The sequence below is a fragment of the Nicotiana tomentosiformis genome, chromosome 8 (assembly GCF_000390325.3).
Source record: "Nicotiana tomentosiformis chromosome 8, ASM39032v3, whole genome shotgun sequence".
Classification (NCBI taxonomy): Eukaryota; Viridiplantae; Streptophyta; class Magnoliopsida; order Solanales; family Solanaceae; genus Nicotiana; species Nicotiana tomentosiformis.
The window spans coordinates 122,423,942-122,496,030 of NC_090819.1; the positions used below are offsets into that span (position 1 = coordinate 122,423,942).

Consider the following 72,089-nt stretch of genomic DNA (forward strand, 5'->3'; position numbering starts at 1 on the left):
TTCGTGACTTTGCCCGGCTCCCGTCGATCACAGTAATGTCAGCAGTCATTATCTGCACGCAAGGTGAAGAAGTGTAGTATGAGTACAACCGACCCCATGTACTAAATAAGTAACAAACCTAACCGTAGGTTGAAACTAGTGATGAGCTAACAAAAAGGTCGGGTCCAACACCAATATTCCACAACAGTTCATAACAGCATAGTACAAGTAACAAACGAGTATCTCAGAAATAAAAGACTCAATTCGTACACAGTTCCAGAAAAATAGGCATTTTTTTTCAAGTATCTCAGTGAAAACCCAAATCTTTTGCCGAAAAAGACAAAATACGAGTAAGTTTGGAAACTATGATTTTTCCCAAAAATCTTTTCAATAATGATTAATATATCTCATTTTCTTTCCAAATAACCAGTGTAAAACAAATGCATCAGTATGTCCATATGTCAACATGTGTGAGAAGTCATAAATGACGTGATACTATACAATATGAGGAAAAATGCATCTCTATGCATGTATGTCAAGTGTGCATGCCAAATGCGATGCAAATCAGTGATAAAGATCATATGCATACTCTCACAGTATCAATTCACTCAGTCCTCCCGGTCACTCAGCATTCGGCACTCGCACTCAGTAGGTACCTGTGCTCACTAGGGGTGTGCAGACTCTGGAGGGACTTCTACAACCCAAGCGCTATAATCCGCACGGACAACTCACGTGCTGCATGGACAACTCATATGCCATAATATCAATATCTGGAATCGCACTGACAACTCACATGCTACAGTAAGCCAATCTGACCCGCTGCGGCATGCAGCCTGATCCCATAATCATCCTCACAACCAGGCCCTCGGCCTCATTCAGTCATCAATCTCTCCAGTCTCTCGGGCTCACAATGTCATGATACTAGCCCGAAAATAATGATATGATGCATCAATAAATAACAACAGAGACTGAGATATGATATGCATGTGAATGCGTATGACTGAGTATGTAATGCAATGAAAGCAGATTACTCAACAACAGAAATGACCTCAATGGGTCCCAAAAGGATAAGCATGTAGCCTAGACATGGTTTTCTAACATAATCACAGCTCGATAACTCTAGTACGTAGAGATTTTATGATTTCAGACAAGTTCAAGTAACTACGCAGTACCACAGAAATAATGGAATTCACAGTTCATACGGTGCACGCCCACACGCCCATCACCTAGCATATGCGTCAGTTCAAAATAAAACACATAACACGTATATTCAGGGTTCATACCCTCAGCTCCAAGATTATAAGAGTTACTTAACTCGAACTAGCCAATACCAATGTCGATCAAGCCAAGCGATGCTCCAAAGATGCCATCACGCTCATTCTGACCTCCGAATGGCTCGAAACTAACAAAAAATGACTCAAGTACATCAAACAATGCTAAAGGAACCAATCCCGATCGAAGAAGATCAAATCTTAAATCCAAAACCCAAAACCGGCCAAAAGCCCAACCCGGGCCCGCACCTCAGAACCCGACAAAATTTATAAAATCCAATAACCCATTCAATTACGAGTCCAACCACACTAGTTTCACTCAAATCCGACTCCAATTCGATGTTCAAAACTCAAAAATTCATATTATGAAACTTTAGGCCAAAACCCTCAATTTCCTCTTTAAAATTCACGATCCAATTACCAAAAACGAAGATAGATTCATGATATAAAATCAAAAATGAGTAGAGAACACTTATCCCATTTCACATGGTGGAAATTGCCTCAAGAATCGCCTCAATCCGAGCTACATAGCTCCAAAAATGCAAAAATGGACGAAACCTTAGAAATAGGGTACTTTATACTTCTGCCCATGCATCCTCTGCTGCCACAAAAGACTCTACGCGTTTGCGATACACCCCACGTGAACGCGATGACCACTGCTGCTAAGGCTTCTCGAACGCGACTTACTTCCGCAATCGCATAGAAGAATGCTCGAACTGCCAGCTGCCAACCTCATCACTACGCGAATGCGATCCTCCATACGCGAACGCGAAGAAGACTTGCCCCAAGTCTACGCGAATGCGGGACATCCTTCGCGATCGCGAAGAACGATTTGCTGCTGCCATCGGAATACACTATGTGTTCACGACAATTGTCACGCGAACGCGATGAAGGACTGAGACAACAGAAACCAGTAAAACACAACAGTGAAAACATAAAGGAAAATGATCTGAAATCGATCTGAAACACGCCCGAACCCCTCGGGACCCCATCCTAACATACCAACAAGTCTCATAACACAACACGAAGCTACTCGAGGCCTCAAAACACACATAACAACATCGAAATGACGAATCACTCTTCAACTCAAAATCAATGAACTTTGAAACTTCAAACTTTCACAACTGATGCCGAAACCTATTAAATCACGTCTGATTGACCTCAAATTTTGCACACAAGTCACATTCGACATTACGGACCTGCTCCAACTTTCGAAATTAGAATCCGACCCCGATATCAAAAAGTCCACTCCCGGTCAAACTTTTCAAAATTTCAACTTTCGCCATTTCGAGCCAAATTCAACCACGGACCTCTAAATCACAATCCGGACGCGCTCCTAAGTCCAAAATCACCCAACGGTGTTAACGGAACCATCAAAATTCCAATCCGAGGTCAAATGCTAAAAAATCAAACTTGGTCAACTCTTTCAAATTTAAAGCTCCCTAGTTGAGAATCATTCTTCCAAATCAGTCTCGAATAACCTGAAAATCAAAACCGACGATTCACACAAATAAAAATACATCATACGGAGCTACTCAAGCCCGTAAACTACCGAGCGAAGTGCAAATGCTCAAAACGACCGATTGGGTCGTTACCTTTTTTCCCACTTAAACATACGTTCGTACTCGAACGTGTCCAGAGTTGTTCTCAAAGCCATCAAACCGCCGTATAACCTTACCATGCACATACCCGGGGGTGATACCACGTCACCCTATCCCATACAGGTCCGATAACACAACATAACTGAAATTTCACAATTCAACCTGGCCCACAAGCCTTAGAATCCCATTTCCAACATCCAAAATTTCTCATAAGATCAGAATCTCGCATCTACCTACTGTATAAGTCTGAACAAGTTGTACCAAAAGCCGTAACCATAACTCAAATACTCAAAACACAAATACCACATAGCTCAAATGCTCGAAGCAATGATTTCTAATCACAATAGCTGCTCAAATCACCCCAATATTGGTAATAACCTCATATCAAACAAAGCCTCGTTCTAAACCTGCGTACACTGCCAATGATGAAAGAAACATGCATAACTCATAACCATTCATCAGATCAACAAGTCATGGTACTCCATCTCCTTCGACAAGAACTATAGCAATTTTCTAAGCCGACTTTCGATATTATCCTTCTAAAAATACCACAATCAAATCTGATAGCACCCATCCTAGATCCCCCGACTTTATCTTATCAAATACTAGCTACTCTACTGACATGCCACACGAATACTATCTAAAGCCACAAACCGTGCAATCAGTGCTCCAATAAGCAACATTCTAAGTGTACTCAATCACGAACATGACTCAAACAAGAGAACCGTCCCGCGAGCTCGACAGGTGCCACCCCAACACAGTGCTAAGAACCCATCACACCGTAGAACCATAACACACGAATCTAACATAAAGGATCATATCTTATCATAACTCTGCCTCCATGCGCGACCCCATCCAAACACTAATACATATGAAATACCTCAGCCACCATGCTCAAAATCAATAACCATGCGCAATCCGACATCAAGTACTCAAAGTGCATTACCATAACCATGTAGAAGCAAATGACACAATGCCACATAAACTCGAAAGAATATAACCAATGCGCAACCACTCATGGATCACCCAAATACGTATCTCACATAAATTTCGCTATAAGGCCCCAATAGAACTGCACAATGGGTGCATACAACTAACGAATCACAACTCCTCATAGCATAGAAGAGTAACTCACCGAACATATCAGAACATGAATAAGCTCAACAACAACCGAATGACACATCCCTCAACAATAGCAGAGCGGAGCCAACCAATCCGACTCGGTGTAGAATACACATCCTGATTGGGCCTACAATGGACCCCCAAATCAACTCCGGGCACCCACACATGGATAAATAACACTTTGAAAGCCCGCAATGACTGAATCATAACACATACTATCATCTAGCTAGCTTCGGCCACAACCTCACATTCCACAACCATAAAACAATCTGCTCCTGAGAACTCCCGGACTCCAACTCCATAAAACACACGAATCACAATATTTGATCCCAACTCCACTGCGAGAATGTCTAACACATCTCTCGTACACGGTCATCCCACGAGGAATACTTCTAAAATTCTTCCGTGCCACATAGCAAAATTTGAATATCAGCAGTCGATCAACTAGGAGACTGCCACAACACCCATGAAGTATCCATAAATCAAAACACAATGCGCCTCTTGAAATGTACACTTTCCTCAAACAATACCAAAAAGTAATATCATTCACCTAGTCATCTGAAACCGTCTATGATGCCTAAGAATTCAGAATCTTCCTTTCAAAACCGAATCGTGACCTTGCACATGCAAATCTCAATCATATACAACACACCACCCCTATTATGCCATCATATGAAAAGTACGAGAATCTCATAATCAACTCTGATTCACGAGCAAACTACATACTCAATTAGCCAGGAACCTTCTGTTTAATCTCATCCCGGAGAAAATCACTATACACTATATGCTCCTCATGCCAGTAGGTAATATACCCTACGAACTGTGGTAAAAACCATTGAGAACTCTTCGACGTCCATTTGCACATAACCAAGCAATCCGAACCAAATTTTTCTAACTCAACCCAGCCACGCGGGTTGCCAAAACCCAAGAGCATTGCCACGAAACACCTGTGGAGACTAGCCACATCAGAAGTACCCAAAGAACCGATTATATCTATTACTGTGCTGATCCAACCTACTACCACACTGTCGTATTTCTCTAAGTCCCTTCCAAATTAAATTCAAATTGATACTTCTCCTTGCTAGAACACCACGATCCTAAACCAAAATTCACCACACAAGAGACCCTAATATAAAACCTCAGCGCCCTAAGGCCCATAAGCCGCTGACTTCCCTCTTAAGCACCCCAAAGCACCACAACCGCGACACCCACTCTAAGGAGACCTTATGTGAACCTAAAAATGTTTCCTTCACCTTCTTGATGCTGAAATGCATAATCTAAAACGGTATAAAATGCCACAAGTCTCGACACCATCCAATGTAACTCTCAGTTTCTAGCCATATACAAATCTTGAAAATTCCAAATCGCTACATATAAGTATTGAATCCATCAGAACCATTCTCGAGAGTCATCCACTCCACTCAAATCTCAATTAAACTGACCAAACGGGCTGAATGACATGTGTCCCATTAGCACACCAACACCCAAGGGAGTAACCCACATTCCTAAGCAACTGCGCAGATTCCTACTCCATGTACACCACACCCTTCATGAATAATCACTCAATTATTTTATGATTCCCATATACCCATAGAGTGTAATACAACCTGTATCCCGAATTTCTTTTACCTGAGTCATCCTCAATCTCAATCCCTGCAGTCATAACTGATTCACCAGTATACCTCAAACCGAACCCAATACAACGCATAATCATGCAATCAACTCGTCGATAGCAGACTCCCCCATTTGGCTCAAAGCCATAGATCAAAACACACAATAACTCACAATGCCCATACTCTATTACTGCCATAATACCACAGTGGGATTCAACTAAATCCTTCATCTGCTCATGCAACACAAACCATCTAGTGCCTCAAGTCATCTACAAATCTCACGTTCATCCTCGTGATGGTTAATCCAACTTCCACAGGTGATCCAACTCAAATTGCAACATATATCATTCACTGGTAAAAGAGAACTCTCTACAAAACATCATAGGGATCACTCAAAAGGGACACCACCGGACATATAAGTCCCAAAAGCACGTGCTCACACAATCGAAATCTCCGTGCTCAAGCTACAGTCAAAACCTGGCCTCAAGTCCTTCAGACTGGCCCATCATCAGCACACCAAAATCACATCTCGCTCCTCAACCATGGAATCACAAGCTGTCAATACACAACTGATATTGAGCGCTCACATGCACATACGAATGCGTGGAAGGAATTCAAAGAGTTATGCTTCAAGCTGAATCAATGTCTCACGATAAGGAATGAAATATGGGAAGTATATCCTAAATGTCTTGTAGCCTCTCGAAGATAGGTATGGACGTCATCATACCGATCCGCAATACTCTAGTAGACACTTGCTCATGACTTTTAGAACCTACGAACCTAGAGATCTGATACCAACTTGTCACGATCCAAAATCCAACTAGTCGTGATGGCACCTAACTCAACCTGCTAGGTAATCCAGTTAACCACTAACCAATTCAAATAACAATTAATAAAGCACTTAAGTAAAGAAATTATCTGAATCTTACATGTTCCCCAAGAACTGGTAGTACAAATCATGAGCTTCTAACAATAGAGTTTACAAAGCTGAAATGAAGTAAGTACATCATCTATTTGAAATATACATTAACAGAGTTTTATAGATCTAAAGCTACCATGTACAAAAGGCAGCTACAACCGGGACGAAGGTACATCTTCAATGCCGGCTCCCGTCGATCACAGTAATGTCAGCAGTCATTATCTGCACGCAAGGTGCAGAAGTGTAGTATGAGTACAACCGACCCCATATACTAAATAAGTAACAAGCCTAACCTTAGGTTGAAAGTAGTGATGAGCTAACAAAAAGGTCGGGTCCAACACCAATATTCCACAACAGTTCATAACAGCATAGTACAAGTAACAAACGAGTATCTCAGAAATAAGAGACTCAATTCGTACACAGTTCCAAAAAAATAGACATTTTGTTTCAAGTATCTCAGTGAAAACCCAAATCTTTTACCGAAAAAGCCAAAATATGAGTAAGTTTGGAAACTGTGATTTTTCCCAAAAATCCTTTCAATAATGATTAAGATGTCTCATTTTCTTTCCAAATAACTAGTGTAAAACAAATGCATCACTATGCCCATATGTCAACATGTGTGAGAAGTCATAAATGACGTGATACTATACAACATGAGAAAAAATGCATCTCAATGCATGTATGTCAAGTGTGCATGCCAAATGCGATGCAAATCAGTGATAAAGATCATATGCATACTCTCACAGTATCAATTCACTCAGTCCACCCAGTCATTCAACACTCGATACTCGGCACTCGCACTCAGTAGGTACCTGCGCTCACTGGGGGTGTGCAGACTCCGGAGGGGCTCCTACATCCCAAGCGCTATAATCCGCACGGACAACTCATGTGCCATAATAGCAATATCTGGAATCGCACGGACAACTCACGTGCTGCATGGACAACTCACGTGCTATAGTAAGCCAATCTGACCCGCTGCGGCATGCAGCCCGATCCCATAATCATCCTCACAACCAGGTCCTCGGCCTCACTCAGTCATCAATCTCTCCAGTCTCTCGGGCTCATAATGTCATGATACTAGCCCGAAAATAATGATATGATGCATCAATAAATAACAATAGAGACTGAGATATGATATGCATGTGATTGCGTATGACTGAGTATGTAATGCAATGAAAGCAGATTACTCAACAACAGAAATGACCTCAGTGGATCCCAACAGGATAAGCATGTAGCTTAGATATGGTTTCTAACATAATCACAGCTCGATAACTCTAGTACGTAGAGATTTTATGATTTCAGACAAGTTCAAGTAACTACACAGTACCACAGAAATAATGGAATTCACAGTTCACACGGTGCACGCCCACACGCCCGTCACCTAGCATGTGTGTCACCTCAAAATCAAACACATAACACGTATATTCAGGGTTCATACCCTCAGCTCCAAGATTATAAGAGTTACTTAACTCGAACTAGCCAATACCAATGTCGATCAAGCCAAACGATGCTCCAAAGATGCCATTACGCGCGTTCCGACCTCTGAATGGCTCGAAACTAACCAAAAATAACTCAAGTACATCAAACAATGCTAAAGGAACCAATCCCGATCGAAGAAGATCAAATCTTAAATCAAAAACCCCAAATCGGCCAAAAGTCCAACCTGGGCCCGCACCTCGGAACCCGACAAAATTTATAAAATCCAATAACCCATTCAATTACGAGTCCAACCACACTAGTTTCACTCAAATTCGACTCCAATTCGATGTTCAAAACTCAAAAATTCATATTATGAAACTTTAGGCCAAAACCCCCAATTTCCTCTTTAAAATTCACATTCCAATTACAAAAAACGAAGATAGATTCATGATATAAAATCAAAAATGAGTAGAGAACACTTACCCCAAGTCACATGGTAAAAATTACCTCAAGAATCGCCTCAATCCGAGCTTCATAGCTCCAAAAATGCAAAAATAGTTGAAACCCTCGAAATAGGGTACTTTATACTTCTGCCCAGGCATCTTCTTACACGAACGCGGGGAATTCATCGCGTTCGCGATGAATAAAACTCACACTGCTACAAAAGACTCTACACGTTCGCGATACACCCCACGCGAACACGATGACCACTGCTACCAAGGCTTCGCGAACGCGCCTCACCTTCCGCGATCGCATAGAAGAATGCTCCAACTCCAAGCTGCCAACCTCATCACTACGTGAACACGAAGAAGACTTGCCCTAACTCTATGCAAACACGGGACATACTTCGCGATCGCGAAGAATGATTTGCTACTGCCATCGGAATACACTATGTATTTGCGACAATTGTCACGCGAACGCGATGAAGGACTGAGACACCAGAAACCAGCAGAACACAGCTGTGAAAACATGAAGGAAAATGATCCGGAATAGATCCGAAACACGCCCGAGCCCCTCGTGATCCCGTCCTAACATACCAACAAGTCCTATAATATAATAAGGACCTACTCGAGGCCTCAAAATACACATAACAATATCGAAGCGACGAATCGCACGTCAACTCAAAATCAATGAACTTTGAAACTTCAAACTTCTACAATCGATGCCGAAACCTATCAAATCACGTTCGATTGACCTCAAATTTTGCACACAAGTCACATTCGACATTACGGACCTGTTTCAACTTCCAAAATCAAAATCTGACCTTGATATCAAAAAGTTCACTCCCGATCAAACTTTCCAAAATTTCAACTTTCGCCATTTTGAGCCAAATTTAACCACGGACCTCCAAATCACAATCCGGATGCGCTCCTAAGTCCAAAATCACCCAACGAAGCTAACGAAATCATAAAAATTCCAATCCTAGGTCAAATGCTAAAAGGTCAAACATGGTCAACTCTTTCAAATTTAAAGCTCCCTAGTTGAGAATCATTCTTCCAAATCAGTCCCAAATAACTTGAAGTCCAAAACCGACGATTCACACAAATAAAAATACATCATACGGAGCTACTCACGCCCTTAAACTACCGAGCGAAGTGCAAATATTCAAAACTGGTTGAGTCGTTACAATAAGCAGTCAAAATTCTCACTTATCACCCCTGAACCACTTGTGAGGGAAGAATGTAATATACTTTCGTATACAACGTATATCAACTGATATGGATAATTTATTCTCATAAGCAATAGTTTAGCTATTAAGTAGAGGCACTCAATAAATTATTTTGCTAAACCAACTGTGATATAAACCAACTTATCAAGATGAACTGTCTTGAATAGAAAATCTGAAAATTATGCTCCAAATTAAATTATTGAGCAATTTACCTCGCAAACACCAGGTTGCGGGTTAATAATAATCGCACATGTAACCATCTCATAGATGCATCTTATGTGGTATACATGGCAGGTGAATGGGCTCATATTCACCTTTGATATTTTCAGTATTCATGGGATTCAATCCCAATTTTCAGTATTAATTAATGAGAACAAACAACATAAGAGAATTCTTAAAGAACTTTCTAGTTCTTTAATATTTACCCATGTGAATTCTCTTTTACTTTTGTACATCATACTTAAATCAAGATTGCTCAATAGGCCATGTCTGATAAAACTGTCTGTATCAGTAAACTTCAGGTTTACATCATGACATGTGCAATTGTTAATTAAACTACCAGTTTATTATGATACGTGTTTTTATATCAATAAACTTCTACTTTATTGTAGCATTCTTTAATTTGTGTAGTACAAACTGGAGAATAAAGCGGGTAACATTTCACATACATATTACCTCGCTACAAATTGTAGTAATAGAAGATATTAAATCTTTCCTTTATTTATAATCTCAATATAGCTAACCGCTTTCGCGAATACTTAGAAACTTAGGCCGTTTTCCTTAATGGCTACCCGTTTTTATAAGTTTCTTTAAGACTTACACGCCACAATACCTTATTGATAATCAATTTTATTTCTCCAAAATAGTATAATTGGCTCTTCTAGAGATCTCAATTAGTTTTGTACTACCACATATTCATCAACATTCATATGGTGAATATCTCTTTCGAGGAGAAAGTTATACCATTATGGGTATGGTCAAAATCATTATAGGCAAGATATGTTGCTTTCATTACTTTTGCCCTGTAATAATCATATTGCCGTAATATATTGGCATAATCACAATAGGTACGTGATTAATGACCATTCATGCCATAATAATGAAATTATTTTCTTATTTCATCTCAAACCTCCTTCTAGAGGTGAGTGTGGTATATTCACTACCACTAGCACGTTCATATTCTTCCAAGAATAAATATGTAATCATAAATCACATGTTGTCACATTCAAATCATGAGTGGACCATAATCATCTATATGTGATTTACAAAATTTCATGTCAAATCGATGACAAACATTACTTTCACAAAGTGAAGGATTATTTTGAGAATCCTTACCGCTCTCATTACCACAATGATGACGATTATAATTTCGTATATTGCCACGTCCACATCCATTGATACTATCACGGTAATAATTTTGTCTTCTTTCAGACTTATTACTTATTGCTATCACATTCTCTTAAAGGAATGAGAATGAAACAAATTCAATGGGACGAGTTTTCACTTCTTGTGCTCATAATCATACATGAATTTGATCATGGCAAGACATAGAAATTTTACCACTTCGGGTGGTTATAATTTCTCACAAACTCCATTAGAGTTATAATCAAAATATATTGTCTTTGCTTATATTTAAAATCAAATTATAGAATGTCAAGAATTTAAAAGATAAAAATAAGGTAAAATACTTACCTTAAATCCAGAATTATTTCCCGTAAAAAGTTAGGAATAATTGACAATCATTATGCTCAATATTATGTACAAGTTGAGCACCATGCACGTATCCCAAAGCCTCTACTCAATTGGTTGGAGTCCCGCGTTGATAACGTGTTATGAAACAATAAAAGAGGAAGAAGAGTATTGCATAGAGAAGTAGAGAGAGAATTCTTATTGATTTGGAATGAATTACAATGGAATAAAATCCCTCTATTTATAGGGAAAAAATGACTTAGCCACCAAATAACAAACCCTAAAATCTCTCTAAAATATAGATATTCACCATAAATATAATTCTATTTATAACATGCATAGATTATTTCGAGTCACATTTGTTTGAGAAAGTAGAAAGATTATACCTTGTCAACTGACCAATTTAGTTTCATTAAAGGAGCAGAAAATAAAGAGAAAAGCCTTGAAGTTAGGCTTTCACAAACCATGGAAGTTTTTACACCGCTCGCAGAAACAAATTTGCAAGTTTATGCTAAACAATGGTCTAATAGTGCTAGAATAAACAATGGGCAGAATCTGAATATATATGTTAGTACAAAAGCAACTCCTACTTTTCATGGTTGAATGTTACGGAAAGCGCAAGCTAAACCATTTTCAAAAGAAAATACATAAAGTCCAATTCAATAATAATACAGTAAATAATTAATCGTACCCTGGGATGTACGTTATTTGACTTTCTTCTCACTTTTCGAACATTTCTTTAGGCACAGCATATAATTGTATAGCAGCTTATAATATGACCTGAAATTTTCTTTATGCTTTTCTGTACATATATAGTATTTAATTAGACTAAGGAATTTTTTAGAAGAATAAGCAAGGAAATAAATACAAACCCCCCCCCCCCCCCCTTCCTCGCAAACTTTATTTGCATTAATTTTCAGCATAATGAATAAATTATCTTTATTTATTTTATGGACATGGTCAAATTAGTAAAACTACACAACCTTTGAGGGCTAACAGGAAAAAAATTACATTTTTTCTCCATAATTTTCAAGAAACGGAAACGTCATTATATTACAGAGTCAAAAATATATTTTTTCCATGATATGATGAAGAATACAATATTGTTATACTAGGTTTTGATCAGTGGGATATTAGAAATGGAAATTTCATTTGTTCTCGTAGGTATGGAGCATATACTCCATAGTAAGCTTCTGGAATAAAATGGAAATTCTTGTGAGATAAGTCAATTCTTTTTTTAGCATTTGACGTGAGTTTTCTTGAAGTGGGTAGCAAGAAATAACCACATTAATGTCTAACAACGACTTATTATAATTGTCTAACTTTTCTGGATAGTCGTCTTTATTAGCTTACACCACCAATTGGAAAGTTGGTGCTTGCTTTAATAATTTATATTATGTCCACTAACAGTTAAAAAGAATTTATATTAGTAGGTTCAATCGATCTATAAGAACAAGTAACATTTTATTTTCAAGCAAGATATGATTATATTTTAGAAAATAAAGTAAGAAGGTGATGTAACCTAAAAAGGATTGATAATGTAAAAACTCTGTCCGCTGTTATGCATATAACTTAAAAAGTCTTCTTTTCAATTATATTCAAAAGCACGAATTATATCAAGTTAAACGGTATGTAAAAAAAAGTTGAATTACTAAAATACATGGGCGAAGCTAGAATACGAGTTACGGGTTCAATCGAACCTAACTAGTATTTTAGGTCCAATCTTGTATTTATTTTAACAATTTTATTAAAGAAAAAAATTATATGGTATAACTAACTTATACAATGTATTTACTATACATAAAAATACTTTAAAATAATTATAATTTGTAGCTACTCTTTATATTTTGTAGCAAGTTAAACAGAGTGTATACAACATATGGAGTACTGTTATATTCAAGTGTATTGTATACGGTGATACAACCCATTCGAAAAAGTTGTCGGTACATTCATGATATTTATAAGAATATTTTCTTTTCTTAATGCCTCTGATAAGCGACGTTCGTCCATTGGTCTATCACTAATTTCAACAAATCTAATAGTAGTTAAAGTAACAGATTTACAATAAATCAAGCAGACTAGATGTACGGTCCATACCCTAAAACCACTCCTGTTTTTGAAGCATTAATCGTGTTACAAATGGCCGCATTATAAGTTACCAAATATAAAAATGCACCGCCTTACGGCTAACTCTCAAATCTCATATCTTCTATTCTAAATCCCACTCACAACTTCAAGGTTTGGATCCAATTCTTCCAAAAGCAAAGGTTTTGTTCTTTATTTAAGACATAAATTTATGGGTTTAAGTTCTATACACTATATATAAAATTAGTTTATTTAAAAATATTTTTATATAAATCTGTTTAATAACATTAATTGATAATACAAAATAAATGATAAATAATCTATGATAACAATTATAATATAACTTAGATCCATAAAAGTAAAGAAAAAGAGGTCTTTCTGGAAAATCCTTTTTTTCCAACACATTTTGGAAGATTGACCGTTGAAAAATCCAACACACCAACTTCCCATTTTTTTTGTTCCCTTTTCCCTCGTCAGTCTCTTCAACCTCTCTCTATATAACTACTATCGAATTGCCTCCTACATTCAGCACGAAATCACCTAAAACCCAAGCTTAATAAATCTCTACTCAAACAGCATCCATTCACATAGAAAATAATCTTTTCTTAACACACAAGAAATTAACCATGCAGAAGAGTACTTCATCTTCATCATTTGGTCCTGGTGGTCTAGACCTAAGCCAAACTTTCTTCAAGTCAATTTCCAATACTGCCCCTCCATCGCCAACAAAGCGCCACACTAAAATCTCCGTCATCGGCGTCGGAAACGTCGGCATGGCCATTGCTCAAACTATTCTAACCCAAGACCTCGCCGACGAACTCGCACTCGTTGATGCTAAATCCGACAAGCTCCGAGGAGAAATGCTTGATCTTCAGCACGCTGCAGCTTTTTTACCCCGTACAAAAATCCAAGCGTCAATGGACTACTCCGTTACTTCCGGGTCGGATCTTTGTATTGTTACAGCGGGTGCCAGACAGAATCCGGGTGAGAGTAGGTTGAATTTGTTGCAGAGGAATGTGGCTCTGTTTAAGAGTATTGTTCCGCCGCTGGTGAAGTACTCGCCCGAGACTATACTTTTGATTGTTTCGAATCCGGTGGATGTGCTGACTTATGTTGCTTGGAAATTGTCTGGGTTTCCGGCGAATCGGGTTATTGGGTCGGGGACGAATTTGGATTCTTCTAGGTTTCGGTTTTTGATTGCTGATCATCTTGATGTTAATGCCCAGGATGTCCAAGTGAGTTCATCATTTTCCATTTTCCTTTAAAATTCTATGTTAAGTTTTTAGTTATGCCTTATGTTAATTACTTTGAATTTGTGATTTGCTTAGTCATTTTTGAGTTAAAGTTTCATCATTAATTGGTTATACAATTAAAAAAAGTAATAAATAACTCTATTTAATATTATTAATTAATAACCTAAAATAAACAATAAATATCCTACCTATAACAGATTAATTTACATTATACTGAAAGAAGAAAATAGGTTAAAAAACCAGTCCTATGTTAATTACTGTGAATTAGTAAAGCTTTTTGCTTTTGTACTCGTATTTTGTTTCATTAGCTTAATGGTTGGACATGAATAGTGTGTGAGAACGCCATTCCTATTACAAAGAATGTACGTACAATCAGTCATTCCTATTACAAAGAATGTAAGTACAATCAGGGACGGAGCTAGGATTTCGCTCAAGCGGGTTCAATTTAAGATGACACGAATTGATAGTATAAGCGGCATCGAACGTGGCAAACATAATTTGGTCGCATCTTTATTAATTTTTTTCTTCTTTTTTGTCTTTTTTTTACGGTGTGATATTAAAATTAAGTCATTCCAAAGTGAGCGCACACTATATTTTACAAATTTTGGCATTTTACTAATTTTTTGAATAATTTATCTTTTTTGCACCAAAATCTCTTATCTTTTTAATTTAACAAATTTTACTTTTTCAAAATTTTCTTTTAACTTTAACAAGAAAATCATTTTAACCAATTAAAAAATTATTAACTCCAAAATATTTGACAAAATATTAAATCCTTTTGTATTTATAACTAAGAAGGTATTATTTACAAATAGAGGACAATAAAAAAGAGTTACAATCTTAACTAAATTAATACCAATAATTAAAGAAAGAGGGCTAATACATTAAACCAAATTTTTTTAATATAAAACAAATAAAAATGTCAACATAAACTAACAAATTATAAATAATTTCATCAAATATACTTGCATGATTTAGCAAATTTATGAAATAGAGAATTAAAAATGACTTGGTAGAAAGGTTTAATGTTTTAAAGTAAAACAAAGTTGATTTCTATTGAATTAAGTTAAGAATATGAACTAAAACAGAGAAAAAACAAAATAGAAGTAATTGGAGTAATAATTTTACAAGTAAGTTGTGGTTACTGGTTAGATCGACCTGCAAAGACACGGTAGCTCATAAGGCCTACCATTGCACATTCTATGCCCCAAATCAAACAGAAAAAGAAACATTATTAAAAAATGAATACAAGGCTGGACTCGAACGCGCGACCTTTCTAAAGATCTGAACCGGCTTGACCATGTTTACTGTTCGTATCAAGTGGTTCAAATATAGTGCTATATGTATTTTCCCTAATAATATTATTTCTCGACGAGGTAACACGTGGGTACAATATTCATCGATGTGAAATTCTTCTTTTTTACTTTTGTCGTCATGTCCTTCATAGTATAATCATTTTTTAAGATGTAAGTAATTCCTTGTACGTGTCCATATATGAGTACTAAACGAATCTATTGGAGTCTTGGAGATTTGGAGTTACAGTAATCAATAATGATGTCCAATAAAAGTTCCTCGAAAATGAAAGCTTGCATGAAAAAAATAATGCAACTTATTTTTTTTTGCTAATTTTTTATTTTGAAAAATTCGAAAGATGTAACTTTTCTATATCAAGCTCATACAAAATACATCAAGACAAGTAAATGAGCCACGTAGCATTATAAACCTTCTTAATTTTCTTTCCTATTTTGAATTTTTATTTATTGAGAAATTTAAGTACAATGCCTTAGTGGAGAGAGTTATTTGGTACTTGTATTGACGAGGCATCGCATGTACTCAAAGAAAAATCGAGGTGCGCCCAAGCTTGTTTGGATACCACCATCATAATAAAATTTGCACTACAATTCCCAAAAAGAAAGTGGAAAAAGAACTCCTATGTTCACAGAGTGCATGGCAGACAACAATGAGCTAACATATGAAATTTTGATTTTTTGATTGAACTTACTAAGAAATTTTGAGTCAATTTTAAAATCGAATACTATCACATATAAGTGTGTTCTTTTTGTATTTGTTTAAGTGGAATAACCTAAGATATATGATGACTATGCTAGGCATACATTGTTGGGGAGCATGGTGACAGCTCTGTGGCACTATGGTCAGGCATTAGTGTGGGAGGAGTTCCAGTTCTTAGCTTTCTGGAGAGGCAACAAATTGCCTTAGAAAAGGAAACACTAGAAAAAATACACAAGGAAGTTGTGCAGTGTGCATATGAAGTAATTGGTCTGAAAGGTTACACATCATGGGCAATTGGCTACTCTGTGGCTAACTTGGCTCGAACAATCCTTCGCGATCAAAGAAGGATTCACCCTGTTTCTGTCCTCGCAAAGGGCTTCTATGGCATTGATGGTGGAGATGTGTTCTTGAGCTTGCCTGCACAGCTCAGTAGAAGTGGCGTTTTGGGCGTGACGAATGTACATCTTACTGATGAGGAAACTCAGCAACTTAAGAACTCTGCTAAGACCATCTTAGAAGTGCAATGCCAGTTGGGAATTTGAAATTGAGTAGCAACTACTATTAAGTTATACTACTTTGTCGTAGTTTCATTACCAGTGCTATTACATTGTTGTTTCTACCATACAGTTTATTGTATTTTCTTTTCTTAACACGAATATTTCCTTAGGAGGAAAATAGTGAGAATAACGTGTGTTACAGCAGTTGGTCTTGTGACAACTTTGCTGCCTGCTAGTGCGCTGTGGTACTAACTTATAAATAAATTGCAACAGCACCTGCCTGTTTTGTACAATTTTGATTTATCATACTTCTATAGTCTATATGTTTGTGATTTTGTCTAAAATCCATCACCATTGCATGCAGCTTTACAACTTGTCTTTGTATAAATTGATTTTTGTTGTTGTTGTTCTTCTCCCCAAAGACATTCTACTCGATTTGGTTAAACTAAATTAATTAAGGTACTAGTATATTGAAGATAGCTCTATTGTAAGGATGAACTTGCTGATGTGTTGTCATAGTTGCATGGACAGTATTAATTCATTTAGCTCTTATATATTTTTTTTTACACGGTGAATAACGTATAAAGATTAGGCCTTTTCTCAAGAACACATATGGCACTACTTTAATAGAGGATTAGAACAGAAAAGAGGTAAAAGTATGCAGAGCTTAAAACTAAAAGGAATATATGTTAAAACTATGTGAAATATTAGACGTTGTATAAGTATCTTTTTTCATCTTGAAATTAATGACAGCATAATCCATTCAATAATACTGTCAAAGTTCACCGTTCTTTTAATCGTTAAAAAGCAAGGAATAACAATTAAATAATCGAGTGTGTATATGGTAGAAATCGAGCTCGCCTATTGCATGACATACCGGGGATGAAACATAATTGATTGAAGATCGACCTTGGATTCCATCGAACCTAGGTACGAGGTTAGAACATGCGCCTTCAAAGATTATCGATTCTGTAACTCCGGAACTGACTCTGACTCCGAATTAGCTCGAGAGAATATCATCGAACCAAAATAACGCAAGACCGAAATATCTGTAACTGGTCGTACATCACTGCTGGAACCTCGGCACGTATCAATGAAACCAATTAATTAGCAAATCATGAGATTTTTTACCTTATATAGAGTTGTACCTAAAGTAAGACTCCCCTACTATATAAAGAGGGTCTGGTTATTTGTAAAACACATTGTAACTCGCATCTCAAAATAATAAACTATCATTTCTAGTTATTATTATCTCATTACTCTGTTCCGGCATCGATTGTAGCATTTTCGACTCGAGGGTGATCAACCTTCAAGGCCAGGATTGATCAACTTGTGTGGTTTGCATTTACTTTTCTCATCATTAATTTTAATCTTAATCTGATTTCTCATTTTGTATCAAGTTAGATCATGTATCTTAAAACCGCATATAAATTTAATTGTTATATGATTTTGAGGGTAAACAGTTTGGCGCCCACCGTGGGGCTAAGGATAATAGTGATTATTTGATACAAATCTGTGTAACACACACTGCTTTATACTTTCTCTTTGAAGTGTCTTTGATTCCACACTAAAATACAAAAATGTCAAACTCTCAATCAGCACCTTTACATGTTGACAACGAGCACGGTCACCAAGGCAAAAATAACAACATAGCGCCCGGTAACGAGATACCGCATGCTGATCTCGCTGGAATTCCGATCGCCGATTCAATTGACGCTAATCCACATATGGCTATCGATGCAAACTTGCCTACCGACCACGAAAATAACGTCAGTGGTGGAGCCCGATCGGCAACTCGAAACACACAAAATGTTGAAGAAGTCGGGATCATCCTACGAGTGATCTTCGAAATGTTGCAGGCTCAACAGGGAGTGATAGCTAAGTTACAGAACCAAAGTCGTGCACCGAGCAGGGTTGAACCCGCTCCTCCCCGGGAAGTCACTCGCAGGGATGAACCGGTCGTAGAAAGGTCAAACGAACATGAATCGGGGCCTAACCCCGAGATTATAAAGATGCTCGAGGAGGTGACCAAACAGATTGAATCGGGGGAGAGGAAGATCGAGGCTAACGAAGAAAAGATGGAAACCTATAATTCCAGGGTAGAACAAATCCCATGAGCACTTCCGATATTGAAGGGCCTGGATTCGAGGAAGTTCGTGCAAAAACCTTTTTCACCGAGTGCGGCTCCGAAGCCGATCCCCAAAAAATTTCGTATGCCCGAAATACCCAAGTATAACAGAACGACCGAGCCAAACGAGCATGTAACCTCATATATATGTGCTATCAAAGGGAACAACCTGGAGAACGATGAGATCGAGTCTGTTCTGTTGAAAAAATTTGGGGAGACCCTGTCGAAGGGAGCTATGATATGGTATCACAATCTACCTCCTAATTCTATTGACTCATTTTCTATGCTTGCAGTCTCTTTCGTAAAGGCACACGCAAGTGCCATCGAGTTAAGACTAGGAAATCAGACCTTTTCAAAGTCAAACAGAAGGATAACGAGATGCTCAGAGAGTTCATGTCCCGATTTCAGATGGAACGAATGGATCTGCCGCCGTTCGTTGATGATTGGGTTGTTCAAGCTTTCACTCAGGGACTTAATATTCGGAGCTTGGTGGCTTCACAGTAGCTAAAGCAGAACTTAATAGAGTATCCGGCTGTTACATGAGGCGACGTGCATAACCGGTATCAATCGAAAATCAGAGTCGAAGATGATCAACTCGAGGTCCCTTCGGGGTCTGTCTATCCCGTCGGAACTCTCGACAGAGTCAAGAGAGATATCGATAGCAAACCGAGGCCAAACAAGGATCAGTATCAACCATATAATGGAGATCGGAGAAGCAATGGGTCCGGGCGAAACCCCATGAGAAACAAAAGGAGAAATGACCGAGGTCAAAGCAGCTGGGGACTTATGACCAAAAATGGCTTCGATGGGTCCAAAGAAGCACTGAGGCTATCGGAATATAACTTCAATGTCGATGCTGCTGCCATTGTATCAGCTATCGGGCGCATCAAAGATACCAAATGTCCTCGACCTCTACAGTCGGATACAACCCAAAGGGATCCTAACCAGATGTGCAAATATCATGGCACTCACGATCACAAAATGGAAGATTGTCGACAGTTGAGAGAGGAAGTGGCTCGTCTATTCAATAATGGGCACATTGGGTGTTCTTGAGCGATCGAGCCAAGAATCATTTCAGGAATAGGGATTCTAACAAACAAGCATAGCAAGAAGAACCTCAACATGTCATTAACATAATCATCGAAGGAATTGATATCCCATAGGGGCCGATGTTGAAACGCACCAAAGTATCCATCACTAGGGAGAAACGAACTCGGGACTACATACCGGAGGAAACTTTATCTTTCAACGATGAGGATGCGGAAGGAATCGTGCAGCCCCACAATGGCGCACTGGTAATGTCTGTACTCGTAAATAAAATTCAGGATAAACGTGTGTTAATTCATCCAGGTAGCTCGGCCAACATCATTCGATCGAGGGTCGTGGAGCAGCTTGGTCTACAAGACCAAATCGTGCTTGCAGTTCAAGTTCTGAATGGATTCAACATGGCATGTGAGACCACTAAGGGCGAAATAATGTTGCCTGTAAGCACTGCCAGAACTGTCCAAGAGACTAAATTTTATGTGATCGAAGGGGATAAGAGGTGTAACGCTTTATTCGGGAGGCCATGGATCCATAACATGAGGGAGGTGCCCTCGAAACTACACTAGGCACTGAAATTCCCAACACCATACGGCGTCAAAATAATCTATGGAGAACAGCCGGCTGCGAAGAAAATGCTCGTGGTCGAGGAGGTGATACCGACATTTACAGTTTCAACATCGAAGGGCCCAAACCAGATGGTAAAAAATGGGGCCAAATAGCAATCATTGATACCCTCTTCGGCAGATTCGGATAAACAAAAGGAAGTCGAGGATGATGATTATGGGGTTGCCAGATCTTTTATAGCCCCCGATGATTCCGACGCTACTAAATCGATGATCGAAGAGCTGGAACAAGTTATATTAAGCTTGCCTGATTGAAAGGTATACCTGGGCACGAGGCTAAGCTCCGAGCTCAGGAAAAAACTCATTCAATTTCTTATAACGAACGAAAATTGTTTCTCTTAGTCCCACCTCGATATGACAGGAATCACATTGGAGATAACCACTCACAAGCTAAGTTTGGACCCGAAATTTCACCAGGTTAAACAAAAGAGGAGACCCCAGTCTGAGATTAAACATGCTTTCATCAAGGATGAGGTATCTAAACTTATTAAAATAGGGTCTATTCGGGATGTTAAATACCCGGATTGGTTAGCAAACGTAGTGGTAGTTCCTAAAAAGGGGAATAAACTAAGAATATGTGTAGACTACAAAGATTTGAATAAGGTATGCCCCAAAAACTCTTTTCCTTTGCCCAACATGGACCGTATGATCGATGCCACGACCGGCCACGAGATCCTAAGTTTTCTCAACGCCTATTCCGAGTACAACCAAATACGGATGGACCCGGGTGATCAGGAAAAGACTTCCTTCATCACTAAATATGGCACATATTGTTATAACGTAATGCCGTTTAGATTAAAAAATGCAGTGCTACTTACCAACGCCTAGTAAATCGGATATTCGAGGAACAAATAGGAAAATCAATGGAAGTTTACATTGACGACATATTATGTCACGACCCAAAATCCAACTAGTCGTGATGGCACCTAACCCAACCTGCTAGGTAAGCCAACTTTCAATTATCCAATTTCAATAATAATTATTAAAGCAATTTAAGTGAAAAAAGATCTTAATCTTATACATCTCCCAAAAACTGGTAGTACAAATCATGAGCTTCTAAGAATAGAGTATACAAAGCGGAAATGAAATAAATACATAGTCTATTTGAATAATACATAAACAAAGCTTTTAGAAATCTAAGGCTACCCTGAACAAGAGGCAGCTACAACATGAACGCAGGTACATCTTCAAATCCCGCAACCATCGAGCACAGCAACAACAACAGCCATCATCTGCACGCAATGTGCAGAAGTATAGTATCAGTACAACCGACCCCATGTACTTAGTAAGTAACAAACCTAGCCTTAGGTTAAAATTAGTGACGAACTTCTACCAAGGTCGGGTCCAAAACCACTAATCCATAACGGTTAATAATGACATAAAGCAAATAATACCAGAAGTAACTCAGAGATAAAATGCTCAGTCAAATCATGATTTCAACAATAATAGTTCTTCCTTTCAAGTACATAAGTGGAAACCCAAATCTTTTGCCAAAGTTACCAAAAATATGAATAAGTTTGAAAACAGAAACTTTTCTAAAATCCTTTCAATAATAAATAAAATATCTCATTTTCTTTCCAAATAACCAGTGTAAAACAAATGCATCACTATGCCCATCTGTCAATATGTGTAAGAAATCATAAATAATGTAATACCATACAGCATGAGGAAAATACATCTCTATGTATATATATCATGTGTGCATGTTAATGCAATGTATCTCAGAGATTGTACTCATGTACTCACACTCCTAGAGTACTCAATCTCACTGTCTCGCATTCTCTCTCACTATGCTCAGCATACTCAATCACTCAGCGCTATACAATACCTGCTGCGGCGTGCAGCCCGATCCCTGTTTATAGTCGACTGCACTCACTGGGGGTGTTCAGACTCATGAGGGGCTCCTACAGCCCAAGCGCTATAAGCACGAACAACTCACGTACTGCACGGACAACTCACGTGCTATAATATCATATTTGGATCCGCACGGACAATACATGCTGCACGGATAACTCACGTGCTATAATAATATCTGGATCCGTACGGACAACTCACGTGCTGCACAGACAACTCACGTGCTATAATAAAGCCTATAAGACCTGCTGCAGGCGGGCAACCTCGATCCACATAATAATCCTCACAATTATTTCTTCGGCCTCACTCAGCCATCAATCTCTCCAGTCTCTCTCTCATGGGCTCACAATGCCATAAAAATAGCTCAAAAATAATGATATGATGTATCAATAAATAACAACAGAGACTGAGATATGATGTGTAATGACATGAATATGACTGAGTATAAATTTTTAATTTGAAACAAATAATTCACAGCAATATGACCTCTATGAGTCCCAATAATACTGGCACATAGCCTCAACATGATTTTTAATATGCTTTTCAGCTCAATTTCTTTAACACATAAAACTGCATGGAAAATGCCAAGATTATTTAACTACAAAATTTCATAGAAACAATTATGTTACAATTTCTATAGTGCACGCCCACACGCCCGTCACCTAGCATGTGCGTCACCTCCCAACAATTCATATAATACATATATTCAGGGTTCATACCCTCACCTCTAAGATTAGAAGAGTTACTTACCTCGAACAAGCTGAATCCAATGTCGAGCAAGCTAAACAATGCTCCAAAAATCCCATTATGCGCGTATCAACTCCCGAACATCTCGAATCTACCACAATTAATTTGATTCTGTCCACACAATTTATAAGAATTAATTCCATATCAAAATACTAATATTTTTCACAAAATCTAAATTACGCCCCAAAAATCACCCGTGGGGATCACATCTCGAAATCCGACAAAACTCAATAAAATCTGACAAAACTCAATAAAATCCGACAAGTTATCAAATTACAAGTTCAACCATACTAATTTCACTCAATTCCGACTCCGAATCGGTATTCAAACTTGAGAAACTCATTTTGTGACATTATAGAAATTTTCTTCTATTTCTCTTGAAGTTTCGATAATTTTACACCAAAAATGAAGATTAATTCATGAAATATAATCACAAGGGAATTAAGAACACTTACCCCAAGTTGTGTGGAAAAATCCTCTCTAAAAATCGCCCAACCCGTGCTCCAAAATCCGAAAAATGGTGAAAAACCACGAACCCTCGAACTTAAAGGTTCTGTCTAGTCAATCCGCACTTGCAGACAAGAGGTCGCTTCTGCGGGAAAAATCTCGATTCTGCGAGAACAGCTTGGCCAGCCATAATCGCTTCTGCGATGCCAAAGACCGCACTTGCGATCGCGTTTCTGCGCTCAAAGGTTCGCACCTGCGGACCTACCTCTTCCTCAACTCCATATCTACGGAGCCTCGCTCGCAGATGCAGTTAACTCCTTCGTACCTGCGCCCTGCCCAGGATAGCCCAGCTCCGCTTATGTGTAAAAAGGGCTGCATCTGCAGCACCGCACCTGCGGCCAATTCCTCGCAGGTGCGATCACACCAGAAGACAGAAAATTTCCAGATTTCTTCCAAGTTCGAATTTGATCCGTTAACCATATGAAACTCAACCGAGTCCCTCGGGACCCCGTCCGAACATACCAACAAGTTTCATAACATAACACAGACCTACTCGAGGCCTCAAATCATATCAACCAACATCAAAATGACAAATCGCACCTCAAATCAAAATCTATGAACTTTGAACTTTCAAATTCTACGTGTTGTGCCGAAATACATCAAATCAATACGGAATGACTTCAAATTTTGCACACAAGTCACATTTCACATTACGGACCTATTCTAATTTCCAGAATCGAATTTCGACCCCAATATCAAAAAGTCAACCCCCCGGTCAAATTTTTTAAAAATTCATCTTTCGGCATTTCAAGCCTAATTCCACTACGAACCTCCAAATAATTTTTCGGACACGCTTCTAAGTCCAAAATTACCATACGGAGCTATTGGAAATATCAAAACTCCATTCCGAGGTTGTTTACACATAAGTCAACATCCGATCACTATTTTAACTTTAGCTTTAAACCTTAAAACTAAGCGTTTCAATTTATTCCAAAACCTCACCGGACCCGAACCAATTACTCCGACAAGTCACACAATAACTGTAAAGCCCAATTTGAGTAGTAAATGGGAAAACAGGGTTGTAATACTCAAAATGACCGGTCGGGTCATTGCATATTAGTTAAGTCCCTGCGAACAGAGGACCATTTAAAACATTTGTAGGAAACCTTCAGCATAATGAAACATTACAATATGAAGCTGAACCTAGAAATATGTGCGTTTGGAGTTGGGTCGGGTAAGTTCCTCAGATTCATGGTTTCCAATTGGGGACTCGAGATCAATCCTGATAAAATCAAAGCCATCGAAGATATCACGGTCGTGGATAACGTAAAGGTCATGCAAAGGTTAGCCGATTGAATACTCGCCCTGGGGCGATTTATTTCGAGGTCATTCGACAAAAGTCACTGATTCTTCGCACTATTAAAGAAGAAGGATAACTTCTCGTGGACCCCGAAATGCCAACAAGCTTTGGAGGAACTCAAGAGGTATTTATTGAGCCCGCCCCTGCTTCATACACCGAAGACGGACGAACAACTGTACTTGCACTTGGCGGTATCGGAGATAGCGGTAAGTGGAGTCCTAGTTCAAGAAGAGCAAGGTACGCAATTTTTAATTTACTATGTTAGTAGAACCTTAGGTGGGGCCGAAACTAGGTATCCTCACCTGGAAAAACCGGCGCTCGCTTTGCTAAGCGCCTCTAGGAAGCTAAAACTGTACTTCCAATGTCACCCCATATGTGTCGTAACTACTTACCCATTGAGGAACGGTATGCATAAGCCTCAACTCTCAGGCCGATTGGCCAAATGGGCCATAGAAATAAGTGAGTACGATATTGAGTATTGACCTCAGACCACCATTAAGTCTAAGATTTTGGCAGACTTTGTGACCGACTTTACACCGACCCTAGTACCTGAGGTCTAAAGAGAGTTATTGATTAACTCAGGAACTTCGTCGGAAATCTGGACCCTCTTTACGGACGGCGCCTAAAACACAAGGCGCACTTAAGGATGAAAGGGAGTAAGAACCTGGAGCTATTAGATAAAAGGCACGAGGTCACCCTTGTTCGGTTGGACGTCCAAAATTAGCAAATCAGAAGATATTATAATCGAAGGGCCAACCTTTGACACTTCAATATTGGGGACTTGGTACTAATAAAGGTCACGCTAAGCACACCAAAACCGAATGAAGGGAAATTGGGGACGAATTGGTAAGGACCGTACCAAATTATCGAGATCATCGGAAAAGGATCCTACAAGCTTGGAACAATGAACGACGAGCAACTACCAAACAACTGGAATGTAGCTCACCTGAAACGATATTACAACTAAGGTATGACCCCATCCATTTCCTTTTACTTGTATTTCGGACTAACTCTTGCAGGTGATCGACAAGGAAAAGTACTAGATTTTAGGTCTGAAAGCACGCGTTGCACTCTTTTTCTCTTGAATCGGTTTTGGTCCCAAATGGGTTTTCCGGAAAGGTTTCTAACAAGGCAACAAGTAAATCATGCTAACTTAGAATCGAAGGCCAGCAACGAACCGGTGACGGTGATCAAAACAGTATTCGAGATCTCTCTTCGATCAACCTCGAACACTAGGGGCATTACCCTCTGATACAGACTTTAGCATGGAAAAAGACTTCAGGATTGAAGGGTCTCGATCGATAGGATTCGATGTAAGGGCCAAACGGTCAAATGAACCGTGCCCGCATTGACTGCTCGAACCCTGACACAAAGCATGCACACATACGTTACTATTATGCACAAGAATAAAGAGAAGTCTCTTCCTTGCAAACATCTTATCTTTTGAAAAAAATTCCTTTACATTTTCTAAGGAATTCCCTTCTTCCGATCCCCTAAAGAAAACGAGCCCAAGGGCCACCTTAACCTGAGTTTGAATAATCACTCTCTCACTCGGGGACTGCCATCCGAAAAAAAACTCGGATGGTCCAATCTATTAGACCTCGGGGGTATAAGACCTCTTAGATAACCCCTAAATTTTATAGGCTAAGGCCACCCCCACTTGGGGACTGTCATCTTAGGAAAACCCGAATAACTCGGGATAATGATATTAACACGGGACAACACCCGAACTACAAAGGCTACGGCCATATAAACTCAGCTCAGAGACGTCCGAAGCCCGTCATAAAAACAGCAAGGCCTTAAAATTTTCTTAATTGGTTCCCAAGGCTATCCTCGACAGATTGTGACAAAAAGTCTAAGTAATTTGGGGAAAGAAAACTTTCGGTCACACCGAACCCCCACGATGCTTTAAAACGAAATAGTTGAAGGTAAGGTTTCTTCGAGTCTCTAAATAAAAATCAATTGTTTTATGCCAAGGCATGTAGATCTTTGCAAGTAAAAATAAATAAGGTAAAGAGAAAATTTGAAAGATGTTGAAGGGAAAAGCCTTATATTCATAATTAAAAATTTCTTTTACAAGGGCCGAACTGCCCGATGAAATATTTCTCAACAAAAAGATGAGACAAAAACAAAAGGCTAAGGTCATTCTAGGTTAACAAAACCCGAGGAAATAAAAGCTTGCGAAAAACACACTCTCGGCAAGTCATATTCTAAAAAGCATAAATATTTCAGGGAAGAAGTTCCTGGACATACCGGGTTCCACGATGCTTTAGAGATAACGAAATCAAAAGATAAGCCTATTCAAGATTCCGGATATGACTACTTAATGCTAAGGCATTTTTAATCTTTTCAAAAGATAAAAAGCAAATCATAGGAAAGAACTCGAGAATCACCAAAAAAGAAATAGAAAAGTTGTATTTACGAAGTATTGTGTTTACAAAAGGCCGAGCAGCCTTGACATATAATATTAAGTACAAAAAGGAATAAAATCGAACAGAAGCGACCTAATCTTGGCCGGAGCCCGCCTCGTCATCGGGATTTCTAGGGTCTTCCCATCCTCAGACCCAACTGAGCCTTCAGAATCCTCCTCCTCAGGACATGCCAACTTCCTGGCCTCGGCTTCAAATACCTTGGCATCCTCAATCTCCGCAGATAAGTCAAAACCTCGAGCGTGAACTTCCTCGAGGGCCTGCCTACAGGATTGCCATTTTATATGCTCGACTATATTTTTTGATTAGTCTTGAGCCTCTTCGGTATCAGCCTTGTATCGGGCCACCATTTCATCAGCTTCGGCCTAGACCACGACGACTTCCGACTTGGTCGTTTTAAGCTCCTTGGCCAGATTATCTCGATCTGAGACGGACGAACCTAGCCAAGATTGAAGCACCTCGACCCTTTTTGTATGAATCTCGGCCCTTTCCTTTGCCGCTCTTAGCTGGATTTCGGCTGAAGTTATCTATGCCCGAACAACCTCTTTTTCTGAGGCTAGACGATCCATCTTGCCTCTCCATTCATCGGTCTCAGCTTTGACTACATCTATCTCAGTTCGAAGCTGATCAATCGGATAGAGTTTTTACTGGACCTGCAGATTTTGACCATCAGTCACCGAATGAAATTCATCATCACTTACTTCAAAAACTTTTACCTACTCAACCAAGTAAGCATGATCCTTCCGAGAAACCTCCAGCTCGACATGGAGGTTTTTAGCCTCCCCTTAGAGCTACTCACTAAGAAGTTTAAAGGCGTCTCTCTTCTCAGTTAGCTCTCGGAATTCGGCTTCAAGTTGTTTTAGGTCATCCCGATGCCTTAAAAAGGCCTCGTGATGAAGCATCGATGCCTACAAGCAAGAAAAGAAATGCTAAGTCATCTGCGAAAAAATCTAAGTGTAAGTAAAAAATTCACTTAGGAATGCATAAAGTTACCCGGTTCAACGCCTGTTGCGCTTCGTTGAAAAGGCAAGGTGTATTCACCTCGTTCATCTTAGCTTGATCATTTTTGGTCACCAGGCACTGAAGATAGCTAGCCACCCCTACGGGTAGAGAAGAATCCGAGCCTCCCCCGGAAGGGAAATATTCCGATCATGATACGCACTCAGAGCAGGAAATTTACTAACCAATCTCAGGCTCGAAGAGGGCCCGCTTGCTTCTGGGGATTGGCTTTTCCTCGGTATATCTTAGTCTCCCAAACAGGTAGCATCTTCCATGGCCATCGAGTCCACGCCATCGAAGATACCGCATAAAAGGTCATGCGTTCCATGAGTCCCTTCGGCGGGGCATTCTTTAGCAGTTTGCACCTCGTTAAATATCAATTCTGTGAATGAGGGCGACTTGGAAACCTCTATTACGCCAAGTGCCTCAATCGAGGCATTGCCCACGGCTCGCGAGGATCCAAACCCGACCTCCTCGATTTCTCTAACTTGATAAGGGACAACCTCACCCCCTCAGGCTCGGAAGCTCCTTGACTTTCGGGCTGAGGCAGCACGCTATCCATCAGGTTAAAGGCCCCTACTTCCCCATCGGATTCATCTCTTAATCGGTAAAGTGAATCCGGAGGTGGCGCTTGAGCACTGGTGCCTTCCTTGGGTTTTCGCACCAATCGCCTCTTCGGTTTATCTTTTTCAAGGCTTGGAGAACTCAGAGCCTTTTTCTTTTCTTATCTTTATCCGGCTTTGGAGGAGGGGGCTCGGTGAAGACATCATCGTCACCAGATGGGGGCCTCATTTTAACATCTTTTGGTAAACCTGCAAAAGGAAAGTGAAACAAGTTAGAAATCAACGGTGTGGAAGTAAGGTTGAATATAACTTAAAGAAAGAATCTCACCATGGGAACGGGCCTCCCATCGGCCTTTCGAAAGCTCACGCCACGCGCGCTCGGAATAAGGTTTTTGCGACACGATGCCCTCGACCCACTCCTTGAGTCGAGGAACTGCATCCGACATCCGAGAAACAACTGCATCATAAAGAATCGATAAGAAGAAAGGTAAATTGAAAATTGATAAACAAAATATTAAAGGCAAGGTTATATTTACACTTCATGTTTCATTTCTCAGGAAATGACATGTCCTCAGCCGAGATTAAGTCCGAGGTCTTCACTCAAACAAATCTGCCCAACCAGCCTTGGTCCTGATCCTCGTCGATGCTCGAGAACGGGGCCTTACTGGCCCAGTGAAAAAGTTTTATTAGCCCCCCCCCCCGATAGAGTCGGGGATTGTACAGACGCATGAGGTGATCTATGGTGAAGAGGCACCCCTCGATCTTGTTTACAAAAAGTAGAGGAGGATGACTATCCTTCAGAAGGAGGGATGAATTTGGCCTAGGGTTACCTCGTACCTCTTACAAAAGGCGATGATGACCGGGTCTAAAGGGCCCAACGTGAAGAGATAAGTGTAAATACTTAAAAAAACCCTCCACGTGGGTGGTGATTTCTTCCTCGGGCGAAGGAATCACTACGTGCTTACCGACCCAGTTGTAGTCCTCATTGACTTTGTCGAGAACACTGTCGGTGACTGAACATATATATCTCGAGACCGGCTCACACCGGCTCGGTACCGAGGAGGTTTTCTCAATCTTAAAATCGGCTCTGGTTGGACACCCCGTAGGGAGTAACATCTTCAGAAGGGGTTCCAGCGTCGGTTCCTTAGTGACAACAGGCAAAATATTCTCAGCCGGTTTCGAGGAAGAGGGAGTTTCTTTTTGAGGAATAGATTTTGAAGTCTTTGCCATTGCTTCTAAATAGAGGAGAAACGAGGGTGCTGATAAAAGAGGAGGTGTAATTAGCAGATAACTTATGAAAGCTTTCAGAAAACCAGAAGGAAAGAAGTTTGAACATGAGAGTGATGAGGTTTTCTAAAAACACAAGTGCAAATGTTTGAATGTAAAAGTTCTAATGAATGGATGAAAATGGTATTTATAGTTTTCTCAAACGGCGATTCGTATCTTGAAACGGCAGACCGTTAATTGACACACATTTAATGTCTCGAAAACTGGACCAACGGGACGTCATGAATTTGTCGTCATTTATCAGAGTGAGAATCGGAAGCTCGTATAGTGAGAATCTGAGGCTCATATCGTTTCTCGTCATTTACTCTCCGAAAAATGAGGGGACTATCTGTATACGGTAGAAACCGAGCTCGCCTATTGCATGCCGTACCTGGGATGAAACATAATTGATTGAAGATCGACCCTGGATTCCATCGAACCAAGGTACAAGGTTAGAACATGCGCCTTCAAAGATTATCGAGTCCGTAACCCCAGAACTAACTCTGACTCTGAATTAGCTCGAGAGAACATCATCGAACCAAAATAACGGAAGGCCGAAATATCCGTAACCAGTCGCACATCACGGCGGGAATCTCGGCACGTATCAATGAAACTAATTAATTAACAAATCATAAGATTTTTTACCTTATATAGAGTTGTACCTAAAGTAGAACTCCCCTACTATATGAAAGAGTGTGATTATTTGTAAAACACATTGTAATTCACATCTCAAAGCAATAAACTATCATTTCTAGTTATTATTATCTCATTACTCTGTTCCGACATCGATTGTAGCATTTTCGACTCGAGGGCGATCAACCTTCAAGGCCAGGATCATTCAACTTGTGTGGTTTGCATTTACTTTTCTTATCATTAGTTTCAATCTTAATTTGATATCTCATTTTGTATCAAATTAGATCACGTATCATTAAAACCGTGTATAAATTTAATTGTTATCTGATTTTGAAGGTAAAGAAAGTGATTACTCTAATTTGGACGAAAACCACCCCTCTAAAAGGAACCATTGATGCCTGTTGGTCAATAGTATAGGGTAATGATCTGACCCATATATTTATATCATTAAAAGAACTCATTGGAAAAATACGATTATCCCGATGAACCGGGGAAGGATAATTGGCCCTATTATTTTGGTGAACTAGGCAATAATCTCCGTAAATTCTCCAATGTTTGGCCCTATTAGCAAGAAGGTTTTTTAACTCTTCCAATGTTTTGGTTATAAAAAAAATTAAAAGAAAAAATAAATCAATCATATGACAGTTTTGGGCCCAATCTAGTGGGTTCTTCTCACATTTCCAACTTTAGGGAAGTGCTTTTGTGTACAATAGTAAACTTTGGTGCTGTTTCTGGAAGCCACCCAAAAAGTAGGACCAAAGGATAAAATAGAGAGATACCTTTACGACATCGTTTGTATTCATTGCCTAGGCTATGGAAATGGAAACGCAGTACACAGTCTCCTCTAGGGAACATTGAACTGAATCGCATATCGTAGAATTGCGCAGAACCATCGGCGTGAGACGAACAATTCCGATCATCGGAAAATGGCCGGAAGATTGAGTAACGCAGCCGTTCGCATCATGGGCGGAAACGGCGTCGTAGCCCGCTCCGTCGTATCCTCTCTTCGAACCCGTGCCGGTATGGGGCTTCCCGTCGGCAAACACATTGTACCTGATAAGCCGGTAATGCTTCTACTATTAATACTCAATACTTGCACTTGCTTCTGTTTCATTTCTTTTTTATTTTTGGTCTTTTTAATTGGATTGACAAACCCTAATTTTTTGGTGTGATTGTAGCTTGGAGTGAATGATGAACTTACATGGGATAACGGAACTCCTTTTCCCGAGCCATGTATCGATCGTATAGCTGATACTGTTGGAAAGGTTAATTTTCTTTTTCTAATTTAATATTTATTTTGAATTCCCATTTTTTCATTTGTTGTCGTTTACAATTTTCAGTTTTTACTTGTCAATTTAATTGTAATGTGATGTTTAAATTTTTTATTGCTGATGCTGTTGGAAAGCTCAGATTTTAAATTTAAGATTAATATTTGTATTCCCATCTACTGTCTTATTAATTATAATCTGAAGCTTGAAGATTTAAGATGTAAAATTTGTGTCTGTTGGAACAGTTATAGTTTTGCTTTATGATCTGTGTTTGAGCTACTTTATGTTTTACCATTTTTAATTTTAATTTTTTGTTAGGCAAATTAATTATAGTATGAAACTTGAATATTTTATATGTGAATTTGAAGATTTTATATCTGTTGGAAAGGTTAGTTCTTTTGGCTTAGTATTTGTATTTTAATCACCATCTTCATTGTTTCTACAATTTACATTTTTAAGTTTTCCTTTTTTGTTAGTCAAATTTATTACATAGCATGATATCTTAAGATTCTTGAACTGCTTTTAATGGCAGTATGAGGCTTTGGCTTGGTTGTCTGGTGGATTGAGTTTTTTCGTGGGGCTTGGGCTGTTAGCTGTTTGGAATGACAAAGCCTCCACAATCCCATTTGTAAGTCTGTTTTTTTGTTTAAATTCTAATCCAACTCTTCCAAATTAATGTGAATTAGTTATGTTTTGTTGACGTTACTCTACTATCTTGTCCAAATTGAGTTGCACTTTGTTGTGTGTGTTTAAAATGGATGGACTTGCATGTTGTTTACTCTGTTGATGGAATTGAAGGTGTTTTGTTGAGCTTAGTGTTGAATGAATGCTGTGTAAAATCACTTTTGCAGCTGTAGTTTGTTCCGTGGCTTAATGACCAGCGTCATGTGGATTATATTAGAATTTATTTTGTGATCCTCTCCTTGAAGTTGGGAAAATTTATATTGAAATATTTAGATGTTATGGCTGAACGATGTCATGCTAGGATCGAAAACCAAGTGGAGAAGTATTTCTTGTTCTCGGTAAAACTATCCACGTATATTGCCTTACCAACCTTAACAAATGCTTAGTCCCAACTACTCATCCGCCTGGCTCTCCCAGTCTGTGTCGCCCTCTGTCAACTTTTCCGCACACTCCTGTTGCACATCCACCTTCTGCTAAACCACTAGCGAAGAGGAAGGTTGCCCAAGGTTTTATCACCTATAGTTAATCTACCACTAGTTGTAATGCTTTATGACTCACTAGGCTTCCTTCATTGTATCCTTACACCGATAATCAATCTTCCAGTTGTAACACCTGCAGTGGGGTGGGGAGAATATCTGCGGCCTAGTGCTTCAAGGATTAGTAGAGCTAGAATATGCAATTTTGCGATGCACCTCTCTAACAGTTTTTTCTTAATTAATTCGTTCCTCCATTTGACCTTCGTCAAAATTATCCTCCATCTTTCTCTTCAAGCACTGGTAGCTTGTGGTTTGAAATCTCCACCTGACGTTGTTTTCCCTCGGTGGGTGCATAATTTTTTAAAGATAACGTAAGTAGAGTTGAAGCAAGAATCTATTTCAATCCTCATTGCAAAATGTGCTTTGCTAAGAGGAGTGCAGATGATTAACTGTTTAGATGTGAGCATCCCTATGGCTAAGGAATTCAAGTCAGAAAATGTGCACAAGTGAAATAAATTAACCTTGGGGTTCATATTAATTTGTGTTCCTTCTCTTTTTCTCCCACTCTCCTTTGATCAGGTAGTCCATCTTTTTTGTTGTATTTTCCAAAGAAGTACGGATAATCAGTGTTTTAAAAGACGTTTTTGGGGCAAATCCAAAGGCGAAGGCAAGTATCGTGGGGCGTAAGTCCCAACCTTCTGGGCATTTGCTTAGGCGTAAGCCAACAGCTTTCTGGGCATTCATTTGGGCGTAATCCCAGAGAACTTTTTCAAATTTGAGCAAAAATTACTTAATAAATCCCCTTTTTAATATTAGATACTCAAAAATTAACTAAGTAAATTGTCAAACTAAACAACTCAGAAGTTCAAGACCTTTTCTAATTGTTTATCCTAATTTTATGATCCTCTCTTTGTCGTTTACTGAGTAACAAATAGTCTTTGCCTCTTTGTCTGGAAAGTGCATGCTACATAGCGAGAGTTTTGTTCTTGCAGCTTCCTTCCTTTGTTTCTTCAAGTTTTTTTCTTTCTTTAATTTATATATTCTCTTCAAGTAAGTTTTCGGTCTTAGAATTTCTTTAGGTATCACTCTAGTTTAGATATTGTTTTCGAGACTCTATTCAAACAATGTCCTTTTTGTATTATAATGAGTATTTGTGATTTGTTTTCTAGTTTTAGGTTTTCAAACAATAACTTTATATTATTTCCATTTTTATTTTTGAATTATATTAGGAACTAGAGTATCATTTTTAGAACTTTATGTATGTTCCATCATAGTCATGTTATAGGTGTAATGCATCTTTACGTCTTTTACCTTTTCAAGTAAGAAAAAACATTCTTTTGTAATGTTCGTGCATATATTAGCATGTTTAAATGAATATATACATTTCCCTACTAATGTTTTTTGAATTTTCTACAATTTTAACGTAATTTTATTTTTTTGTTATTTAATTTTTTAATTAAATTATAAAATATTAAAATTAAAGATCCATGCGCCATACAACCTGGGGCTTACGCGTTGCCCCATGTTAGATGAGACGCCTTGCCTCACGCCCACGCCTTTTAAAACAGTGCGGGTAATATGTATTTCTTTACTCCGTCAGATTATAGGTTGTTGAAGAAATCCAATGTCTTAATTAACTAAATTTGCATTTAATTTTTCGTGATGAAGTTCTAATAAATGATAATTTCATTTTAAGCATGTCAAGTTGGTGTTGCTATAAAGGATTCAAGTGATTTTTCTTTGTTGTATTCTTTTTACTGATTATTGTCCTCATTGTTGAATGGTTGTTGCTGCCTAAAGTTGCAAGTATTGACTGTTGGCTTAGTGTTGTTACTGCTTTTCTTTGTGCTGTTAGTATAACTAAATAGCACTATTGTCATTGCTGTATCTATGGAAATGTTGCGAAGATGTAAAAGTGTTTGATATGTTATCTGGTACTAGTTGGAGTTTAAGATTCGATTACAAGATGGGAAAAAGTTCTATTTTAAAAGATAAAGATGAAAGCATTTAGAATCAAGTATAGTATGATGTAGCAGAAATTTTGGATTCTGTTATTTTGTGTCAGACGATTCACTGGCTGAATGAGGCTATGTTAATGTATAATGGATACTGCGTGCTGTTATTCTTATCACATTCTCTTTCCATTCAAGTGCTGAAAGTGGTTTCAGAAGTCAGTATTTCAGAGCGAAGGATGTGAAATAGAGTTTCCCTCTTGAATCCTTAATCTTTTCAACAATTCGGAATGCTCTAGGATTTTATTTACAGCAGCTGATGGTTTGACTCTACACTCACTAGTTAATGCGATTATAGTTCCAAAAGTTGTATAGAACATGTTTGAGATTGTCTAGATGCTTCCAAAGGTTACATCTTACTGCTTGTCTGTAACATAGTTGAGTGTACCACAACAACAACAAACCCAATGTAATCCCACAAGTAGGGTCTGGGATGTACATAGCTGAGTGTATTTATCATATATTTTTTTTAATTTTCAAATCATCTTTTTTTTTTGGGGGGTGGGGGGTGAGATGGTGCTCCGAGCAGTACAAGCCCTTGTCACAATCCTAAGCTGCAGAAGAAAAGCATTTGAGAGAGGGTCCCTGTGACTTCCACCTACTAGTTGGGAAAGTCATTGGATCACCCAACCTTCCTCGTTTAAGGCCTTAAGGGTGTTGGGAGGGGGAGGAGTAGGACACATTGGCCATTCTGCCTCCTTGCGTGGTGCAATTAAGAGCTGGCTTTCAGTAAATAATACTGGCTTTTACCACAATCATTACTTGGAGATTGATTCCATTCTTAAATACAAAATACGCTAGGGATTACAGAGATTGCCTTTACTTTAATAACTAGTCGGCCCTTTCTGTTTGCCTCTTTCTTTGATCATCATACAACTCTGCCTTTTATTTTTTCCCCTCATTTTCATTTTTATCGGCCGACTTTGTTTTAATTATGTAACCTTTTGGTCTGAGCAGACACCAAAGGTCTATCCATATGACAACCTAAGAGTGGAGCTTGGTGGAGAACCTTGAGCTTGATCTAGTTGGAATTGAGTCCTCAAATGTTTTTAATGCGTTTCTTCTCATGTATAATCAACTGTAAGGCTTGAACAGTAAGAATAAATCTTGGTTCGAGATTTGCAACCAACAAGCTGACATGAGTTTTGCTTTTGTCGTGTTTCTGCTGAATCTTTTCTTATCTTAAAAGTTTGATTTGGCTAGTTGGAGTGTTAGATACACTCCACAGGCTAAGTAGATTGACCGTCTCTTTGCAATCAAACTTGAAATTATTGCTTCTCCATGGTAGCTGACTAGTAAATGAGATTACTTTTGATGACTGATATGATAATGAACATTGAACACAGGCGGTCTTTCTATTTGCAGCAACCTTTGTTTTTGTTTGCCACCGTTCTCTAAAGCTAACTCAGTCCTTTAGTAATTAGTAAAGGGTAACAGAAATTGTCTTTGAAATATTGTGAAATTTGGGTCAAAATAGATGCACCATGCAAAATTTATCGTTTTCTTTTGTCCTTCCTATATTTTCTTGTTTATTTCTTTTGCCAGAAAGATCTTCAAAAACATTCATTACTTTACTGAGCCACCAAATTAAATATGTGCATCGGTGCAAATTCGAGGATGACCTCGACTTAGAAGCAGTTGATCTCTTTTTCCCACGCAGAACGGCCGAATTGTGGTCAATGTGGAGTGATTGGAGGGAAAGAAACAACAGAATGAAAAGTAAACTTTATCAAACTATTTCCTGTCACAAACGAACCAAGAATCCTTGAAGATGAATTAAAATGCTTCTTTACTCTTCCCCATTAACAAAATGGTTACCCAGTTAATGGCTGCAGACGGGGAAGGCAATATCAAAACATAGTTTCAATACTAATTAGAAAGCTTTGGACCTGTGAGACACCTTCATTAGGGGTATCAAATGAGAAGTGGAGTAAATATCAGGTGGGTTGCAATGGATTTCCTAAAAGGATCAATATGTACTGTTCAAATGTGTTAAATGATCATAACTCAACTAACACATAACAAGATCAAATCTTAAACAATTTCTAAACAATCGGGCCATAAAGTATTCTCTTTAATCTTTTATTTCATCCTTTATTTTCATTTTTTAGTTAGAGAATTGAGTACCTTGGTCTTTGGGTCTTCAAATAGTGGGTTGACAACTAGTTGATCAATCTCGTTTAGCACATTTTGGTCCACAATTTTGACGGTCAAATAGGTTTTACCTATTGTGACCGGCCGTTGATTATATAAAACATCTCACCTTTTAAACTTTGGACGGTTTTACCAGATTAAAAAATTTGGGCAATTTCACTCCCCTTCACTTAAGGTATAATTTCACCATTGGAGGTAACAATCTTCAATCGTGGAAGAATTTCTATCCAAATTTTATTTCCTTCTTGGTCTGGTGAAGCCGAGTTATAATCCGGGTAGAGCTACATTGTCCAAAGGGAGTTCATTGTGCAAAAAAGGTAAAAACAAACGTTTATGTATAAATTGTTAAATTCTTTTGACATAAGAAAAACTTCTAGTTTAGTCAGCAAAGGCTATTCAAAAATAGTTCTAAGCTTGCACCGAAAAATGTGGCTTAGTGATGGAATAGAGCTGTTATCAATAAATAAATAAATACTAATAGATTTAAGGTTGTAGCCCGAACACCGTTCTTATAAAACAAATAAAATATAGTTTTAAGGTTGTTGGTTCGAGTATACAGTCACTGGCTAGAATGCAACATGTTCGAAAATAGTTTTAAGGTTGTATCTTCGGATATCAGGTTGGTGTTCTTGCATTTTTCTTCCGAGTTTATGAATCCATCAGTGTAGAATGCCGCTTGTTTTTAGTAAACAGTGCCTCGTTAGGCTAACTTGCACGCACCACGACTATTTTTATGGGGTGCTTCTACTACCTCCCATATCGAGTAATTTTATCTATCAACACTCGAATAAATAAAAAAAAATCACCTAATATTTTTACCTCTGCTAAAATTTGAATCTGACACACCCCATTCTCAAGGAGTCGGTAGTTTGAGTATCTTTAACTCTTATGCCTGGTTTGCTTGTCATATCAAAGTATTCCTTACAATCTTACAAAAATCTTTGATATTTCTTTCATTAAGCTACTCAAAGTCCAAAAACTCTACAGAAGTTTCTCATTAGGGTACAAAAGTCCCAGTCAATGCATTCATTTGTTTTTATTTTAAAAAATATTCGAGACTTTTGGTTTTAAAAAAAAATTGATTTCCGCGTTAATCCAACTCATTCTTGCAACTTGCAAAATATAGAATTAGTCCACTCTACTGTAATTCTTTTAGAGTGAACGTGTGGTTTTCTTTCCTTCCCCCTGTTTAGGGTTTCCACCATTAGCAAAGTCAATAAAATAAAAAGCCTTCCCTAAGGGTCAGTGCGAATATAGGTACTCAATTTTGTTTTTCTTCATATTTTTAGAAGTATATTTCGTGAAATTGATAGATCGTGGCTCGTGGCCAGTTCTATAAATTCCAAGTAAACAACCGCAAATATTGACTCTATTTTCCAACTAGCTCCTATTGCTGGGGTTATCGGTGGATGTGTAAAATAAAATGATTTGTTTAACTTGTATTTCGCCATTTATTAGCTCTTATAATACAATTTAAATAAAATAAACAAGATTTTGGACTTTTTAGTCACGGGCTTAAACATTATTGCCAAAGCCAAGAAGTAGCGAGTTGTAGATTGTTTTTTGAATATTTAATGTATACCACATGAAATCACTATGCTATCTGTTTTTTGGTTTTCATGCATAATTAAGATGCCTCAATACGTGTCTTGAAGTCATCAAAGGTGACAGGATATCTATTTTGTCTTGTTTTAATCTCATTGATAGGACTTAGGAGATTTACAATATGCGACAATTATATGTAAAATGATCCATTTGATTGAAAATGAAGTCATAGTTATCCCTATCTATGATTTGATTTTGGTAATGGGGTCGAATGTAATTGGCTGTATCTTGAATCCTTTTCACAGAACTTTTTACTTTTGCTTTTATTTTCTTTTAAGTGGAGCACAGTAGACGACTTACGAATAGGTTACTACGCTGCAACGCGTTTCATGGGTGGTGGACTTTGTGCTTAACCTATACTTTCTTTTTTTGGAAAAAGACCGTTACTCCCTACCTCTCATATTAACAGTCTTGATTATTAAAAATAATTATATTAAATTATTTATTATTTTAAAAGTATATGACAAAATTAAATATTTTTTTCTTTTTTACCCTTAGTAATAATTATTTTTGAAGATAGAAATAACACATAAATAAAATAAATATTCAACGAAGAGAGATTATATCTTCAGACATAGAATAGTCCAATCCCTTTCCTAATTAACACTCTCTCCGTTTTAATTTATGTGAACTCATTTGACTGGACACGGAGTTTAAGAAAAGAGAGAAGACTTTTGAACTTGTGGTGTAAAATGAGGCACATATATTTTGTGTGGCTATAAATCATTGCATAAAGGTAAATTGTTTCCAAATAAGGAAAGGGGTCATTCTTTTTGGCACGGACTAAAAAGGAAATAAGTTCACATAAATTGAAACGGAGGAAGTATTTCTTAAGGGACATGTAAAAAAGAAACACGATACATAATATGAGACAGAGAGAAAACTGTTTGGGATAAGGGGAAGAAAAGGAAGAATATTACATCATGGGAGGAATACAAATATCTCGTCTATGCAAGCTGAGTCTAGAATTAGAAATTTCGGCAAAAAATCGATATATACTTGCAAATATTTTTAAGAAATAGTTAGAGGCTCCCACACCAATTTTAATAAATACTGATAAATTTATATTGAATGTAACATGTTCTCGATCATCAAATCCTGAATTCGCCTCTTAATAATAACATTAAAAAGTGGAGTCGTACAATGACAGTCCTGACATAATTACACAAGCAACGACCAAAACTTATAATTTAGTCGTACAATGACCGTCTCAAATAATAGATATTGGTTCAATTATCACAAAAGATTATATTCTAGTATGCAAGTGGTAGTCTCAAATAATATGTGCAGATTCAATTCTCTCCGTCCTTTCCCTTAATTAATCCTCCCTTGTAATAGAATGTTCTTAATTTTTTTTGGTTGGAAAAAAATTCACATGGCCGACGATCTCAAATTGTTCTTTTCTAATTAACGTGTTGTTAATCTTGATTATTCAATTAGCATATTATTAATCCGTGATATCACTTAGCAATCGCATGTCATTCTGGCTTTACGGAATATTAGCCCTGTGTGCTTGGAGCTATTACTTTATGTTTAGTGTTAGGTAATTTTCTATTATTAATATATCAGACTATATTTAGTAGCATTATGGTCAAAAATTACCTATACATGGTAAGATTATAAATTTATACGCATCAAAACACCTTTTTTTTCTTCTTTCTAATGACGAATTGTCACCAAAGAATGGGAAGAAGCTAGTTTAATTTTTTTTAATCTCAATTAAGATAATGTTTTCTTTTTTCTTCTTTCTTATAACGAATCGTCACGAAAGAATGGGTAGGAGTTATAACCACAATTCAGATCTTCAATCATAATGCTTTTTTCTTCTTTTTTCTAATGATGAGTCGCCACAAAAGAATGGGAAATGAGTTCTTATCTCAACTAACATCCTCTAGCTAGTTTCAGAATGAGTACTGTGTCGTATACTAGAATGAGGAAAATTGCTTACATAAAGTTAGTTTTTGGTTTAACCATTCAGTACTTGAAATCCATTTACTCGACTAATACGAATCAAGCCTAGTAGACCTGTGAGTAAATAAACGTTAGGGCGGAGAGATCCCGACCATCTCACCACATCTTTTGATAGTCATATAAGCTATGATATAAGATTTTTTTTTTTAATTTAATGAAATAATAGCAAACAAAAACAATAGCATATAAATATCAAGAATATTATAAAAGAAAGAAATCTTGGTATACAACTTTGGTCCAAGTAATTTTGCCGTGTCTTCTTTTGTTATATTTACCCTAAGATATATGTACTAAAACAAAGAGACTACATTGTTACTATTTTGTTTCCAAAGTGAACATATTCATTAATATATCTTGATGGATTCATATCTTGTCTCAGGTCCAGCATGTTCAAATAATTAAGGAGAATAATGTAAGTCCCATGTGAAAATGGAAGGATAAATTTGTTTTCTTCAAGGAAGAAAAAAATAAAAATTAATGAAATTCACAAAATTCCAAAGTTTAAAATCCATAATAGTATTATCTCAAGTTTTGTAGCAGTGTTTTGATATTCTTTATATTCGTACCACAATACCCCCCCCCCCCCCCCCACATGGGCCGCTCAATTTTCTCTATTTCTTTCAGAAAATTGTCAAAAATTGCAAAATATATCAAGCATTTCCATCTATAAATACCTACTCATTCCATTAATTTCAAACACCAAGCAAACATCATTTCACTAATTAGCCACATTCAATTGTTGAGAGTGCTAATTACTTAACTCTTAGAAATGGCTAAGTTTGCTATATCCTCCATTGCCCTTCTTCTCACTTTGAACATTCTCTTCTTCACTATGGTTAGTTCCACTAATGTCCCATGCCCACCACCTCCCCACTCCAAGCCCCACCCTACCCCTAAGCCCCACCCCAAGCCTACCCCTACCCCATCTACCCCATCCACCCCATCATCAAAGGGTAAGTGCTCAAAGGACACACTTAAGCTAAAAGCATGTGCTAACTTATTGAATGACTTAGTGCACCTTGTTATTGGAAGTGATCCAGCCAAGACTCCATGTTGTTCTCTAATTCATGGACTTGCTGATCTTGATGCTGCTGTTTGCCTTTGCACTGCAATTAAAGCCAATTTATTGGGAATTAACCTCAACGTACCTCTTTCCCTCAGTTTGTTGCTCAACAACTGTGGAAAGTATGTTCCTAAGGACTTCCAATGCGCATAAACTAGCTAGCCAAATTTCGTCTCTTTCAGAAAATTTACGCTTTATATATTTTTCTTTCAGTGTGTTTGGTGTTTTGTATGCTTATAGTTTTCTTGTATTTTCAAAGGAAGTATATTGTATTCTAATTGGTTAGAAGGGAAGGATAGTTGCATGCCTTCTTTTCGTTGTATTATCACATTTTAAATGAGTAATAAATGACGTATTGTGGAGTTTATAGTACATAACATGCTTGATATATATTGAGTTTCCTATGCTAATTATTTATGTGTCAATACTGTTTTGCGTTTTAAGCATAGTTGAGGTTAGGGAGAATGTAATATGATAAAAAACATAGAGAAACAGGGAAGCCAAAAAATTGAGAAGCTTAATATTTAATTAAAGAAAGCCAAAAATAAATAAATAAAAAAAAATCACCAGTCAATTTGTTTTCTTACATTGTGTACGTACGAACAAAGAATGGCCTCGAGCGAGAAAGAGAATTTGCAAAGCTTCATGTGGGGTCACTCGGAGTTTCTAAATTTATTTTAAAAAAACCAACTTAAAGTGGGCTTGTTATATAAATAGTGTCAACTTCATTGTTTACTTTTTTTTTTTTAATCTGTATACATAGATTATTATACATATTTATACAATAAATTATATATATTATACTTCTGCTGTCTATTTTTAGTTTAAGAGATTAAATGGATTATTATTTAGGCGACAAGGTCGCAAGTTATATAGTATGATTAGGTAGGCTGATGACCTTGCAAATCAAACTTGGGAGAAAGAGACACCTTCAATATTCCCTTTACACTAAGGTTCTAGAATTGAACGTACAAACGTGAAAGTATATTTCAATGCAAAATTAGTTAAGAATTCAAGATTAACTACATAATGGATGAAATAAAATCGAGATTCAACGTGGATTAATTGCTCTATTTTTTCCAAAAACAAATTCAAATTCAGATCCTAGCGCACCAGCTTATTAACCTTTTTTGATTTTTAACCCTTCGATATCCGGAATTCATTGATCCGACTAATATAGAATCGTGCTGAAAAGATCTCTTATGAGAGGTAAAACATTCCTTATCAAAAAGTTTTCAGTTTTCAATCGTGACCTCTTATTAAGAACGGATAGATTCCAACTATTCCACTGCAACCCTTCTCATATTACACTTGCTTATTCATTTTCTAGATTCCTTTCCTCTTTCTTTTTTCAATGTCTGTCGGCATTTAGAAATCATTATCTTTCTCAACCTATTTTGTTTCTGTATAGGGTAAAATATGTTATATTAAATGATCGTATGGGAAAGTGACACGTGGAGCCGAATACAGAAGATAGCTGAAACCGAAGACAACGACCCCGTCTGTTATCGGAGCGAATGATATTCATAAAGATAAAATAAATGTCTGCCACCCGGTAGCATTTAATGAAGAATACTCTACAACATTAAGTACAATATTGCCTGTTACAAGAAATGTGGCATTCATTACCGGCCGTTACACATTCTTCTATTTGTTAAAGAAGGGCTTGATCCTAGGACTTTGTTCCCTAGGTGCAGCTATAAATAGTGAGCTCTATTATCATTGTAAAGGACACGAATTTTCTGGCAAACATATGCTATACTCTATTCAAAGCTTAATATAATTTTATCCTCTTATTTTTGGATATTATTGCTGTTATGCCTGGAAGCCCTGCTCTCGGAACTACTATTTCTGCTATTTTGTCTCCATCTCAAGGCTAAGTATTATATTTTTATCTAATTCATCTATTATTTCAGGATCAAATTAATTCACTTATCTAGAAATCACATACAAATTCAATTATATCATTTTACGGGTAAACAATATGGTGCCCACCGTTGGACCTAGACATTTGTGTAATTAAGTTGGTCCTTGCCTCTTTTACTAACGTGTTTGATCATTTGATCTTAGCAAAAAATCATAAAAAATGACAAGTAATGGTGCTAACAACACACACAACCTTGAGGCCCAAGGAAATTAGCCTCAGCACGAGGATTCAATCAGTGATACCCGTAGTGAGAGGAACGAGGCCACATCAGTCCACGACAGGAGGTACCCGCGACATGTTCGGGAGGCGACTCCTGATGATGCTGAAGAGGAGCACGTCGTTGAAGCGGTAAGGGTCCTGCATGAGCAACAAGAGGCCATTCTAGGCCATCTCACACGGCAGGATAAGGTTATGACAAAGTTAAAGCAGGGGTTATCGGGTGCTTCCAATAATGGGAATGGACGAGGTCCAACTCCTCCTAGTGCTCCCGTAACTCAGATAACGCAGAGGGTCGACAACAATACCCCGAGGGGCGAGGTCGGCTTTGATGGGGCTGGGGGGAGCAGATATAGTCACAACAACGAGAGCGATCCCTTCAAAAACGAACTCATATGATTTATAAGGGAAGTGAACGCCCGCATGGACCAAATTCTAGTTGCACCACCGGTGCTGAAAGGACCGAACTCAAAGAAGTACACTCAATTACCATACAAACCAAGCGCAACACCAGAATTAATCCCGAAGAGGTTTAAAATGCCCGACGTGCCGAAATATAATGGGTATTCAGACCCTCAAGAGCATATCACCACCTATACAATGACGGTGAAGGGGAACGATTTAGCTCCCCACGAGATTGAATTAGTTTTGCTGAAAATATTTGGAGAGACTCTCACGAAGTAACGTGGTATTCGCTGTTTTTCGAGCATTCAATAGACTCTTTCGAGATGCTCGTAGATTCTTTCATTAAGGCCCATGCCGGGGCCAAAAAGGTGCATGCCCGGAAGGCCGACATATTCAGAATTGCACAAGGAGAGTCTGAGTTACTGCGGGAATTTGTAACCCAGTTCCAGAAGGAAAAGGATGTTGCTCCAGGCCGTTCCGGATGAATGGGCGGCTGAAGCATTCACCAAGGGTTTGAATCCGATAAGTTCTAATGCTTCCCGGAAGTTTAAAGAAATCTTGCTCGAGTTTTAAACAACGACTTGGGCGGATGTTCACCACCGGTACGAGTCAAATATAAGGATTGAGGATGATCAGTTCGACTTCCCGGCATCAGTTAAAGGTCGGGAGAAGAATAAAGAGAAATCAAAAAATAATTTTGACACAGATAGACGGTCTTCTATGATCTAGTTTTTGCCTTATGAACGGGCTAAAAGATACGGCAGAGGCTTCCGGTCGACAGACAGGTTCGTTACCGATAGAGGAACTGATCACAACTGGAATAACAGGTCATTATAGGACAAGGAAACGTCAGGTTCTCAAGATCCTTCCTACCCCAGACTTTCAGAATACAACTTCAACGTTAGTGTAGTAGAGTTGGTATCGGCTATGAGGAACATCAAAGAAGCACAGTTCCAGAAGCCAATGAGGTCCGATCCCATCCAGAGGGATCCTAATTTGTAGTGCGAATACCATAGGACTAAAGGTCATCAGACTGGGGACTGCCGACATCTGTGCGAAGAGGTGGCGACACTGCTGAAAAATGGCCATCTCAGGGAATTCTTAAGTGACCGAGCCAAAAAAAATTACGGTCGTAATAGTGACAACATAGAGCCCTCAAAAGCAGGAGAAGATCCCCCGTGCCTAACGATCAACATGATTTTTTGGGAGAACGAGATTAACGGGGTTACCTTCTCGGCAGCAAAAAAGATGAAGGTATCAGTAACCCAAAGCAAGAGACTCCGGGAAGTCACTGCAGACGACATAACTTTCACGGAGGAAGATGCAGATGGATTGTTGCTACCACACAACGACGCATTGGTAATTTCTTTAAATGTATTAGATTTTAAAATCAAACGTGTTCTGGTGGATCCATGGAGTTTGGCCAATATTATATAATGGAGGGTATTAGAGCAAGCTAAACTTACCGGAAGCATCATTCCGGCCATAAAACTCCTCACCGAGTTCAACCTAGCAAGCGTGACAACCCGAGGAGAGATCCTGTTGCCTACGAATACCGAGGGGGTGATGAAGACGACCCTTTTCGAGGTGGTGGATGATGATATGGGCTACAACATTATCTTGGGCAGACCATGGTTGCACGAGATGAAGGTTGTACCATCGACGTATTATCAGTTGCTGAAATTCCCAACTCCCGAGAGGATTAAACAGATAAAAGGCGATTAACTGGCGGCAAGGGAGATGAATGCGATTTCGGTCTCCAGTAGCAAAGGGAAGGAACATGCGGCATATTAATTACAGGAACCGGCGCCTGCTCCCGAGTCAAGCGAAGTCAACCAGGGGGAAGAGGCATCAGTATCTTATCAGGTGCCAAGATATTTCCAGGTACCAGAAGAAACTGACGCAACAAAGTCCACAACGGAAGAGCTTGAGCAAGTCGCATTGTTCGAAAAGTTCTTGGAGAGGAAATTCCACTTGGGGACAGGACTGCATCCCAAGCTCAAGTCTGGGTTTATTGAATTTCTTAAATTTAACGTCGATTGTTTTGCATGGTCGCACGCTGATATGAAAGGTATCCCAACGGAAGTGGCTGTACACAAGCTAAGCCTAGATCCTAACATTCCTCAGGTAAGACAGAAAAAGCGTCCTATTGCTGAGGCCAGGAATAAATTCATCAAAGAAGAGGTAACTCGCCTACTTGATATCAGTTCAATCCAAGAGGTAATGTATCCGGACTGGCTAGCTAATATAGTAGTAGTTCCTAAGAAGAATAATAAATTTCTCATGTGTGTAGAATAAAAGGACTTGAATAAGGCGTGCCCAAAGGACTCGTTCCCATTGCTAAACATCGATCAGATTATTGATGCAACGGTCGGGCATGAGTTAATGAGTTTCCACAATATTTACTCCGGGTACAACTAAATTAATATGAACCCAGAGGATCAGGAAAAAACTCCGTTCATAGCGAATTTCGGCACATATTGCTATAATGGGATGCCCTTCGGGCTAAAGAACGCCGGAGCAACTTATCAGCGGCTTGTAAACAAGATGTTTGAAAAACAGATAGGGAAAACCATGGAAGTTTATATAGATGATATGGTTGTTATGTCTTTGAACACAGGTGATCATCTTAAATACTTGCAAGAAATTTTTGACATCCCAAGAAAGCATAATATGAAGCTTAACCCCGAGAAGTGTGCGTTCGGGGTCAGCTCCGGCAAGTTCCTGGGATTTCTGGTGTCATAAAGGGGGATTGAGGTTAACCCCGATAAAATCAAAGACATCGAAGACATCTTGGACCAGCTATCAAGCGTAAAAGAAGTTCAAAGGCTCACAGGGATATTGGCCGCTTTGAGCAGGTTCATATCCCGATCTTCAGAGAAATGCCACCATTTCTTCGCGCTACTCAAAAATAAGAACAACTTCGAATAGACCCCGGAATGCTAGCAGTATTTGAGGGATTTGAAAAAGGTACTTGTCAAGTCCTCCGTTACTATCGAAGCCGAAGGAAGACGAAAAATTGTTAATCTACCTAGCAGTCTCTGAGATAGAGGTAAGCGCCGTTTTAGTCCATGAGGATGAAGGTACGCAATATCCTATTTATTACGTTAGTAGAATTTTAACGGGATCAGAAACCCGCTACCCGCATTTGGAGAAGTTGGCCTTGGCCCACGTAGTCGCTGCTCAGAAGCTAAGGCCTTATTTCTAATGTCACCCGATAGCTGTGGTGACCACCTTTCCCTGCTGGCCCGATGCTTGGGAGCTTCTGAAGCCAATTATGTTATGTGATAAGTCCACAAAAGGATCTATGAAAATCATCCGATGCAGATTCCTTGGTACTAAAGTTGGTACAGACAGGATACTACTGGCCCCGAATGGAATAAGTCGCCTAAGATTTTGTTCAAAATTGCGATAAGTGTCAACGCTACGCACCATTAGTACATAAACCAGCTGAACCATTGCACTCAGTTTTGTCACCATGGCCGTTCATGAAGTGGGGAATAGATATCGTCGGACCACTACCGCCGGTCCCTGGTAAGGTAAGGTTTCTTTTAATTTTAACTGACTATTTTTCTAAGTGGCTTGAAGCATGTCCTTATCAGAAGATCGGTGAACGTGAAGTGGTGGATTGTTTGTGGGAGAACATAATTTGCAGATTTGGGATACCAAAAAGGATAGCCTGCGACAATGGGCCACCGTTTATAGGTGTGAAGGTCACGAAGTTCCTTAAAAACTTGAAAATCAAAAGGATCACATCTTTACCCTATCATCCGAGCGCAGATGGGCAAGCAGAATCAACGAACAAAGTGATTATACAAAACCTCAAAAAGAGATTAGAAGCAGCCAAAGGCAAATGGCCCGAGTAACTGACTGGGGTACTATGGGCGTACCAAACAATGGCCAAATCGAGCATAGGAGAGACTACTTTCTTCCGTGTGTATGGAGAAGAAGCCCTGATCCTGGTGGAAGTAGGGGAGCCTACCTTGAGTTACTTCCAGGCAAATGAAGAAGCAAAAAATAAAGCAATGCTAGTCAATTTGGAGCTGCTCGATGAGTGCAGGGACTTGGTGCATATAAGGATGACAACTCAAAAATAGAGAATAGAAAGATATTACAATCAAAGAGTTAACCTCCGTTATTTCAAAGTGGGAGACTTGGTTTTAAGGAATGTAACTCAAAACACCCGGGAATTCAATGCAGGGAAGCTAGGTCCAACATGGGAAGGCCCCTACCGGGTTTCAGCTTTCACCAAAAAAGGTTCATACGAGTTGAAGAATCAAGATGGAGAAAATTTGCCAAGCAACTGGGATGTGGCACATCTCAAGAGATACTATTGCTGATGAACATCACCTGTACTGAAAGTATGTGCTGCACTCTTTTTTCCTTCGTCCTGTTTTTGTCCTAATTAGGTGTTTTGGCAAGGATTTTCACGAGGCAACAACGAAAAGCATATTGCAAAAAAGGCTTCAACAGCAGCAATAAGACCTTTTAATAACAAGGCACACAAGTGAAGAACCACTTCGGAGCGGTTAGATAATCTTTTGCTCGGTAGCAAAGTTCCTACCGGGAAGTTAAGTTTGTTAACGAACAAAGGTTACCTGACCGTTCACAAGTGCAAGCCACTAGGGGATTGTTAGATAGTCTTTGACTCGATAACATAAATTCCTAAGGGGAAGTGAAGTTTGTTACCAAACTAAATATTATCTAGCAATTCATTAGCGGAATCCTCGAAGTTGTTAAACTTCCAGTGTTCCAATTCGTATTCTTCACATTCGAACACTAGGGGGGAGGGGGGAGAATAGTTATATCATCGAGACCGGGGACTGCGTGGCCATTCCCGTAGAAATAAGTTGTGCAAGTTAACCACAAGAAATGCCAATTTCCTTTTAGCATAACAAATGCTTATGCACTTTTTGAAAATAAAAGGAATAAAGTAAAGTCCTTTTATTTTTATCTTATTTCTTGTCTGAACGATGAATTGATTTTGTCATTTGAAAGTTAAACAAGTACTTCAAATGATAGTACCGTAATGAACATGAGACATACTCTTCAAGAGCACTGTAAACATAAGAGGTCCCTCGCTTATGAAAACTCTCATGATAAAGGGTTGATTTCGGAAGAACTTAGGCCCTAAATCCAAATACTTTCGGGAGAAAATACACCCAAAGCCTTGCATAATCAGACAAAAACAGTAAAACTTGCACAAAAATGCTTAAACGAGAAATGATGCAAAGATTAAACTTGCATAAATGTTCAAACAAAAGAACACAGAAAGACTCATGCAATACTTGAGAAAAAGATGTTTTTATTTATAATGAATGTGCCAAATTGGTACAATTAAAAAAGTTGGGAAAAGAAATGAAAAGCTAAGTTGCTGCATCTCCGGAACTCGGAGGAAGAGAAGCATCCGCGCTCCCAGGAGAAGTGGGTAGATCTTCCGCCGGCTCGATCTCTTGACCTTCATCATTTTGACCTTCAAAATCTTCACCTTCCAGTTCCTCTTCAGTCCCGAGAATTTGGAACTGGAACCAGAAGAACCAGAAGCATCAGACCTGGCCGGAAGACCCCTTTAGAAGTTGACTCCAGCTCACGGGCTTTAGAAATTTCGGCATCAAAGTCAATGACACCCGCTTTAGCCTCTTCCAAGGTTTTTATCCTCATGTTGTACATAACATATGTTTTTTCAATAACGTGGGAAGCCAATCGGTGCTTGAGTTCTTCTTTAAGTTGGTAAACCTCGGCAGAAAGATTTTCCCGTGCGGATCCAACAGACCGGAGGCTACATCGAGATCTCGGACAATAGAGATGAAAAGTCTATTATGCTTAATGGTCCTATTATACTTCTCCTCCAATTGGGCATATTTCACCCTGACAACATCAAATTCGTCAGTTTTGGAGTTCAAGGCCGCCTCCAAATTGTTTAATCTTTCAGCGGAGGCAACCTCACAATCGGATGCAACAAGAATGACACTATAGACTTCATTCCATTGGCCCTAGCCTCTTCAAATTGAACCCTCAGTGGGGCGATCTCTTGTCTAACAGTATCTACTTGTTGCTCATTTTGCTGCAAACGAGCCTCCAACACAATAGCCTTAGCAGCTTTGGCTTCCAGTCTGAGAGGCGAGCAACAGATTGGTCCCACTCGACCAAAAGTTGATCATGCTCGGAGGTAAGTTCCTCCTTATCTCGAATCAACCTTTGGAGGCCCGCGGAAGCAAGGAAATTGGCATGTGAAACAAAAAAGGCAAACTCAAAATACTATTAAATCAAAGATAGAAGAGATAACAAAGGAAATGAAGAATATACCGTTGGGGCATTGTGCATAGCATTTTTCAACAAGCACTCTCCCGAGAGAGATTGTATCTTTTTCCAATCTTTTTCTGAAGCCAAAGGCTTCAGATAGTTAGCAAGTTCCACCGGTCGGGACAACAGGTTTTCATCCGGTAGAAACCTAGAGAGTAACGCTCCTCCTCCTTTGTGGATCTTCTGAGGGGGCGGCGTAATTTTGCCCAAGTTCCCATGAACTGGGGACTGGGGGAGAGGAACATCCTCTTTTTGGACAGATACGGCCGGTGGAGATGATGTAGCAGTTGCTGGTGGAAGAGTCGGTGAAGAAGGTGATGAAGCTGATGGCGTTGAAGGATAAGAAGCGGTTGCGGCAAATGTAGTACTGGTGTTGGTTGCTCGTCAACCAAAGATGGTAGGGACTCAACACTTAGCCTCACAGTACCGGGTGCAGCGACTCAGATCTGGAAACGGGAGTTGATATTTTCCACCATCTCAAACTCCCTAGAGCGCCGAGGTATTGTCCTCGGTTGGTGTAACTAACTCAACAGATTGAGCAGTCTGTTGAGATGAGGAAAGTTGCCGTCTTCTATGTAAAGAAGCCCCCTCCTCGCTGGTTTCCCCATCATCGTCAATCATCACGGTGTCTGTGGTCGGCCCGGGACGAGGGCTCCTCATCACAACTTCCGGATAGGACTCGGGTGAGGCATTCTTCGCCCTCTTATTCTTTCACCCGGCCTCGGAGGAACATCTTCTTTTTAGTTGCTTGTTCTCTGGCCGGGGACTCCGGGAAGAAGCACTCGTACCAGAAACAGGCCCGGAGACGCTTGTATGTGTGAAAGCCTCCTGCAACAGCCTCCCCGCATCAGCATGATTAGCCAAAACCTCCTCTTCGAGGACGATAACTGAGCCCTAAGGTAGACCAGGATTTAACAAGAGAGAAGATCAAACAACTTCCTTTTGTGAAAAGGTAAAAACAAGATGAGATTAATTTACTATAAATTTTGGTCTTCCACCCGTATTTCAGGGACAAGTCTTTCCACGTACGGGTTTCGGGCTTAGTGACGTCCAAAACTTTCCGGACCCATTGGTCCAAGCCCTCAACCCTAAGTGTAACCCACTGAGTTGCTGAAACAGGTAAAGGAAGAAGAGTCAATAAAAATATGGATGATCTTTAATAGAAGAAGAAACAAGTGATGGACTTACGAGTGCGGTTCCATAATTCCGGGAAAGCCGGAACCGTAGATGGGATGATGTCACTGGTGGCGACTGAAATGAACCATTCCATCCACCCACGGTCGTTGTCATCATCCATGCTAGATAGCAATGCATAGTGACCACTATTGATGGAATTTATCATTCCCCCGCGGAAGATTTTGGGTGAATAGAGGTTCATCACTCGAGCAAAGGATAGCTCTTCTCGCGTCTCCTGGCACAGGCGCCGAAGACAAGCGATTGTCCTCTACACGGAAGGGCTTACCTGTGCCAAGCACACCTGATAGCGGAGGCAGAATTCCACAATGATGTAGTCAAGTTCTCCGCTCAGAGAAAACGCTCCCAAAGTAAAGGGATACGTGTAAAAATATGTAAAACCCTTCTTGGGTAAAGTTATCTGCTTCGCCAGGTCAGACGCGAAAATATCCAAATCTTGATAGTGACAGTCTTCCTTTACAGTAGGGATACTGAAAGGGCAGATAGAAGAAGAGTATACACTAACAGCCCACATATGAGGGTGAGCAGAAGGGTACTTCTCTTCAAAATCTTTGGTGGTAATCAGATTCTTTTGGATGATGGTACTCACCGTAGGGGGAGCAGTATCATCAGTTTTACCTTTGTTCTTTGAAGAACTAGGGTTTCTTGAAGAAGAGGCCATTTTTTATCAGAAGGAGGATTTTTCTCTCAAAGAAGGAAGCTAAAGAAAGGATAAAGTCGAAGTATGAGTTGAGTAAAGAAAGTCTGAGAAAATATAGAGTATTATGAAGTGTAAATGAAGGAGGTTGATGCGTATAAGTAAAGGTATAGGCGACTAAACTCGTGGCCATAATTACCTCTATAACCGGCAAAAGTGATGCTAAATCATGGGATGATGTGTGTTCGGAAAATTAAATGCGGAGAGACGTGAATCTAATCAACCATCAGAAACTTTTCAGAAGGGGTCATTAAATTTCCCGCCAAAAAGAATGTTTCTACCAACTTTCCGGTGACACAAAGTTATGCCACCGAAAAGCAGGGGGACTATCTGTATAGGGTAAAATGTATTATATTAAATGATCGCATGAGGAAGTGGCACGTGGAGCCGAAGACAGAAGATAGCTAAAACCGAAGGCAACGATCTCGTGTGTTACCGGAGAGAATGATACTCATAAAGATAAAATATATGCCTGCTACCCGATAGTATTTAATAAAGAATATTCTATAACATTAAGTACATTGCCCGTTATAAAAAATATGGCTTTCACTTTCCGCCGTTATACATTCTTCAATGGCCCTTATAATTGACATTAAAGAAGGGCTTGATCCTAGGACATTGTTCCCTAGGTGGAACTATAAATAGTGAGCTCTATTATTATTGTAAAGGACATGAATTTTCTGGCAAACATATGCTACACTCTATTCAAAGCTTAATATAATTTTATCCTCTTATTTTTAGATATCATTGGTATTGTGCCCGGAAGTCCTGCTCCCGAAACTACTATTTCTGCTGTTTCATCTCCATCTCAAGGCTAAGTATTATATTTTTATCTAACTCATCTATTATTTCAGGATCAAATTAATTCACTTGTCTAGAAACCACGTACAAATTCAACTGTACCGTTTTACGGGTAAATAATTGCTTAATTATTATTAGAATATCATTCGATTTTCTCCAGTTCTGAAACTTTCTTTTATATACAGTAATTGCTATCATATATTCCCTCTGTTTTAAATTAAATGAGGTACTTTCCTTTTTAGTCTGTTCCAAAATAAATGACACACTTCTAAGTTTAGAAATAATTCAACTTTGAACTCTTCATTTTACCCATTTTACCATTAATGAGAAGTTTTTATAACCACACAAATGGCATGGCCCCACAAAACTTTTACGGCTTAAAGTATTAAGACTACAAGTTTCAAAAGTCTTTTTTTTTTCTTATACTCCGTGCCGAGTCAAACCACCTCATCTAAATTAAAATGGAGGGAGTATTGAATATTTATCTTTTGAATATTTATCTTGAATTGTTTTGCTAAAAAATTAAAAAGGTGCTCCTTATATGATGAATTTAACCTTTTCTATTGGGGATATGGACACACGGATAGCAAAGGAGACCACAATTAAAAGGAAATTCTAGATTCAACTATACAAATGTTTACTATAACATAGGTTAGGACCACAATCTAGTATTGTGAATTGTTTGTCGATCTCTAACGTTAAATGACAATTCTAATTAATGCACTACCATAATAGTGGTAAGAGACCTTGCTAGGAGAAGTGTTAATAATGGTCGAAGGAATAGAGGGACATGATGCAGACATCTAAGAGATAGGCCAAGTCTTGAAAGCTTAGACGCCAATAAATGAAAAATAGAAACAAAATCTTGATGACAAAAATTCCAAATAATGCCTTAAGCTTGTCAATTGATTAGGTTCACATATGAAGTTTTATCGATGATTAAATTATATATATTATCTTTTTGAAGTAAACGCAAACCCAAAAAGTCATGACTACAATGCAAAAGTACTATTTTTATTTCGGCAGAATACAATATTTAGGTCGGCCATAGCAATAAAAATGTTTTAACAGAATAGGTCAAACCATTATTCTACGGGGCTATAAACTAAAACATGTTAACTTACCATAATTAGTGATTAATTAAGTTAAAAAATAGATAGTATTACTTAATAATATATAAGTAATAAATCTTATATAAAAAATGAAATGGGTCATTTTTGTCCTTCTGCTTTTAAATATTATTCATATCTCCCATCGTTTCTGTCAGAGGCGGACCTAGGAGTTTTATGTGACTGGGACACCATTATTATTATTATTATTATTATTTTTTATTTTATCAATGCCCCTTAAAATTTTTTTAGTGTTAAGAGTGCCAAGTTATGAAGTGGAGATTAAGAAGAAAGGTAAAAAGGGACAATTTTAAATTCACATGAGGTCTGATATTTAACTTAAAGTATATATATATTTATATATATATCGCCTCATGTTTTACTCGTGTTTCGTGGATTTTGGATGTAAAATGTATTGATTTATGTTAATTCGTAGTGTTTTTATGTGTAGGAATCATCCAGAAGCAATAGAGGGCGAAATGTGCGAGATTAGAGCCAAAACAAAGGAAAAATGAGAAATATTGAATTACAGCGCCACAGGCAGTTCCCCACGCTATCTGTGGCGCTATTTACAGACTGCTCAATTTACTAGTGCCAGGTCCAGCGCCCCATGCTGCCCTGGGCGTTGTTGACGGGAATTTCTTCAATTTTGCCCGGGACAATATTATTTCGGCCCTAGACCCACCCAACACGTATAAAAGCAAGACTAAGCCTATTTTGAGAGGGGAGACGCCACTTTGAAGGAAAAATACACACAAGGAACATCCGGGAGCGAGGAGATCTCAGTTTTCTTTATCTTTTCTTAGCATTTTCATTTATTCAACACTCGTAGATTAGTTTTTATATTATCATGAGTGGCTGAAACCCATAGTTCCGGGGTTGTGATTTATCCATGAATATTATTGTTTAGCGCTGACTTAACCTTAATTATAATTCACCAATATATGATTGTTTCTTCAATTCTGTGATTAATTGCTTAATTGTCTGGCCATCAATTAGGTTCTATTTAATTACTATCTATGCTATGCTTGGGAAAGCCATGTTTAGATTAGAGAAGAATTGAAGAGAGCATGATCTTAACTCTTGGGGGGGGGGGGGGGAGGGGGGAAGGGGGAGGGAGGGGGAGATTTGTGGTTAGGATAGGAATATACCCAGACATCGTGCTTAATTAAATATCGTAATCTTGATGTGTTCTTAATAGATTGATTCTATAGGAATATAGGCGTTAATCTATTTTGAATAGGCGAGTAGTACTTCGGGAGAAGGCTACTAGAGCAATTATTCAATTAATTAGCAACCATGAGTGAATTGTATGAAAGGGAGAGTTAACAAGAGCACAATAGGATTGGTGAATCGATCACAACCCTGGAATATTTGTCTTTACTGAATACATAACAACTATTTTGCTGCTTGATAATTTAGTTGCTAGTTAGAATTATAGCTGAGTATAATCACACTTTTGAACTCTGATTGACTCGACTGAATAACAATCTTGGTGAATTTAGTGGTTAGTTAATACAAGTTTCTGTGGGTTCGACACTCAACTTATTGTTTTATTACTTGTACGGCCTCGTATACTTGCGTGTGTGCTTGGGAGCAACAAGTTTTTAGCGCCGTTGCCGGGGGCTTGAATATTGACTACTTTCTAGTATTAGCTTTAATTATTTATTTCGTCAAGTCTAACATTACTTAATTGGTGCTCTGCTCTCAGGAACCTTGATTGAATGTGAAGGGTCAGAAGCCGGGAAAGACTTCAAGGCTTTGACTACGAACCTAAGAGAATATTTCACAGGAGGTTGAGGGAAGCAAGGGATACAAATAATCTTCAGACACTTGTTTAATTTCCTGTGAACATGGCAGAGGAGCAACATATGGCTGTTCAGGAGGTGGCGATGCCCAACATTCCTAATGTCACCTCCAGCATTGTGAAGCCCAGAATCACTGGGCACTTTAAGCTGAAACAGAGCATGATCCAGCTAATACTTACGAATGGGCAGTTTGAGGGTCTTCCACACGAGGATCCACAATAGCACATCCTGAACTTCTTGGAGATTAGTGATACTTATATCACTAATGGAGTCACTCCAGACTATGTAAGACTCACACTGTTCCCGTTCTCTCTGTTGGGCGAAGCAAAGCGATGGTTGAAGGCAAAACTAGCTAATTCTATTACATAATGGAATGATCTGGCAAGGAAACTTTTGGCAAGGTTCTTCCCTTCATGCAAAACTGCAAAGATCAGAAGTGAGATAGTCGCCTTCAAATAGAAATCGGGGGAGTCTTTATACTCAGCTAGGGAGAGGTTCAAGGGGCTGCTCAGAGACTGTCCTCATCACAATCAGACAAACAAAGTGTTAGCTCACACTTTCATAGAAAGGGCTACATCTTGAGACAAAGATTGTGGTACATGCTGCAACTGGAGGTCAAGTGTTGGAGAAAAGCTTTGATGAGATATATGCGTTATTGAACAAATTCTCTAAAAGCAATCCCGATTGGCAAGGAGAGATTGGCAGATACACAGTGCAAAAATCTACAAGGGTTCTCGAATTAGATGAAGTCTCTATATTATCAGCGCAGATTTCCATATTGACCAACCAAGTGAATCAGATGACCTTGGTTATTAACAAGAAACAAGCCTAGCCAGTGCAACAAGTTCAAATATTTTGTGAAGTACGTAGAGAGGGTCACACGAGCGACTTATGCCTAGTTAATCCAGCGTCTGTCTGTTTTGTGGGTAATGCAAATAGGGGCCAGACAAACCAGTATGGGAACACTTACAATCCTAACAGGAGGAACCACCAATACTTTTCTTGGGGTGGAAACCAAGGTGCTCAGAATCAGTACAGGCCACAAGTGCCTCAACAGCAATATAGACCACCTCAGGCTGAACAACCTGCAAACCCAACGAGTCACCTTGAGGAAATGACGAAGAAATTAATGGCTGACCAGCAAACTCAAACAGCCACTCATGCTGCAGCAATTCAAAATTTGGAGTGACAAATGGTGCAACTTGCTAGTGCCCAAAATACTCGATCAGTTGGAGCTCTTCTAAGCGATACTGAGGCTAATCCTAAGGCACCTATTAATGCCGTGTTATTGAGGAATGGGAGACAGTTAGAAGAAGTCCAGTAGAAAAAGAGAAAACAAGTAACCTTTAATGAGAAATCGGCCACCATAGAGGCAAAATTAGAAAAATCAAAAGAGTCAGAGAAGCCAGCTGAAGAAGCGGTGGCTAAGCAACCCCCACCATTAGTTGCGAGGCCACCACCTCCGTTCCCTCAAAGATTGCAGAAAGTGAAGGATAATACAGCTTATAAAAGATTTCTTGATATTATGAAGCAGGTGTAAATCAATATTCCACTGGTAGACATCCTGCAAGAAGTGCCCAAATATGCCAAATACATCAAGGACATAGTGGCAAATAAAAGAAGGTTAACCAAGTTCGAGACTGTGGCACTCACTGAGGAATGTAGTTTAAGAATTCAAAGTAAGCTACCTTAGAAATTGAAGGATCCGGGTAGTTTCACTATCCAAATCTCGATTGGTAAGCATATAGTCGGGTGAGCTTTGTGTGATCTTGGAGCGAGCATCAATTTGATGCCGCTATATGTATTCAGACAATTGGGGTTGGGTGAGCTGCGCATAACAACGGTAATTTTACAGTTGGCTGATCGCTCCCTTGCTCATCCTGAAGGAGTGATTGAAGATGTGTTAGTTCAAGTGGGTTCTTTCATATTCACTGCTGATTTTATTATCTTAGACTTCGAGCCTGATCAGGAAATCCCTTTTATTTTGGGGCGTACATGATGTGCCGTAGAATTTCGGCACTTTTGATACTATTTACATAGAATTTCGCTCGCCTTTTAAAGTATTTTTAGTTATTTCTTATGTAGTTTTGGTATTTTGAAGTATACCAGACTTGAAGAACCAAAAACACGGAAAAGATGACAAAAACCCATAGAAGGATAGAAATGCGGCAGGTTTGCGACCGCAAAAGTGATGAGCGGGCCGCAAACCAACCATAGAATGAAGCAGTTGTTCCAATTTCTAAGAGAGGAGTATGCGGTCTATTATGCGGTCGCATAACGCTTGTGCGGGACGTATAATAACCGCATAATTGCAAGAAAGGGTTATGCGAGAGCACTTTTGTGGCATAGTCTGCGATCACATAATCAACACGCGGACTGCATAACGGATCTGCGATAAACAACTGGGCAACTGGGCGTGCAACTATGTGGTGAATTTGCATTTATGCAGACCGCGAACGTGATCTGTGACCTATTCTGCGATCGCAGATGTGATCTGCAGGGGTAGTTTTGCCATATTTTGACCCTGATTTTTAGCCCATTATAAATAGAATAACTAGGATTTTTGTGGGACATCTTGTTTGAAAAATAGGCTACTTTTAGAGCATTGAATACACCATTATTTTGGAAGCTTTTGAAGAAAGAATCTTGTATCTTTGTAAGCTTGATGACTTCATTTATTGCTTTGTTCTTGGATTCTAGTATGAGTAGCTAGTTTTAAATACTAAGGTTGTGGGCCCTAAATATGTGTAATATTAATATATATATATATATATATATATATATATATATATATATATATATATATATATATATATATATATATATATATATATATAATGATTGGTTGGTATTTATTCATTTCTCATGCTTCATTTAACGTTGGTGGTTGCAAACATTGACTAATGCCATTTCATTCTATCTTTACTTGGCAAAGTGGGTTAGGGTTTGGTAGAATTGAATAGCAAAAACTCAAGGCTTTAAACCTTGTTTAATAGAATCGCTTGGGAATAAGTGGGTTCTATTTGGCATAAATTGGTTGTTCTTAATTGTAACTCTTTAATAATTGGGAAAATCATAAAGAGAAAATACTACATAACTATTGGGAAATATTGGGTAGTCATTTAGAAACTATTTGCATATCAAAGAACCTTCCATTAGGAATATATTATATTAACCCCGATAGCATTATATTCCATTGATGGGGACACAACCTTGGTTTCCTTAATCAAATTAATTACATTCTCATAACAAAATAATTTTCTCGATAACTCATAATTACAACACTCTTTTTTAAGCTAACAGAGTAGGATTACGACTTAAGTCAAGTTTCACACTATTCAAGTAACCTTTTCTCACCTATTCTCTGTGGGATTCGATCCCAACCTAGTTGAGTTATTATATTTGACATCGACCGCCTTACACCATTTATTTAGGTGTAATTTGAGCGTATCAAATTTTGTCGCCGTTTCCGGGGAATATAGTTTTGAAATTACTAATTAGTGTGTGCTTTACTTTATGTCTTCTTCTATTCCATCACACTTTGCTTGGTGTCACTAGGTAAACATGGGCGAGCCGGAAGAAGAAAACATTTTTGCAGATATAGATGAGTATATTGATACAAATGCCATTGTCCCTCAAAGAGTTGATGCTGCCACCTTCAAGGTGGAACATAGTCTAATCCTAATGCTTAAGGCAGAGAGGTTTTTCCAAAATTCTACAGATGATGATCCAACTCAACATCTCAGAAACTTCTTGGGTATACGTGCGATGCACAAGAAAAATCACGTTTCAGATGATGCCCTAAGGCTGAGGGTGTTCAAGTACTCTCTAACTGGAGAGGTAAGACAATGGATCCAAAATCTACCGCTTAATTCCATTCATACTTGGCCCGAGCTTGTCCGAGCTTTCCTATCAAAATGGTTCCCGCAAATCAAGAAGTCCGAGCTCCGGGATAAAATTTTCTTCTTCAAGCAATTACCAGGAGAGCATCTACATGAGGCATGAGATCGATTCAAGCTATATCTAGTGAGGTCACCGAATCATGGTTTTTCGAACAACATCTTGTTGGAGAAATTTTATATGGGCTTGGATCCTATGAATTAATCCATAGCCAAAAATGCAGCTGATGGATCCTTTATGGATAAAACATTTGCAAGGTTCACACAAATCCTTGACATGATGGCAGAACATAACCAACCTTGGCACTCGGAAGACACCACGGGTGGAATTGCATATGGTAATCCTTCCTTGACCAACATGATTAAGGAGAACCAAGAACGAGATAAAGCGATTGTCGGGCTTGCAACCAACATCAATGTGTTGACGAAGATGTTCACTGAAAGCCAAACAAAAAAGGTGAATGTTGTGGAAGATGTGCAACCTTGTCAAATGAGGATTATGAAGAAGCAAATTATGTCAACAACTCTCAAGGTGGTTATCAAAGACAACCCTACCAAGGTTCAGGACAACAAAATCAATAAAGGTCTAACCCACAAGGGAAAGGCCATCAACCGTGGCAAAATGATCAAGGTAATTCAAATCAAGATAATTGGAGTAACAAGAACAACAACTTTTCAAATCGGAGTTCAAACCCCTATGTTCCACCAAAGGGGCAATATTCTAACTCTCCACATTGGAAGGAAAGTTCTTCAAATGAGTCTAAGTTGGAAAACATGCTTGAACGAGTATTGCAAAATGAAGAAAAATCCGACACTTCAATGAAGAATATGACCTAGCTTGTGGGTTCTCACACCGCATCCATTCAAAAGTTAGAAATGCAAATGAGAGATTTATCAAGAGAGCAAAATCCAAAGCAGAGGGGTACGCTCACAAGTGACACAATAGCAAACCAAAAAGGTAGTGGGAATGGTCCGACTTCTCATTGTATGGCAATCACAACTCGAAGTGGGAAACTACTTCAAGGAGAAAATGAATAAGTGGTCGAAGTGGAAGATCCTGAACAAGAAGTTGAGGCACAAGTTGAGCTGCCAATTGCTGTTGAAGCTGAAAGACTCCCAAAGGAAGTAAAAATTCAAGAAGTGAACAATGAAGAGGTTAAGGAAAAGGTAAAAGAGACACCAAAAGCTCTAGCACCAATTCCTAGGCCTCCTCCTCCTTTCCCTTAAAGACTTGCTAGGAGGGTTGATGATAGCAAACTCGAGAAGTTCTATGACATTCTCAAGCAATTATCGGTGAACATTCCATTTGTGGAAGCATTTCAAGAGATGTCGGGTTTTGCTAAGTACCTGAAAGACTTGATCACTAAAAATAAAACCACCAAAAATAAAGTGGTGAATGTGACTCACCGGGTTAGTTCTATCATTGCAACAACCACCGTCTAAAAAAGGAGGACCCAAGAGCCTTCACCATTCCATGCACTCTCGGGTTGCGCAATTTTGCACGAGCTCTTTGTGATAATAGGGCTAGCATCAACTTAATGCCTCTTGCTATTTACAAGAAAGCGGGTTTAGGTATGCCTAGGCCTACAAGTATGAGGTTGCAAATAGCCGGCCGTTCAATAAAAAGACCGGTGGGAATTGTTGATGATGTTCTTGTGAAAGTGGGGAAGTTCCTCCTCCCTGCCGACTTTGTTATCCTTGTTTGTGCTGTTGATAAAGAAATCCCTATCATCTTGGGGAGACCATTCCTTGCTACCGGAAAAGCACTCATGGATTCGGAATAAATTGAGATCAAGTTCCGAGTTAATGATGAAGAGGTTACCTTTCAAGCTAGTAAGAGTATGAAATTGTCACATGCATACGAAAGTATATCAGTCATTGATATTGTTGATGAGGTAGAGGATGCAGTCGAGGTGAGGATAGAAGAAGAATACTTGGGTGAGGCATTGGCGGCTATTTTGGTAAATTTTGATGGCGAAGACAGGGAAGGATACATGAAATCGGTAAATACATTAGAAGGGCTTGGGTCCTACACTTATGCACTAAAGAAACTTTCTCTTGACTTAAAGAATAGAGTCACTCCTCCCGCTAAGCCTTCAATTATCGAGCTGCCACAACTTGAGCTCAAGCCACTTCCACCCCACTTAAGGTATAAATTTCTTAGCTCTAATGAAACTCTACCTGTAATCGTTTCCTCTTTGTTGAATGATGTGCAGGTTGAACACTTGTTGAATACCTTGAGGGAGCACAGACAGGCCATTGGGTGGACAATAGCGGATATCCAAGGAATTCCCATTGGAATTTGTGAGCACAAGATACAATTGGAGCAAGAGAGCAAATCTAGCGTAGAGCATCAAAGAAGGTTAAACCCTTCCATGCAAGAGGTGGTGAAGAAAGAAATCATAAAATGGTTGGATGCCGGGGTTGTCTACCCCATTGCCGATAGTCCTTGGGTGAGTTCGGTGCAATGTGTTCCAAAGAAAGGAGGCATGACCGTGATTCAAAATGAAAAAAATGAGCTCATCCCAACTAGGACGGTGATCGGGTGGAGAGTTTGCATGGACTACCGGAAGCTCAATAGTGCTACTTACAAGGACCATTTCCCTATGCCTTTTATTGATCAAATGCTTGATCGGATAACGGGAAGGTCATTTTATTGCTTCTTGGATGGTTATTCTGGATATAACCAAATCAACATCACCTTAGAAGATTAAGAGAAGACAACATTCACATACCTGTATGGGACCTTTGCCTTTAGCCGGATGCTATTTGGGCTATGCAATGCCCCGACCACCTTTCAACGGTGCATGATGTCAATATTCTCGTACATGGTGGAGGATTTATTATAGGTGTTTATGGATGACTTTTCTGTAGTTGGTGACTCCTTTGAGCATTGCCTTGACAAACTTAGGTAATTGCTCAAAAGACGTGAGGAAACCAACCTTGTGCTAAATTGGGAAAAATGTCACTTCATGGTGAATGAAAGTATTGTTCTGGGCCACAAAATTTCCAAGCAAGGCATAGAGGTTGATCGGGAAAAGATTGAGATCATTTCCAAGCTTCCTCCTCCCACTTCGGTAAAAGGCGTTCGGAGCTTTTTGGGGCATGCCGGTGTTTATAGGCATTTTATCAAGGACTTCTCAAAAATTGCAAGTCCCATGTGCAAGCTCCTTGAAAAAGGTGCAAAGTTTGATTTCGATGAGAAGTGTCTCAAAGCTTTTGAGGAATTGAAAGCGAGGCTCACCACGACACCTATTATTGTCACACCCGATTGGTACCTTCCATTTGAACTCATGTGTCATGCCAGTGGTGTAGCTATTGGGCCAGTACTTGGTCAACGGCATAACAAGATCCTTCATCCTGTCTACTATGCAAGCATGACACTCAATGGCGCACAAATGAATTACATGGTGACGGAGCAAGAACTGCTTGCCATTGTCTATGCTATTGAAAAATTCCGGGCCTATTTGTTAGGGTCCAAAGTGATAGTCTACACCGATCATGCTACTCTCCGCTATCTTATGGTGAAGAAGGATGCTAAACTAATATTGATTAGGTGGGTTATTTTGTTACAAGAGTTTGACTTCGAAGTCAAAGATCAGAAAGGAACAAAGAATCAAGTTGCTGACCACTTATCTAGGCTTGAAGAGGTAGGGAGGCCAAAAGCAAATCTTGAAATTAATGATACCTTTCCAGATGAGCACATATTGGCATTGTCTAACACCTTCACTCCTTGGTATGCCGACATCGCTAACTTCTTGGTTAGTGACCTTATCCCCGACGGATTGGAAGCTTATCAAAAGAAAAAGTTCTTGCGGGAGTGTAGGCAATACTATTCGGAGGAACCCTTTCTATTCCGTATTTGAACCGACAACATCATTCGGCATTGTGTTCCGGAAGATGAGATAATGCAAATTCTCAAAGCATGTCATGACTCCCCAGTTGGGGGCCATCATGGTAGAAACCGTACTGCGGCAAAAATGCTCGAATGCAGCTATTATTGGCCATCGATCTACCAAGAAGCAAAACAAATGGTCAAGGTATGTGATCAATGTCAAAGACAAGGGTCAATATCTAGAAGACATGAGATGCCTATGAACTTTGTGATGGAGGTCGAGATCTTCGATGTTTGGGGGATAGATTTCATGGGTCCTTTCGCAAGCTCTTACAGCATGACATATATCTTGGTGGCAGTAGATTATGTCTCCAAATGGGTCGAGGCAATCGCGTTGCCTAACAATAAGGCAAGGAGTGTAACCGCTTTCTTGAAGAAGAACATATTCATGCGGTTTGGAACCCCAAGGGCCATTCTTAGTGATGGTGGTTCTCACTTTTGCAACAAGGCTTTCGTCGGGCTGTCGAAAAATATGGAGTTAAACACAAGGTGGCCGCCCCTTATCATCCTCAGTCAAGTGGTCAAGTTGAAGTCTCCAACAGGGAGATCAAAAATATCCTAGCAAAAACTGTTAATGCAAACAGGACCGACTGGTCAAGGAAGCTAGATAATGCATTGTGGGCATATCGCACATCATTTAAGACTCCCATTGGTACCTCACATACCGGTTGATTTTTTGTAAGGCGTGTCACTTGCCAGTGGAGCTTGAACACAAAGCTATGTGGGCATTGAAAAAGTTAAATCTTGACTGGGCCAAAGCTGCTAATTTAAGAATGACACAACTCAACGAGATGGAAGAATTCCGTCTTCATGCCTATGAGAGTGCAACCATGTATAAGGAAAAAATGAAGTTTGTTCATGACAAGAAGATTTTGAAGTGGGAATTCAAATTCGGTGACTTGGTATTACTCTTCAACTCAAGACTCAAGTTATTTCCGGGCAAACTCAAATCCAAATGATCTGGCCCGTTCAAAGTTGTGAATGTGTCTCCCTATGGCGCTATTGAATTGGAGTCTGAGGACGGGACTCAAACTTTTAAAGTTTATGGCCAAAGGGTCAAGCATTACCTCGGAACCAAAGGAGAAAGGCACTTGGTAGAACAATTCGCACTCAAGGATAGTCCTACACCAACCCCCACCACTGATTAGTCAAAATAGGGACAACATCGTCGTGTCGCGATGTTAAATCAAATGCTTCTTGGGAAGCAACCCATGTGTGGTAACACTTTTTGGTTAAATTTTAATTTCTGTATGTTTAGTTGTTAGTGTTGAGCAGTTAGACATGTGTGTTAGAATGCAGGTAACCCAAAATACAATGAAACAGGATGCAAGTGCAGAGGAAAATGAAGGAAAGCAAGCCCTATGGTCTGCGGCAACATATGCGGTCGCATAATGAATATGTGGACCGCATAATGATCGTAGACACAATCAGAAGCAAATGCAATCTGGGCCTTAAAAAATGTGGTGAGATTTTGCTGTCTGCGGCCCGCATAACTATTATGCGACCGCAGAACCGATCGCAAAGCTGGTTTGCCTCACTTAGTCACTAACTCATCACATAACACATATGCAACCGCATAATGTGTTATGCGATGTACTTTCTCACCGCGAACCTTCCAGGTATTAAAACCCTAAATCCCTCACTCCGCATTTCCGTCGTTCATTTACACTCTCACACACACGAGCACCGTATAACACAAAAGCAAAGAAAAAAAAACAAAAACGTTGAACCAACAACACAAAATCACAAAAAGAAAAAGGAATTCAAAAAGGAAGGGCTCACCTGGTTCGTGCTTTAGATCAAAATCTTCGAATCCTCGGCTATCTGGTATGTACAATTTTACCCTTTATCTTGCTTGATCAAATTGAAGAATACCATGGGCTTTCATTTCCCTCCCCCCTTCTTCTCAATCCCTTGCTATGGGTGTTCCTGTGTGCGTGATTGAGCTGAAAATCATCATTGAATTTTTTTATGCTGTGGGTAAATTGGAATTTGGGGATTTAATCTACAGAGTAGGAGTAGAAGAACAGGGATTGGAGAGTTGTAGCATTTTTCTTACATTTTGTCTTAATAGGTGTGCACTGACTGAGTGTAGCTACTAGAAAACCCTGTATTTGAGACTGAGTGGGAAGACTTTTATTTTGACAAAGGACGATGATCTTTGCGGTCCACATAACTGGTTTGCGGTCCGCCAAGTCATCATATTTTGTGCCCTAGGTAGTTTTCTAAAAAGAACTTGTGCGGTTGGATTTGCGACCACAGAAATATTTCACGGACCGCGAAATGGTCGCAGATTGAGGCAGATAAAATGCTGAATCTGAATAACAAAATGCGACCAATCTGCGGTCATATAAGTTGTTCTGCAGCCACTTCTGTGTACTACATAACTTGCTTTGCTTCTGAGGGATGTATTATGCGACAAGTTTTGCGGCTCGCAGAGTTGTTATGCGATCGCATAATTGATCGCAAAAACTGCTTGATACTTTTATTTGTTCTCAATATGTTTCCCATGCCATATCACATACTCACTCATTGATGAATTGAAAGGAATGGCACCAAAGAAATCACTAGCATCGCTACAACCTCCCGCTCGAGGAAAGAAACGGGCTGCAGCTCTGAGCTAACAAGCACATCAATCCAAACGCATGCGGCCTGACAAAGCGAGAAGTATATCTAAGAATTTCTCCCAGTCTGAAGGGGAGGAAGCACAGACTGATCTTGTGCCACCCGTTGACCTCCATGTTGAAGCACGCCGAAAAGGTGGTGAAGATCTCAGGTTTGGGGTTTCCGACTCTTGGAACCTATACAGAGATGGCTTAGCAAAGAGAAGAATCCTTGAAGAATACTACCCTCATGTGCTAGAAAATATTAATAATAGGAAATGGGAGTTCTTCACTCAGGTTCCGGGGGAGTACAACAAGACGCTCGTTCGAGAATTCTATGTTGCATATGCTGCCTCCAGGAATGCTGAACAGAAGCAAAACCATATATTCTTGCAATCTGTCCTAGTTTGAGGGGTTCAATTACTCTGTGATGCCTCGTCGATCAATGTTATATATTTTGAGGATTGGGATCCAGGCACGACCGAATATGATGCAAATATGGCTAATAAGGAATCCACGCATGCTTGGGTTGCCTCAGTCATAGCCAAAGGAACTCCATCCTGGATCGCTCCGTGCCAAAAGATTCTCAAGAGGGATCTCACCCAAGAAGGCCGGAATTGGCTCAGTTTGGTATGCTCTCGTCTAATTCCCTCAAGAAATGAAACCGACATAAGTATCGAGAAGGCAATCCTCATTGCATTCATCATGTCAGGTATCAAAGTTGATGTGGGAGAGATTATATTCCGTGAGATTGGGATCTGGGTAAACCAGAAAGAAACATCTCTCCCCTTCCCATGCTTGATCCATGCTTTGTGTAAAGTTGGGAAAGTTCCTCCTATCCCCAAACATGACCGCATCGAAAAAGCTGTTCAAGATATTGACATCACACGAATCAATGATGCTGCAGAAAAAGTGAGAGAAAATCCACTAGAGCCTTCACTCATTCCTCCTCCAGCCTCAACAACACTTGCTATTTCATCAGTGCCTGACACTCCTTTCGCACCAGCCACGTCCACATCCACTACCAAACCAGCCACTACGCAACCACCTGCCTCATTGCCTGCACTCTCAAAGCTTGGTCTACTGGCACAACATGCCAATGCCAAAGTAGACAGATTGACGAAGGAACTTCCAGCTCTCATTCGGCAAGCACTGGCCCCTATCCAAACCTCAGTGAGTGTTCTTCAAAAACAGTATCAATCTTATAAAGATCGACTCAAGCACTTTGAAGTGCGCCTTGAGAGGGTCGAACGAGGCGAAGCTGGAGACATGCCTCAACTCCAAAAAGATGTAGCTGAGCTAAAGTTAGAGCTGCACAAGATGTAGAATCTGGAGTTTGATTTGACCTCACTCCTTCAGGATGAAGGGGAGCAGGGCACCGGTACCTCCCACCTTCTGAGCCTTGACCTTGACTTCAAAAACGTCATGACAGCTCCGGTGGCCCATGGTACTGAGGCTTTATAAGCTCCGGACTCCGTTGTGAACATTGATACTCATTCAGATGAGGAGTCCGGAGGGTCTGAGGGGAAACTGATGAGGAGGGCTTGCTTGAGGAGAATGATGATCAACGGGACAACAGAGGCAAACAAATTGTTGTCTTTACAGATACACTGGATGAGGAGGAAGCAGAAGTGCAGACAGCCATTTCACATTCCCTTGCAGATATGGTCGCCAAAGCCACTCCCACGACCACACAGTCATCACTGGAGGAGTCTAGTAGCTCCCAGGTCCCAGACCCAGCTTCACAGCAGGTGGAGCTTCCTATTCTGGTCTCAGGCACCACTACACAGTTTGAGGTTCCACCCGTTGCTTCCACAGTGTCAGCCTCCGACCCCATAACTGCCTCAGATGTTCCATCCCCTCTAAGCGCCTAGTGCACCCCAGGAAGCCCCTAAACTTTACTCTTACTTTCTCAATGCATTGGGGACAATGCATGCTCTTGAGTTGGGAGTGTGGGGTAGTAAAATATTTGTTTGAAACTTGTATATAAACTCTTTACTTTGATAAGTGTAGGTTTGTATATAACAATGAATTCCCTTTGGTTTTTCTTCGTTGGGTTCTTTTTCTAGGGTGTAATAGTAGAACCGTGGCGGTAGCACAAAACGTTTTGACTTGTTTGGTGTTTTTATTCTAGCTTCAAGCATGGGATAAGTTTTTGTTGAATAAATTGCACCCTTTTAATTTTATAAATAAACGGTTAGTTATTCTTGTGAAATCGAGGCTCCCTCTTTGACTTTGTGCTTACTTAGAATCTCAAATATCATGTGATGAAACTTTGAGTTTCATTGTATTCAGTTGAGGGCTGAAATTATACCGAGTCGAATAGTTCATGCGTTGTGAGTGAGAGGATTCATATAAATAATGTATGTGCTTAACTTGTGATATCTATAACTTGCCCGGTTGGTTTCTTAATGCAATTCTCAGGTTAATGATTGGGTGTTGAAATGATCTTAGGCTCTCTTTGTGATTACTAACTAATTTTTGACCAAATTGACCTCCCTGGTACATCGATTATTCTAGTTACCCCCGTTGAGCCTTCAACCTTTTACTTGGCCACTACATTACAAACCTTTACCCTTTGTGAAATAGTTCCCTCTTTGAACCCATCCTTCCTTGAACGATTAAGAATGAGGCTAAAAGCCTAAGTTGGGGTGTTAGTATTAATTGGAGATTGGTAAGGTTGCTCATTGTGTGTAGAAGTAAAAACCTCAAAGTGGTGTATATGAAGATATTCAAGCTCCAAAGGAAAAACAAAAGAAAAACATCTGTATATATATAAAAAAATAATTGGAGAAAACTGGTGTCTTGTGAAAGCTGAAGAAATACGTTAAGGTGATTCTATGTTAGTAACTCGAGGTCAATAAGTGCTATGTGATAAAGAAGCAAAGTGTATGTAGAGTTCAAGGAGGGTACAACTACTACATTCCCAAATATTCGTCCAACCCGTCCCGAATCCTACACTACAACCCGTGAAAAGTCCTTTGTGATCTACAACCAATTATTCCTGAGATAGCTGTGAGTTAAAACTAGGGCAAGCATATGTACTGATACTTATAACAGTTAGCCTTCTTTCTGAGTGCAATAGTGTTTGATTGTATCCCGTGTACATATTTGTGAGTTGGGGATTTTCTTTGTTGTGAGCACGCATAAATTTCAAGATTTAGCAGAAGTTAGGTTCTTGAAGTAGGATACAAGTGCACACTTAGCTGTGGGTAGCACTCTGTCAGTTTGCTTGGGGCTCGAAGTTTACAAGTTAATTATTCGAAGTGCTAAATGATCGTTGTCTTCCACGAAGGGTGAATAAAAGAAGTTACATGCTTGTTAACTGACAGTCAGCACCATCTACAGTCAATGCTATTTTGTGATCTGTCCGAAATAGATTAGTATATGATAGGATGCCTTTTTTTAAAGTTGCTTGAGGACAAGCAAGAGTCTAAGTTGGGTGTTGATGTGCCGTAGAATTTTGGCACTTTTGGTACTAATTACATAGACTTTCGCTCGCCTTTTAAAGTATTTTTAGTTATTTCTTATGTAGTTTTGGTGTTGTGCAGTATACCAGACTTGAAGAACCAAGAACAAGGAAAAGATGACAAAAACCCATAGAAGGGCAGAAATGCGGCAGGTTTGCAACTGTAAAAGTGATGTGCGGGCCGCAAACCAACTGCAGAATGAAAAAACTGTTCTAGTTTCTAAGAGAGGAGTATGCGGTCTATTATGCGGTCGCATAATGCTTGTGCGGGCTGCATAATGACCGCACAAGTGCAATAAAGGGTTCTGCGAGATCACTTTTGCGGTATAGTCTGCGATCATATAATCAACACGTGGACCGCATAGCGGATCTGCGATGAACAACTGGGCAACTGGGCGTGCAACTATGTGGTGGATTTGCATTTATGCGGACTGCGAATGTGATCTGCGACCCATTCTACGGTCGCAGATGTGCTCTGCAGGGGTATTTTTGCCATATTTTGACCCCGATTTTTTTTAGCCCATTATAAATAGAATAACTAGGGTTTTGGTGGGACATCTTGTCTGAAAAAGAGGCTACTTTTAGAGCATTGAATACACCATTGTTTTGGAAGCTTTGAAGAAAGAATCTTGTATCTTTGTAAGCTTTATGACTTCATTCATTGCTTTGTTCTTGGATTCTAGTATGAGTAGCTAGTTTTAAATACTAAGGTTGTAGGCCCTAAATGGGTATAATGTTAATGGGTGTTTACCATTGAATATATATATAATGGTTGGTTGGTATTTATTCATTTCTCATGCTTCATTTAACGTTGGTGGTTGCAAACATTAACTAATGTCATTTCATTCTATCTTTACTTGGAAAAGTGAGTTAGGGTTTGGTAGAATTGAATAGCAAAAACTCAAGGCTTTAAACCTTGTTTAATAGAATCTCTTAGGAATAAGTGGGATCTATTTGGCATAAATTGGTTGTTCTTAATTGTAACTCTTTTATATTTGGGAAAATCATAAAGAGAAAATACTACCTAACTATTGGAAAATATTGGGTAGTCATTTAGAAACCATTTGCATATCAAAGCACCTTCCATTAGGAATATATTATATTAACACCGAAAGCATTACATTCCATTGATGGGGACACAACCTTGGTTTCCTTAATCAAATTAATTACATTCTCATAACAAAATAGTTTTCTCGATAACTCATTATTACAACACTCTCTTTTAAGCTAACGGAGTAGGATTACGACTTAAGTCAAGTTTCACACTATTCAAGTAACCTTTTCTCACCTATTCCCTGTGGGATTCGACC

General features: G+C 39.1%; 3 protein-coding genes across 3 annotated transcripts; all 3 read left to right on the forward strand.

Annotated features, from left to right (window-relative positions):
- The first annotated feature begins 13,818 nt into the window (after positions 1 to 13,818).
- LOC104097700 (L-lactate dehydrogenase B-like) lies at positions 13,819 to 17,420 on the forward strand. Its single transcript, XM_009604314.4, has 2 exons — positions 13,819 to 14,602; positions 16,729 to 17,420. Exons 1-2 carry the CDS (start codon positions 13,994 to 13,996, stop codon positions 17,170 to 17,172), a joined length of 1,053 nt encoding a protein of 350 aa, XP_009602609.1. The 5' UTR covers positions 13,819 to 13,993; the 3' UTR covers positions 17,173 to 17,420.
- A 14,540-nt stretch (positions 17,421 to 31,960) lies between these two features.
- Positions 31,961 to 36,896, forward strand: LOC104097699 (NADH dehydrogenase [ubiquinone] 1 beta subcomplex subunit 8, mitochondrial). Its single transcript, XM_009604313.4, has 4 exons — positions 31,961 to 32,284; positions 32,399 to 32,485; positions 33,021 to 33,116; positions 36,618 to 36,896. Exons 1-4 carry the CDS (start codon positions 32,147 to 32,149, stop codon positions 36,672 to 36,674), a joined length of 378 nt encoding a protein of 125 aa, XP_009602608.1. The 5' UTR covers positions 31,961 to 32,146; the 3' UTR covers positions 36,675 to 36,896.
- Positions 36,897 to 42,071: 5,175 nt separating this feature from the next.
- Positions 42,072 to 42,825, forward strand: LOC104097698 (14 kDa proline-rich protein DC2.15-like). The gene has a single exon (XM_009604312.4). It carries the CDS (start codon positions 42,160 to 42,162, stop codon positions 42,604 to 42,606), a length of 447 nt encoding a protein of 148 aa, XP_009602607.1. The 5' UTR covers positions 42,072 to 42,159; the 3' UTR covers positions 42,607 to 42,825.
- Positions 42,826 to 72,089: the final 29,264 nt, after the last annotated feature.

What these genes read in the sequence shown, in the direction of transcription:
- LOC104097700 (XM_009604314.4), top strand. Translation starts at nt 13,994, where the DNA reads ATGCAGAAGAGTACTTCATCTTCATCATTTGGTCCTGGTGGTCTAGAC. An exon ending in TTAATGCCCAGGATGTCCAA is followed by an intron (nt 14,603 to 16,728) that starts GTGAGTTCATCA and finishes TGACTATGCTAG; the next exon opens with GCATACATTGTTGGGGAGCA.
- LOC104097698 (XM_009604312.4), top strand. Translation starts at nt 42,160, where the DNA reads ATGGCTAAGTTTGCTATATCCTCCATTGCCCTTCTTCTCACTTTGAAC.
- LOC104097699 (XM_009604313.4), top strand. Translation starts at nt 32,147, where the DNA reads ATGGCCGGAAGATTGAGTAACGCAGCCGTTCGCATCATGGGCGGAAAC. An exon ending in ACATTGTACCTGATAAGCCG is followed by an intron (nt 32,285 to 32,398) that starts GTAATGCTTCTA and finishes GTGTGATTGTAG; the next exon opens with CTTGGAGTGAATGATGAACT. An exon ending in TAGCTGATACTGTTGGAAAG is followed by an intron (nt 32,486 to 33,020) that starts GTTAATTTTCTT and finishes TTTTAATGGCAG; the next exon opens with TATGAGGCTTTGGCTTGGTT.